At 47.3% G+C, this 70,883-nt stretch overlaps 4 protein-coding genes and 1 pseudogene across 6 annotated transcripts; 4 read left to right on the top strand and 1 right to left on the bottom strand.

Annotated features, from left to right (window-relative positions):
* Positions 1-10,980: 10,980 nt before the first annotated feature.
* Positions 10,981-14,377, top strand: LOC136479345 (receptor kinase-like protein Xa21). Its single transcript, XM_066477239.1, has 3 exons — positions 10,981-11,012; positions 11,151-13,854; positions 13,980-14,377. The coding sequence occupies exons 1-3, from the start codon at positions 10,998-11,000 to the stop codon at positions 14,375-14,377; spliced, it is 3,117 nt and encodes a 1,038-aa protein (XP_066333336.1). The 5' UTR covers positions 10,981-10,997.
* Positions 14,378-16,453: 2,076 nt separating this feature from the next.
* Positions 16,454-22,142, top strand: LOC136481458 (receptor kinase-like protein Xa21; annotated as a pseudogene).
* A 6,438-nt stretch (positions 22,143-28,580) lies between these two features.
* On the top strand, positions 28,581-39,708 carry LOC136483488 (receptor kinase-like protein Xa21). Its single transcript, XM_066480570.1, has 6 exons — positions 28,581-28,889; positions 28,978-29,145; positions 29,430-29,980; positions 35,865-38,020; positions 38,136-38,759; positions 39,516-39,708. Exons 3-5 carry the CDS (start codon positions 29,451-29,453, stop codon positions 38,495-38,497), a joined length of 3,048 nt encoding a protein of 1,015 aa, XP_066336667.1. The 5' UTR covers positions 28,581-28,889; positions 28,978-29,145; positions 29,430-29,450; the 3' UTR covers positions 38,498-38,759; positions 39,516-39,708.
* A 6,869-nt stretch (positions 39,709-46,577) lies between these two features.
* Positions 46,578-53,159, top strand: LOC136483489 (transcription factor TGAL4-like). Its single transcript, XM_066480571.1, has 13 exons — positions 46,578-46,864; positions 46,967-47,133; positions 47,532-47,656; positions 48,144-48,259; positions 48,382-48,531; positions 49,662-49,712; positions 49,809-49,868; positions 49,969-50,046; positions 50,168-50,192; positions 50,338-50,609; positions 50,896-51,132; positions 51,788-51,930; positions 52,364-53,159. The coding sequence occupies exons 2-13, from the start codon at positions 47,018-47,020 to the stop codon at positions 52,443-52,445; spliced, it is 1,455 nt and encodes a 484-aa protein (XP_066336668.1). The 5' UTR covers positions 46,578-46,864; positions 46,967-47,017; the 3' UTR covers positions 52,446-53,159.
* On the bottom strand, positions 51,159-54,926 carry LOC136483490 (uncharacterized). Of its 3 annotated transcripts, XR_010765458.1 has the most exons (5): positions 54,789-54,926; positions 53,487-54,076; positions 53,172-53,352; positions 51,459-51,598; positions 51,159-51,333 (listed from the first exon to the last, which is right to left on the bottom strand). XR_010765458.1 is itself a non-coding variant. In XM_066480572.1 (4 exons), exons 2-3 carry the CDS (start codon positions 54,022-54,024, stop codon positions 53,174-53,176), a joined length of 717 nt encoding a protein of 238 aa, XP_066336669.1. In that variant the 5' UTR covers positions 54,025-54,076; positions 54,789-54,926; the 3' UTR covers positions 51,159-51,333; positions 53,172-53,173. The 3 variants fall into 3 exon arrangements, 2 of the variants coding, with proteins under 2 accessions (XP_066336669.1, XP_066336670.1); XM_066480572.1 differs by lacking the exon at positions 51,459-51,598; XM_066480573.1 differs by having other exon boundaries at positions 51,159-51,598.
* Between the last annotated feature and the right edge of the window lie 15,957 nt (positions 54,927-70,883).

Raw genomic sequence — 70,883 nt, forward strand, 5'->3', positions numbered from 1 at the left:
GCTGTCTAATGCCAGGATGAGCAAGCATTTTTGGGCTGAAGCTGCTAATACTGCCTGTTACTTGATAAATAGGTCGCCTTCTATTCCACTAAATAAAAGAACTCCCATTGAGGTATGGTCTGGTACGCCTGCTGATTATTCACAGTTGAAAGTTTTTGGATGCACTGCTTATGCTCATGTTGATAATGGAAAATTAGAGCCTAGAGCTGTTAAGTGTCTTTTCCTTGGTTATAGTTCAGGAGTCAAAGGCTATAAATTGTAGAATCCTGAAACAGGAAAGACTTTTATGAGCAGGAGTGTTGTTTTCAATGAATCTGTGATGTTTACTGACAGTTTGCCCTCAGATCATGTTCCAGAAAAAGAGCTGCAGCGTATGCGCATGCAGGTGGAGCATGTTGATGATGATACAGGTGTGTAGGTGGAGCCTGTTGATGAGCATGGTGACCATGATAATGATGTTGCTAAGGATGATGCTCATGATGATGTTCAACAAACTCCTCCTATTTTGTAGTTAGAGGAGGATTTACCTATTGCTCAACGCAAGTCAAAAAGGACAATTGCACCTCCTAAGCGTCTTATTGAAGAGTGTAATTTGTCTTACTATGCTTTGAGTTGTGCTGAACAGGTGGAGAATGTTCATGAGCCAGCAACCTATAAAGAAGCTATTCGTTGTGGTGATACTGAGAATTGGATTTCTGCTATGCATGAGGAGATGCAGTCTCTTGAGAAGAATAGTACATGGGAGATTGTACCTTTGCCTAAGAATAAGAAGACCATCAGCTGCAAATGGATCTTCAAGAGAAAGGAGGGTTTATCTCCTAAGCGAGCCTCCAAAGTATAAGGCAAGGTTAGTTGCTAAAGGCTACAGTCAAATTCCGAGTGTTGACTACAATGATGTGTTCTCTCCAGTGGTAAAACACAGTTCAATTCGTACTTTCCTTAGTATTGTTGCTTCACATGATCTTGAGCTTGAGCAGTTAGATGTGAAGACTGCGTTTTTGCATGGAGAGCTTGAGGAGGACATATACATGGACCAACTAGAAGGGTTCATAGTGCCTGGCAAGGAAAAATATGTGTGCAAGTTGAAGAGATCCTTGTATGGTTTGAAACAGTCCCCTCGTTAGTGGAACAAGAGGTTTGATTCATTTATGTTAGCACACAGTTTTAAAAGATCTAAGTATGATAGCTGTGTTTACATCAAGCATGTTAATGGATCACCTATATATTTGCTGTTATATGTTGATGATATGTTGATTGCTGCCAAGAGTAAGATTGAAATCACTAAGTTAAAGAAGCTATTGAGTAGTGGTTTTGATATGAAAGATCTTGGTAGTGCTAAGAAAATTCTTGGTATGGAAATTAGTAGAGACAGAAAATCTGGTTTGCTATTTCTTAGTCAACAAAATTATATCAAGAAAGTTCTTCAGCATTTCAACATGCAAAATGCTAAGGCTGTTAGTACCCCTATTGCACCTCACTTTAAGTTATCAGCTGCTCAGTGTCCTAGTACAGATGCAGAGATTGAATACATGTCAAGGGTTCCTTATTCTAGTGCTGTTGGGTCTTTGATGTATGCCATGGTTTGCTCTCGTCCAGATTTGTCATATGCTATGAGTCTTGTTAGTAGATATATGTCTAATCCTGGCAAAGAACATTGGAGGGCAGTTCAGTGGATTTTCAGGTACCTCAGAGGCACAGCAGATTCCTGTTTAAAGTTTGGAAGAACTGATAAGGGTCTTATTAGCTATGTGGATTCTGATTATGCTGCTGATCTGGACATGCGAAGATCACTTACAGGTTATGTGTTTACTGTTGGCAGTTGTGCTGTGAGTTGGAGGGCTACTTTACAGTCAGTTGTTGCTTTGTCTACTACTGAAGCAGAATATATGGCTATTTGTGAAGCGTGCAAAGAATTAATTTGGCTGAAAGGTTTGTACGCTGAGCTTTGTGAAGTTGAATCTTGCATAAGTTTACACTGTGACAGTCAAAGTGCAATTTACCTCACTAAAGATCAGATGTTCCATGAGAGAACTAAGCACATAGATATCAAGTATCATTTTGTGCGTGATGTGATTGAAGAAGGTAAGTTGAAGGTATGCAAGATTAGTACTCATGATAATCCTGCTGATACGATGACAAAGCCTGTTCCTGTTGCTAAGTTTGAGCTGTGCTTAAGCTTAGTTGGTTTAATTGGATAGTCCAAGAGACTATTGTTGGCACCAGTGGTTTTCTATCTTTGTTATGTTTAGGATGAAGGGTTGATTTATGATACAAGATGAATTTGTCTCAAGGTGGAGTTTGTTGGAGTTGTTCCAAATTCACTCCAGGATATAGGCCAGGCTTCTGACGGAGTGAAGCGGAGGCCCGTCGTCGGAGGCTTGGGCCGGAGCGTAGCGGTACGGTACGGTATATACACCCTTGCTAGGGTTTCGTGGAGACTTGATTCTCTTGTAAGCCGCCATAGGCGTGTAACCCAAAACTCTTGAGATAGTGAGATTGTTGCTGGCTGGTGCCCATGGTTTTTCCCCTTCACATCGGAGGGGTTTTCCACGTTAAACCGTGTGTCTCCTCTGTGGCTTGATTCTTTACTTCATATTCCTATACGTCATTCATAACAATCTATCTATAGTATGCGGAGGAATAGGTCGTTGTCACCCCCCCCTCAGTTGAAGCATCGGTCGTCCGTATGCATAAACTGTCTCTGAATTCGTTGAACAAAGTTGTAGGTATCCCTTTTGTCATAATGTCTGCAAACTGGTGCTGAGTCGGGATGTGCAGAACTTTGAATTGGCCAAGGGCAACCTTCTCTCGCACAAAATGGATGTCAATCTCCACATGCTTTGTTCGTCGATGGTGCACTAGGTTTTCAGACAGGTAAACCGCTGAGACATTGTCACAGTAGATTACCGTGGCCTTGTCGATGCGCACATGAAGTTCACGAAGCCGTGGCCTTGTCGATGCGCACATGAAGTTCGCGAAGCAGATTCCTGAGCCAACAGCACTCTACGGCAGCGTTGGCCACAGCTCGGTACTCGGCCTCTGCGCTAGACCGGGATACCGTTGTTTGGCGCTTCGACGACCATGACACCAGAGAGTTCCCGAGGAAGACGCAGTAGCCCGAGGTCGAGCGTCGAGTGTCCGGGCATCCAGCCTAGTCAGCGTCGGAGTACACCTTGAGCTCAGTTGACAGTGTCGCGGAGATCCTGATGCTGTGGTGAATTGTGCCGCGAAGATAGCGTAGGATACGCTTGACGAGGTTCCAGTGCACATCATGTGGAGCCTGCATGTGTAAGCATGCCTGGTTCACTGCATACGCAATGTTCGGTCGCGTTAGTGTGAGATACTGTAGCACGCCGGTGATGCTGCGGTAGAAGGAGCCGTCCTCCGCAGGTTTTCCATCTGCTACTGACAGCTTCAGCTTGGCCTCCACTAGAGTGGAGGCTGGCTTGCAGTTGGCCATCCCCGCTCGCTCGAGGATGTCCTCCGTGTACTGAGCTTGGTTGAGGAGGAAGCCGTCATCATCACGACGCACCTGAACACCGAGGAAGAAGTGCAGGGCACCAAGGTCCTTGATGGCAAAGGCCTAGCGCAGTTTGTTGATGACGTCGTGCAGCAAGGATGGTGTCGATGCAGTGAGGATAATGTCATCAACGTAGACAAGAAGGTACGCCGTTTGAGCGCCATGACTGTAGACGAACAGGGAGCTGTCGGAGCCTGTGGCAGCGAAGCCCATGCCACGAAGGTGAGTGCTGAGTCGCTGAAACCACGCCCTGGGTGCCTGCTTGAGTCCATAGAGGGACTTGATCAGCAGGCATACATGATCGGGCCGGGATGAGTCGATGAAGCCGGCGAGTTGGTGATAGTAGACGCGCTCGGTGAGATCGCCGTGCAAGAAGGCGTTCTTGACATCCAGTTGATTGACAGGCCATCGGCGTGTCGTTGCAAGGTGAAGCACTGTCCGGATGGTTGCTGGTTTAACCACCGGCGAGAACGTCTGGTGGAAGTCCAGGCCAGGGCGTTGAGAGAATCCACGCACGACCCACCGTGCCTTGCATCGCTCCAGTGTGCCGTCAGGGTTGAGCTTGTTCTTGAAAAGCCACTTCCCACTAATGACATTCGCATTTGGTGGCCGGGGCACAAGTGTCTAGGTACCGTTCGCCTGAAGTGCGTCGAACTCCGCCTGCATGGCTGCGAGCCACTCCGGATCGCGAAGAGCACCCCGAACCGAAGATGGCGGCGGCGTGATGGTGTCCATCATGACCACATTCGCATACTTGGGGTTAGGCAGTCGAATGCCGTCCCGGGCACACGTGATCATCGGGTGTTGACGAGCCGGTGGTGGCGATGGAGCCGTGGGTCCCGGTGTCGATGATGATGGCGACGCTGTGATGGGCACTGGTGTTGGCGTCGTAGGTGGAGCCGATGCCTCCATTGTGGGAGACGGAGGAGGGTCGTTCGACGCAGCGGGATGTTGTCGTGAAGGTGTGGCCGCGCGTCCGGGCAGTGGAGGATCGCCCGCTTGTTCTCCACGTGGAGGCGTTGGCACACAACGTCGCGACGTTCGTGTTCCAGTGGGGATCTAGATCACGTCGTCGATGCATGGCTGGCATTGGTGAGCTGCCGTCGTCGATGGTGTGGCATCCTGCGCAAAGGGAAAACATGTCTCGTCGAAATAGACGTGACGAGAGATTATAACCCACTTGGTCATTGGATTGTAGCATTTGTAGCCACGTTGATCGAGTGGGTATCCGAGGAAACTGCATCGTGCAGAACGTGGTGTGAGCTTATGTGGCGCGGTTGCAGCGGTGTTGGGATAGCAAAGGCAGCCAAAGATGCAGAGGTGGGCGTACTCTGGCGGTGCACCGAACAGGAGCTCGTAGGGCGTGGCGTGTGCACGAGGGCGACATGGTCGGCGATTAAGCAGGTATGTGGATGCTGCGAGCGCATCAGGCCAGAATGTAAGCGGTGCCGAGGCCTGAAACAGAAGGGTACGCAGGCCATCATTCTGCGTGCGTAGAACGCGTTCAGCATGCCCGTTTTGCTATGATGTGTATGGACATGTTAGGCGTAGAGCAATGCCGTGCGTGGCAAAGAATGCACGAGACGCCGAGTTATCAAACTCTTTGCCATTGTCCATTTGGAGACACATGATGGGAACCTGAAACTGCGTGCGCACAAATGCATGAAAGGAAATCAAGGTAGGGAGAACATCAGATTTGTGGCGCAACGGGAACGTCCAGGCATAATGAGAGTAATCATCCAAAATGACAAGATAGTATTGATAACCAGAATTGCTTAAAATTGGGGATGTCCAGACATCACAATGCAAAAGTTGGAATGGAAAAGCAGAAACATTATTGGAAGCACTAAATGGCAGGCGTACATGTTTGCCTAAGCGACACGCATGGCAAGTGTGATGGCTGGATTTGGTGTAGGAAAAGCCAATGGAATGGGACAGACGCTGGAGCGTATCCTGACCGGGGTGACCAAGGCGCGCATGCCAGATCGTGCTGTCGGTGGAGGCGAGGAGAGCTGTTGCAGGGCGCGCTGGAGTTGCTGCAAATGGTGCCGAGGAACCCTGGATGGGATAGAGATCTCCTGAGGAATCACATCGGAGGAGCGCCATCTTGGTACGGAGATCCTTAATGGAAAAACCCCAGGGATCAAATTCAACAGATACTGAATTATCACGGGTTAGAGCGCGCACTGAAATCAGATTCTTGACAATTTGAGGGGCAATTAAAACATTGCGAAGTTGTAAAGGAAAAGAGGAAGGAGTAGGGATGGAGGCATGGCCAGTGCATTGTGTGAGAAGAGACTGGTCGTTGCCAACAATAATATGACGGTGAATAGGAGTGGAGGGGACAGAACTGAGGATACCGGAGTTCGACGCCATGTGAGCCGTGGCACCCGTGTCGAGGAACCAGTCACCGCCGCCGCCACTATTGGTGTTGATGGACATGCCGTTCAGGGCGGAGTAGAGCCTGGCCGGCAGTTGGCCCTGAGTGGTGGCGTGGAAGGTGGGATCCTGAGACGACGGTGATGCGGAGAGTGCGGCCATGGCTTGTGGAGGGTGGACGCCGGGCTGGGAGCCGAGAACGCTGGGCCGCCAGGCGTTCATGGGCCACGCCTGCACAACGCCCTGCCACGGGTTGTAGGCCGTACTCCACGGCGGTGGTGGTGCGCCTACGTGCGGCGTGGGCTGGGCACCGGAGGAGGCGCTCTGGCCACCGGAGGTGTTCTGGCGGTTGCGGCCATCCGACGCCTTGCGCTTCTTGTGACGATCATTGGCACCAGTGGTGGGTGCCTGTGGTTGAGACGGGGACGGCGCGACGGGCTTGTTCGCAGGTGAAGTGGTGTCGGCCGCCATGAGCGTCGTCTGCGCCTCCATGTGCTGGGAGTGCCTCATGCGATGTTCCTCCTGCAGCAAATAGGATTTGGTGTAGAGGAATGTGGGCGGGGGAGACATGGTGGAGAGGACTGCAATGGCCTGACTAAACTTGTTGTTCAGGCCACGCAGAGTGTTGATGACGAGCGCCGGGTCGGAGACGGCGGCGCCGCAGTCGTAGAGGGTGTCGGCGAGGCGCTTGAGGCGGCCGCAGTACTCGCTGATGTTCATGTCGCCCTGGAACAGGCTGTGGAACTCCTGCTAAGCATAGACGGCGCGTTGCAGGCTGTTGTCGAGGAACTGGCTCGTGATCGCCGTCCACGCGGAGTAGGCAGTGGCGCGCGGCCGGTTGACGTCGTTCCAGATTTCCTTGGAGACGGTGGAGTAGAGCCAGGAGACAATGCAGGAGTCTACCTGGAGCCACTCCGGGTCATCGAACATGGCGGCGGCGGCGACGGTGCCGTCGATGTGGTTGACGAGGCCGAATTTCTGGAACGTGAGTTCGAAGAAATTGCGCCACTGCCGGAAGTTGCCGTCGTCGGAAGAGAGGACGACGGGAACGTGGTTGCGGATGTTGAGCAGCACAATCGTTGAGGCAGCTGGAGGAGCAGGGTCTGCTGGGCCGGCGAACGGGTTGGACGAGGAGGAACCCGACGGACTCGCCATGGCAGGAGCAGCGAGAGAGTTGGAGCAACGGAAGTGGTGTTGGATCAGGGGTAGACTGATACCATGTAAGAGACAAGAATGGGAGAGAATGCTCAATCGTATTCCATGACAGTGTATGAGTACATATACAAGTGCCAGAGCACTCGTGGCCGTAGGCTACTAACTGCTAACCTGAAGACTCGGATCAGCTGAAGAATCGGTCCCAAACGTGACCATGACCCTATACAACAAACTAACCAGCTGATCCTTATCTATCTATAGTATGCGGAGGAATAGGTCGTTGACACATATGTCAGTTTATCTACTTCCAAAGACTACTGTGTATCATTTAGACAAGATTAGGAGAACATTCTTTTGGCAAGGTGGTGGGATTAGAAAGAAATACCATTTGGTAAAATGGGAAATAATTTGCAAGAGTAAGAAAAAAGGAGGGTTAGGGATTAAAGACCTAAAAAGAATGAATATTAGTCTTTTGTGTAAACGGTGGTGGCGGTTGGAAAAAGAAGATGGCTTATGGCAACAAATTGTCAGATATAAGTATATGCATAACAAGTCAATTCATGATGTAAGTCATAAAATTAATGACTCACCCATGTGGGCTGAGCTTCTGAAAGTCAAAAATATTTATCTTCAAGGAAGGGGGGTTGTTACTAAAGATGGGACCATGACCAGATTCTGGCATGACCCTTGGGTTTTTGATGAACCTTTGGCCTTACACGCTCCTGTGTTGTTTACACTGTGTGAAAACAAGGAGATATCTGTCGCTCATGCTTTACATGAGTACCTATTCTATTTAGAAGATGGTTACATTATGAGCTTAGGATACAATGGGAGAAGATTTGGGAAAATGCAATTAGTTTTCAGTTAGATGATAACCATGATATTGTTGTTTGGAACCTGGGAAAAAATAAAAAGTTTTCTGTTAAATCTGTGTACAATGGGCTCACCAAAAATGAAAATGTTTTTTTTTTCATAAAAGGATCTGGAAAGGAAAGATCCCAGCAAAAATCAAGATTTTCTTATGGCTTATGTCGTGTGGAGCATTGTTAACTAGAGATAATATGCGAAAAAGAAATTGGCAAGGTGACCCAAACTGTGTTTTCTGTGACTGTATTGAAACTATTTCACATCTGTTTTTTCAATGTCCCGTAGCCAAAGTTGTTTGGTCCGTTATCACCAAATGTTTTGGGGCAAATAACATTCCAACCAATTTACAACAGTGCTGGAGTTGGTGTGAAGAGTGGTTTCCTTTTGGAAAAAAATATCATCCCTGAGGGATTGCGGCAATTTGTTAGGCAATTTGGAAGAGCCGCAATAAAGCACGCTTTGATAAAATAATCATAAAGAGTCCATTGGAGATACTGTGCCATGCTAGCGAGCTTACGATCTTTTGGGCAGGATTGTATGCTGAAATGGATCGTGACCAACTGATTGATGGGGCCAACTTGATGCTCAAGGTTGCCAAGGAGGTCCTGGCGAAGCAGACGGCGAGGCAAGTGAATCAGATGCTGCTCCAGGATGAACAGGATGGCGATACTAATGAGGGCTCGACGTGAGATGTTAAAGGGCAAAGGATATATTTCTCGTCGAAGGAGTGGTGCTCAACTTTTGTGTCTTTCTGTTTCAGGCTTTGGTAGACATAGGACCTTGCTAGCTTTTCTGTTCTTTTGTTCTGTAAGTTTCTGGCCGTTCTAACTGTTAGAGCGCGTTGCTGCTCTCTGGACTCTGGTGGTGGTGGTTTGCGCCTGTCTGTGCGCGTGGAACTGTTTTGGTGGTCGGCCTTCGTACTGTCTACAGGTCCAGTTAGGCTTGGGTGAAAATATGAAAACAAATGTAATATCGATGATATCCGTTCGTATCCGATCCGTTTTCATCCCTATCTGTAAGTCTGCACTTTGGGCGTTCGGTCAGACCGAACCGAACCGATCGGTTCCTCGGTTTTTATGAAACTTCAGTTACCAGAAAACGTGAACTGATCGGTTAGTTAGAAATCTCAAGACCAAGGAATTCGGTCTCGGGTAGTTCGGTTTCGGTCCCGGGCCTTGTTTAGATCCTATCAAAATTCTAAGTTTTTTCACTCTCTCTCCATCACATCAATTTTTGGACGCATGCATGGAGCATTAAATGTAGGTAAAAAAAATAACTAATTGCACAGTTTGGTTGTAAATCACGAGACGAATCTTTTGAGCCTAGTTAATCCATGATCGGACAATGTTTGTCAAATACAAACAAAACGTGCTACAGTGTCCAAATTACAAAAATTTGCAATCTAAACAAGGCCCCGGTCACGACCGAACTACCCGACCTTTTTTGTTTGCAGCAAATTCACACATTCAGAACAAACACAAAGAGGATAAAACCAGCACAAATCAACAAAAAAAATAGTAAAGCATGTATGTAGTCTCTGCATGAACGAATCACATTCAAGTCTGATTCAGAAATCACAGCATAGATCATCAAAAAAGAAGCACGAATTTCATCAGGCTTGATCTTGAAGGAGATCTGGCCATCATCGTCAAATCTGCCAGGGAGCCAGCGTCTCCTCGCCATCGCCATGACTGTCCGCGCCAAATCCGCCAGGGAGCCAGGGTTGGGCGGCCGTCGGTGGCTGCATAGGGAGTGCTGGACCGCCAGCAGCCAAGCATGGCAGCACCACTGCACCAGGAGACGAGGCAGGCAGAGAAGGGTAGCGAGCGCCGAGCGGAAGGTGGCTGTACCGCGCGTCCTCGCCTAGGGTGCGGTCGTGCGGTTGCGGTGCGGCAGACAGAAGGGGAAAGGCCGAGGGTGGGAGTGGCGGCGGCGTGGAGGATTGAGAGCCTGGGAGAGGGAGAGATGTAGGGGTCCTAGGGTTGCTAAATGTTGGGCCAGTGTTGGGCTCTGGGCTGCAAGGTGTTTAACAGGCCTTTTCTGTATTTCGCGTTGTTTGGTTACCCGAGTATAATGACTACGGTTAGTTTGGTTACTTCAAACCAAAGACCGAACTTAGGTATTTCGGTTCGGTTTTCGGTCATCGGTTAATTATGCCCAGGGTTAGTCTGAATGTTGTATTTCCGTTATTTCATAATGGGAATGAGATGTCTCGTGTGGAAAAAAAAAGTAGTAGAACAGAGGAAGCAAACTCGATTTACCAAAACCAAATTGGAAACGAAAACTCTGCACAATTTCTAGCATTTGCTCAGTGACATATATATTTCTGTAATCTGACCTAACCTAGACTTTTTAGATTTTTTTTTTCTAAACTCAACTTTTCAGAGTTAGATGTGGTCCACCGTTGTCTCTTATCGCTAGCCATTGCCATTTGGCACGCAGATCTCGAGTGAGGAATTATCAGTCCTGCCTTTGCTTGTTTTCTTTCTTAGCGCGAGTGTAATGTAACAGAAAGTTTAATCCTCAGGCCGGCACGAGACTGGCTTATAATTTGGACCGAGACTCTTTCTTGATATATATAGAGAGAATAAGATACAGATGCCATTTGTCTTTGAGGGGTAAAAAAGCCTCCCATGCAGGCCACTGTACAGTAGCTGACCTGCTTCCAGCTCATAATTAATGGTAAATGCCCCTTCGTGGACCCTAAACTTTGCCCAAAGTCCACTGTTTTGGGTTTGGTTCATCCTTTTTTAAGTAAATTTGACAGGGCTGCCCCGATCGAATAGGAGTGAGAAAATGTCAATAAAGCATGGCATATGAAATGTCCTCACGTAATGCCCTTCAACACTTGTTTCACCTATTGAATTGTGCAAGTGAAACTCACAGCCAGTATAAGAGAAGGCCTGGTGCTGCTGTGTTCCTCCAAATTTCTCAGAGAAGCCCTGTGTGTGTGTGGCTGCATAGGTGTGCGCTTCTTCGTCCCTTTCTCGAGTGTCTGCATATCACTTTCTTCAAGTTATTTTGATCTCAGTTGTGACTAAGCCTTCTATTGGAGCTGGGACTCCAGTCTGGCGTCATGAGCAGGCACTTGGTACACTTCAAATCTTGGTTTTTATTTTTTTTCTTATATTTCTTTATCTTTTATAAGCTCTACTCTTAGTTTTTTCTCCATGCAAAAAGCGAGCCTAGCTAAAACATATGAAATTTGTTGATATTCTTCTTGATGTAGTTAATAACGAAGACACTAACTGTGGCTGCTAAGCAAAACATGAAATTTGCCATGCTCATGCCATGGGCCACAATAATGTTGCTATTTTCCTGTGGAGCTGGAACCATCAACTGCACGACCCTCAACGGCAATGACACGGATTTCATCTCCCTCCTTGATTTCAAGCGCGCAATCATTAACGACCCAAAAGGGGCGTTGAGCTCATGGAACACCACCATCCACTTCTGCAGCTGGGAGGGCGTGGTGTGTAGCCAGACGCGTCCGGAGCGCGTTGTGAAGCTGAACCTGTCTGGACAGGCTTTGGATGGTCACATTTCTCCTTCCCTAGGGAACATGTCATATCTCATTTCTCTTGACCTCTCCAGGAACATGTTCTCTGGCCACATACCTCCTCATCTCGGCTATCTGCGCAAGCTCAAGTTTCTTGACCTGGGTAACAACTCGTTACAGGGAAACATTCCGGAGGCAGTCACAAATTGTTCTAGCTTGCTGGGGTTATACCTTGATGGAAACATGCTGACAGGAGAGATCCCCAAGAAACTAGCCCTCCTGTCCAAACTATCAGATTTGTGGCTTCAATCTAACAACCTCTCAGGGGCCATCCCACCCAACCTAGGTAACATCACAACCTTGGAGTACATATTTCTTAATTATAACCAGTTTCATGGAAGCATTCCTGAGGAGCTTGGCAAGTTATCCAATATGTCAAGCTTGTCGCTTGGTGCAAATATGCTATCAGGTAGAATCCCAGAAGCACTCTTTAATCTCTCCTTGCTACAACAATTGGCCTTGCCAGTGAATTTGCTACATGGTGCATTACCATCTTATATCGGAGACTTCCTCCCTAACCTCCAGTACCTATTGCTTGCGAACAACATGCTAGGAGATCACGTTCCGGATTCCCTAGGCAACGCGTCAGAGCTGCAGTTAATAGATTTGGGATATAACTTTGGCTTTACAGGCAAAATCCCTCCTTCTCTTGGTAAACTTCAGAAGCTCAGAAAGCTCTATCTATCTCATAACAATCTTAAAGCAGAAGATAGCCAAGGCTGGGAATTTCTAGATGCATTGACCAACTGCACTCTTCTAGAGCAACTTAGACTCGACGGAAATCAGCTACAGGGAGTACTGCCAAATTCTGTTGGTAACCTTTCCTCTAATCTTGAGTACCTTATGTTAGGTAGCAACATGCTGTACGCATCAGTCCCATCAAGCCTAGAAAACCTTCATAAGGTAACTTTATTAGACCTATCGCTCAACAGTTTTACCGGTCCCATTGATGGATGGATTGGAAATATGGTTAATTTAGAAGGTTTATTCCTTCACCGGAACACCTTCAGTGGGCACATTCCGGATTCCATTGGTAATTTTTCAAAGCTGTCGCAACTGTTTCTGACAGCTAACCAATTCCATGGTCCCATACCGTCAAGTTTAGGAAAACTTCAACAGCTCTCAATTTTAGACCTTGGTTATAACAATCTTCAAGGCAATATACCAAAAGATCTCATTGCAGCCACTGTTCTTCAATGTTCCTTATCGCACAACAATCTCGAAGGCCAAATACCTTATGTTGGTAATCTTCTACAGCTCAGCCATCTGGATCTTTCATCCAACAAGCTTACTGGGGAAATTCCACCTTCTCTTGGCACTTGCAAGCAATTACAAACTGTCATAATGGACTCCAACTTTCTCTCCGGAAGCATCCCCGCGTTTTTCGGCCAACTTGGTAGTTTGACCATGCTCAACCTTTCTTACAACAATTTCTCAGGCTCTATCCCAATTTCTCTAAGCAAACTACAGCTTCTTGCACAATTAGATCTGTCGCACAATCACCTTGATGGTGAAGTGCCAACAGAAGGGGTGTTCAAAAACACTACAGCCGTTTCACTTGAAGGCAATTGGGGCCTTTGTGGAGGTGTACTAGATCTGCATATGCCTCCATGCCCCAACCCTACGCAGAAAAGAATTGGATGGCGACACTATTTTGTAAGAATAGTGATCTCCATATTAGGCATTGTGTCCCTCACATTGCTGATATATTTTATCATTTCAAGAAAGAAGGTTCCAAGAGCACGGTTGTCGCCGTCTTTTTCTGGTGAGCAATTTCCTAAAGTTTCCTACAAGGATCTTGCTCAAGCCACAGAGAACTTTGCAGAGTCTAACTTGGTCGGGAGAGGAAGCCATGGTTCAGTGTACAAAGGGAGGCTAATAACTCCAGAACCCTTGGATGTGGCTGTCAAGGTTTTCGACCTTGCCATGGAAGGGACTGATAGGAGTTTTATATCAGAATGCCAAGCTCTGAGAAATATGCGGCACCGCAACCTTGTTCCAATTCTAACCGCATGCTCAACAATCGATAACATGGGAAACGATTTCAAAGCTCTAGTCTACAGGTTTATGCCCAATGGCAGTTTGGATACCTGGTTGCACTCACCTGGCTATGGAAACCTGGATCTGTCACAAAGATTGAAAATAATTGTTGATATAGCTGATGCACTGCAATATATACATCATGATTGTGAGACTCCCATTATTCACTGCGACTTGAAGCCCAGCAATATTCTTCTTGATGACGATATGGCTGCTCATTTAGCGGACTTTGGCATCGCAAGATTCTACCTCGAAACCAAATCACAGGCAGTGGGAGATTCGAGATCAACTGGCACAATAAATTTGAAGGGAACAATTGGGTACATTGCTCCAGGTAACAAAAAAGACATAAAGCTGTAATTTTTTTTGTGTGATTAGTGATTACAATATAAAGACGTAGTCATTTAGATCAACTATGTCATACTAAACTGTGCCCTTTTTTCTCGTATTGATGTTCAGAGTATGCCGGAGGCAGTTACCTTTCAACCTGGTGGGACGTGTACAGCTTTGGGGTTGTCCTGATGGAGATGTTGACAGGGAAAAGGCCAACTGATCCTCTCTTCTGCAATGGACTCAGCATCATCAGCTTCTGCAAGACAAGCTTTCCTCATCAGATACTGGGCATAGTCGATGCTCATCTCCTAGAAGAATACCAGAGGTGTGCTCGAGGAGCGAATCTGGCAGATGAAAACAGAGTCCGGTGCTTGGTGGCCCTGGTGAAAGTGGCACTTTCTTGCACTTGTGAGGCCCCTGCTGACCGAATGAACATGAGAGAAGCAGCTGCAGAATTGCACAAAATCAAAATGTCCCATTGTATTGGGGGTGGAAATGGAATGGTGAATGCGGAGTACGTATGATTTATTAGTTTGTCACCCTGGATGCAATATATATATGCGCTCGTGGTATTGCATCCCTATATGTTTATATTCTATATTATACGGTAAGTCACGTAGTAGTGGAATAAAAAAAGTAGTGAGTAGAATATCTGCCTGAGAAGAAATGCACTCTTTTTTTTGCGTAATAGAAGAAATGCACTCTGGCGATATGGAATCTTTAATATCATCACTCAATAGTCAGTACACACATGCCTGCGTTTTTTTAGAAGGAAGGTTTATTAAATTTTCAAGTGCAATACATCAAGTTGATATAAAGACTTGAAAATAAGTCTTCTGGCTTTTGCCTCAGAGACACAACTAACCCAACAATACAAAGACACATGCACGTATTTGTGACAATCAATTGAAGACCCATGTACCCAGGAGAAGATATTCTTGGCCCTCCCGCACTAAGATAGTGCTTGGTTTGGGGACTAGGTGGAATGGGATCGTTCTAATTCTGATTTTGGGGGCGGAATCATCCCAAGTTAGCATTTGGTTTGGTGTACCGAAGGGAACAGAGTCATCATTGTTTTCTATTTGGTTGAGTGAATCGAAGAGGTGGGATGATATCGTGTTTCTGACATCGTTAAGTAACAGCTAAACTATGGATCCCACTCGATTTCAACCTGCCCCACTTGTCATATAGTTATTTTCTTTCGTCACCCTTATCTTCTTTCCTCGTCTCCTCAAGTACTTCATTTGCCGGAGAGTAGAACGCTGCCGCGCCCTCTCCCAGCATCGACCGCCGGAGGTGGCCCTATCCACCATCGTCCCAGCTCTATCCGTCGAGTTCACCACTGCCCCTGCTGCGTCGATTCTGCCGACGCCTCTGCTCTGTCCGCCACAGCCGTCGCCACCACCCCCTGCTCCATTAAAACTGGAGTTTGTGGGTGCTCTTATAACTCCACCATTTTTCCTCAAACAGAGTGCGTGAAGCTAAAATTATTTGGCTAATAAACGTGGAGTGGAGTGAAAAATGTGGAGCAGAGCAGTACCAAACACCCCCTAGGTCTGAAGAATATACGCTGTTTAACCGCTTAGCTACTAATAGACAGTTCCCTTAGACGTACTCCTAACTTGCAGTCTTTCAGCATGGAAATGGACGGAAATCACTTTCAATTTGCCTAAACAACCGAGCTCTGTCACGTCGGCACCTGCATGCCAAGATCAACATGAAGATCGAACCGACGGATTCATGATAAACTGGCAACATCGGACTGACTTTCAATACCAAGCGGTGTTTAAATCCAGGGAATAAAATTTAGAGATGTCCAATCGGATGTCATATCGGGGTGTCACATGTGAGTGTTCGGATAGTAATAATAAAACAAATTATAGAAGTCCTCAGTGATGCGCGAGACGAATTTATTAAGCCTAATTATTCCGTCATTAGCACATGTTTACTGTAACACCACATTGTTAAATTATGGGCTAATTAGGCTTAAAAATTCGTCTCGCAAATTAGTCGCGATCTGTGCAATTAATTATTTTTTAGTCTATATTTAATACTCCATGCATGTGTCTAAACATTCGATGTGATAGAAAATAAACTTTAGAAGAAGAAACTAAACATCCGATATACTAGAGAGTAAATTTTAGAGACGAGGCCTAAAGATATTTGGCCAAGTTTGTGCTTACCTTACCTGTCCGGCTGTGAGGCTGTCCTTCAGCAAAATCTGGGAATGGTTACGAGGATGTAGCCCATCATCACAATGTCCACTCGTATCAGCGAAAGAGACTGCAATCATTTTGTGTATGGTGCCTCGCTAGCCTAGCTGGACGAAACGTCTGCCTCAGACTCAAATCAGTGAGAAAAATGGCAACAATTTTCGATTCAAATATCTGCGAGAAAAGTGAAAAGCGATGACAAATTGGGCAATAATGTGAAACTACGACCAGTATCATCATGGTTTGATGGCCATCGGCCCACAGGTGAACACCTCCTACTGGGCCCAAAGGGTAGTATGGGCTGAACAAAGTATCGGCCCGCATGCGTAAGCAGTAGGCTAGGCTCACTCAGTTCTCCTCCTAGTCTCGTGCGAATGTCCATACCAACCTAAGCCCAACAATCGCTTCGGCGGCGAGGGCAGGCGCGGCGCGCCGCGGCGGATGGTGGTGCTACAAGCGCCGCGGCGGCGGCGGCGGTGGCGGAGATACAGAGGGACCGGCGCCCCGACCGGGTACGCGAAGGGCGGCGGATCGAAGCTGCCTCCAACGCCGGGTGGTTGGCGCCCCACGCCTGTAAGTCTATCAATTTGAGCTGATTCGTTTGCCTCTTTGCAATTACGCTTGCACATTTGTTACTTAGGGCATGTTTGGTTCATTCCCCTCCTACTAAAATTCCCGTCACATCGAATGTTTGACACATGTATAGAGTATTAAATATAGACTAATTACGAAACTAATTGCACAACTTACGACTAATTTGCGAGACGAATCTTTTAAGCCTAATTTGTCCATGATTTGACAACGTGGTGCTACAGTAAACATGTGCTAATGATAGATTAATTAGGCTTAAAAAATTCGTCTCGGAAATTAGCCTCCATCTATGTAATTAGTTTTGTAATTAATTTATATTTAATGCTCCTTATTAGCCTCTAAATATTTGATGTGATATAAATTTTAGGAGCGACTAGAGAACCAAACACCCCCTTAATTCAGTTGTCACTTTGGTTCTCTTTACTGTATCTACCCCTTACAAATGCCACCATGGCACCATTAAGATTTTAGGCTCCTACTATGACAAAACTATAGATCAAATCAAATTCTAGTGCTACTTTCTACGACTCGGAGGTACCAACTAAGAACTGCATCTGCACGAAGTTATGAGAAGCAACAGCTAGGGAATTAAAAGAACAGAGCTGATAAGTAGAACAGAGGAAGCAAACTCGATCTACCGAAACCACAGTGGAAACAAAAACTCTGCATAATTTCTAGCATTTGCTCAGTGACGTATATATTTTGTAACCTGACCACCTAACCTAGACTTTTTAGCGTTTTTTTTTCTTCTAAACTCAACTTTTCAGAGTTGGATGTGGTCCACCGTTGTTTCTTATCGCTAGCGATAGCCATTTGGCACGCACATCTCGAGTGAGGAATTATCAGTCCTGCCTCTGCTTGTTTTCTTTCTTAGTGCGAGTGTAATGTAACAGAAAATTTTAACACTCAGCCCGGCACGAGACTGGCTTATAATTTGGACCAAAACTCTTTTTTCTTAATAATATATAGATAGAATAAGATACACATGCCATTTGTCTTTGAGGGGTAAAACAAATCCTCCCATGCAGGCCGCTGGCCAACTCAATAGCTGACCTGCTTCCTCATAATTAATGGTAAATGTTCCTTCGTGGACCCAAAACTTTGACCGAAGTCCACATTTCGGGTTTGGTTCGTAATTTTTTTCCAGTAAAGTTGAAAAGGCTGCCGACCGAATAAGAGTGAGAAAATATCAATAAAGCATGACAGATTAAATGTCCTGACGCAATGCCCTTCAACACTTGTTTACACCTATTGAATTGTGCAAGTGAAACTCACATCCAGTATAAGAGAAGGCCTAGTGTTGCTGTGTTCCTCCAAGTTTCTCAGAGAAGTCCTGTGAGTGTGGCTGCATGGCTGTACACTTCGTCTCTTTCTCGAGTGCCTGCTTATCTTAGACTTTCTTCAGGTTATTTTGATCTCGGTTGTGACTAAGCCTTCTATTTGAGACGGGACTCCAGTCTGGCGTCATGAGCAGGCACTTGGTACACTTCGAATCTTGGTTTTCATTTTTTGTCTTATATTTCTTTATCTTAGTTTTTCTTCTTGCAAAAGCGAGCCTAGCTAATGCGTATGTAATTTATTGGTGTTTTTCTTTATGTAGTTAATAACGAAGACCGTAACTATGGCTGATAAGCAAAACATGAAATTTGCCATGTTCATGCCATGGGCCACAATAATGTTGCTATTTTCCTGTGGAGTAGGAACTATCAACTGCACGACCCTCAATGGGAATGACATGGATTTCATCTCCCTCCTTGACTTCAAGCGCGCAATCATTAACGATCCGCTCATGGAACACCAGCATCCACTTCTGCAGCTGGGAGGGCGTCACGTGTAGCCAGACGCGTCCGGAGCGCATACTGGCACTGAACCTGTCCGGGCAGGCTTTGGAGGGTCACATTTCTCCTTCCTTAGGGAACATGTCATATCTCATTTACCTTGACCTCTCCATGAACATGTTCTCTGGCCACATACCTCCTCATCTTGGTTATCTGCACAAGCTCAAGTTTCTTGACCTGGGTAACAACTCGTTACAGGGAAACATTCCAGAGGCAGTCACAAATTGTTCCAGCTTGCTGGGGTTATACCTTGGAGGAAACTTGCTGGTCGGACAGATTCCCAAGAAACTAGCCCTCCTGTCCAAACTATTATATTTGTGGCTTCACTCTAACAACTTGTCAGGGGCCATCCCACCTGACCTAGGTAACATCACAACCTTAGAGTACGTCTATCTTGATGCTAACCAGCTCCATGGAAGCATTCCAGAGGAGCTTGGCAAGTTATCCAATATGTCAGAATTGTCGCTTGTTGCAAATATGCTGTCAGGTAGAATCCCGGAAGCACTCTTTAATCTCTCCTTGCTACAACAACTGGCCATGCCACATTTAATATGCTACATGGTCCATTGCCATCTAAATTCAGGGATTTCCTCCCTAACCTGCAACTCCTTTACTTGGTTGGTAACCGCCCTGTTCGTTTGGGCTTATTTGGCTTATAAGCCATGGCTGAAAGTACTGTTGGCTGGTTTGGTGTGAGAGAAAAATACTGTTCGTTGGCTGATAAGCCATGACTTATAAGCCAAATACGACCAAGCGAACAGGGCGAACATGCTGGGAGGTCGCATCCCGGATTTACTAGGCAACGCATCAGAGCTGCAGTCAATAGATTTGGGATATAACTTTGGCTTTACAGGCAAAATTCCTCCTTCTCTTGGTAAACTTCGGAAGCTCAGAACGCTATTTCTCCATAAGAACAATCTTAATCAATTGATAGCCAAAGCTGGGAATTTCTGGATGCGTTGACCAACTGCACTCTTCTAGAGCAGCTTGCACTCACTGGAAATCAGCTACAGGGAGTACTGCCAAATTCAGTTGGTAACCTTTCTTCCAGTCTTGACTACCTCTCGCTTGCATCCAACATGCTATATGGATTAGTCCCGACAAGCATAGGAAACATTCATAAACTAACTACATTAAAACTATTGCTCAACAGTTTTACAGGTCCCATTAATGGATGGATTGGAAATATGGTCAATTTACAAGGTTTATACCTTCACCATAACAATTTTAGTGGGCACATTCCCAATTCCATTGGTAACTTTTCAAAGCTGTTACATCTGACTCTAGAAGCTAACAATTTCCATGGTCCCATACCAAGTTTAGGGAAACTTCAACTACTCTCAATTTTAGACCTCAGTTATAACAATCTCGAAGGCAATATACCAAAAGATCTCATTGCAATCTCAGTTGTTCAATGTACATAAAAAAACTCGACCTGCGAGGGGCAAGCCGCCCCCCGGGCATTATACGTAAGAAGAAGGCCTTCTCACACAGGCCGAGAAAACCCCCGAACCCCGGCCCCGGCCCGACACTGGGAGACATAACCCGTGAGATGGGCCGTCTCCTTTAAACCAGTGCTTTGGCACCCGGGACCGGCGAGGGGATTTTTTTAACCCCCAGCCTAAAATTCACTCCCACTGGGAGTCGAACTCAGGACCTGGAGGGTGCCGCCGGAGTGACTAGCATATCTCAGTTAACCAACTGGACTAGCCATCCTTTGGCTGTTCAATGTACATTATCCCACAACAATCTCAAAGGCCGAATACCTTATGTTGGTAATCATCTACAGCTCAGCTATCTGGATCTTTCATCCAACAAGCTTACTGGGGAAATTCCACCTTCTCTGGGCAGTTGCCAATAATTACAAACTGTCATATTGGACTCAAAACTTTCTCTCCGGAAGCATCCCCGCATTTTTCGGCCAACTCGGCAGTTTGACCATGCTCAACCTTTCTCACAACAATTTCTCAGGCTCTATCCCAATTTCTCTAAGCAAACTACAGCTTCTTACACAATTAGATCTGTCGCACAATCACCTTGACGGTGAAGCGCCAACAGAACGGGTATTCACAAACACTACAGCCATTTCACTTCATGACAATTGGCAGCTTTGTGGAGGTGTACTAGAACTGCATATGCCTCCATGCCCTAACCCTATGCAGAAACGAATTGGATGGCGACACTATTTTGTAATAATAACGATCCCCATAATAGGCATTGTGTCCCTTACGTTGGTGATATATTTTATCATCTCAAGAAAGAAGGTGCCAAGAGCACGGTTGTCACCGTCTTTTTCTGGTGAGAAATTTCCTAAAGTTTCCTACAAGGATCTTGCTCTAGCCACAGAGAATTTTGCAGAGTCTAACTTGCTCGGGAGAGGAAGCCATGGTTCAGTGTACAGTGGTAGGCTAATAACTCCGGAACCCATGGTTGTGGCTGTGAAGGTTTTCGACCTTGCCATGGAAGGGACTGATCAGAGTTTCATATCAGAATGCCAAGCTCTGAGAAATATGCGGCACCGCAACCTTGTTCCTATTCTTACCGCATGCTCAACAATCGATAACATGGGAAATGATTTCAAAGCTCTAGTCTACAGGTTCATGCCCAACGGCAGTTTGGATACTTGGTTGTACTCACATGGCTATGGAAACCTGGATCTGTCACAAAGATTGAAAATAATTATTGATATAGCTGATGCACTGCAATACATACATCATGATTGTGAGACTCCAATTATTCACTGTGACTTGAAGCCCAGCAATATTCTTCTTGACGACAATATGGTTGCTCATTTAGCGGACTTCAGCATCGCAAGGTTCTACCTCGAAACCAGATCACTGACAGTTGGAGATTCCAGATCAATTGGGACAATAAATCTAAAGGGGACAATCGGGTACATTGCTCCAGGTAACAAAAAGACATAAAGCTGTAACTTTCTTTGTGATATACACCTGCAGTCATTTAGATGAACTACGTCATGCTAAACTGTGCCTTTTTTTCTCGTAATGATATTCAGAGTATGCTGGAGGCAGTTACCTATCAACTTGTGGAGACGTGTACAGCTTCGGGGTAGTCCTAATGGAGATGTTGACGGGGAAAAGGCCAACTGATCCTCTCTTCTGCAATGGACTCAGCATCATCAACTTCTGCAAGACAAGCTTTCCTGATCAGATACTTGGCATAGTTCGATGCTCATCTCCTAGAAGAATACCAGGAGTGTGCTCGAGGAGCAAATCCGGGAAACGAAAACAGAGTCCTCAGGTGCTTGTTGGCCCTGGTGAAAGTGGCTTTTTCTTGCACATGCGAGGCCCCTGCTGATCGAATGAACATGCGAGAAGCAGCTGCGGAATTGCACGAAATCAAAATGGCCCATTGGTGATGCTTCTATGATCGAGCCGCTTAGGTTTCGCTTGCTGAGATGTACTTGCAAAATATTTGTGTCGTAAGTCAAGCCCTGTGTTTTTGAGGCACTCCGTGGGATGGTAATCGCCATCCTCATCTTGGATTTTGCTTAATGAAAATGTGCCTAGACGTCGTGAAAAAAATGTCCCATTGTATTGGATTTTGGGGTGGAATGGTGGATGCGAAGTACTAGATATGATTCATTAGTTTGGCACACTGGATGTTAGTATGTACTTTCTCTATTCCAAATTATAACTGTTTTGACTTTTCTAGATATATTGTTGTTACTATACATCTAGACATAATATATCTAGGTACATAACAAAAATTATATATCTAGAAATGCTGAATCGTCTTATAATTTGGAATGGAGGGGCCCAAAGCATTATAGGTGAGGAGATCACTAAAGAATCTTTTGAATATCAGAAGCAATAGAGATGGTTCTTTTGGGTCTGAAAATGTTCAAACTTATACTTCCAAGGTAATGAAATTCTGATGATTTTGATCCTTTAAGAAATTGCTTACTGAAACTGAAATCGACCAATCTGCTTTGTTATTAGATAATAAGGAACATATTTTGAGCCAACGCCTACAAATAATCGAAAAATTATATATCTAGAAATGCCGAAACATCTTATAATTTGGAATGGAGGGGTATATTATACGGCAATGTATATAATTGGGCCGAGAAGATCACGTGATTGGAGGCCATGTTCTAAAAGCAACCCAACAAGCTCGTAGCTGGGCCCAGTTCTAAAAGCAACCCAACATGCACATATGGGCCAGAAACGGCATTTTTGCTAGTGAAGAATCGCTCCACATACATAGGATAGGCCTAGTCAACTACCTACTCTCGTGCTAATACCCAACCAGCCCAACCCACCTAGCCCGACCAAGCCCAAGGACAACAATCACTTTGCCTTGGAGCCACAGTAGCCAAGAGTGATGCGAGGGCACCAGCCCACTTTTATTGTAGTTACTGGCTTATTCAGTTGCCACTTTGCAATTACTAGAGTATACTTGTGTGATTAACATTTTTGCCTGATTAATTCAGTTGTCACTTTGGTTCCCTCTTCGCTTCACTGTGTCTACCCCTTACAAAATCCACCATTTTGTTATCAGACTACACGTCACTACGATATAACACAACTATGGGTCAAAACTTTGTAGTACGCATCCCAACTCGATAGCCCTTTTTACCATTGCGGTCACTACGGAGGTAGGAAATGGAAACAACACTCTTGTTTGGACTGATCGTTGGCTACACAGTTGCTCAATTGAAAACCTTGCGCCAACGGTCTTTGCATGTGTCCCTCCAAGAATATGCAAGACCTGGACGGTGGCTGAGGCTCTCAACAATGGGGAATGGCCGAGGGACATCCAAGGAGGCTTGTCTTTTGTTTTGTATTAGAGAATTCCTACAGTTATGGGACTGCCTCAAAGAAATTGTTTTGACTGATCAAGAGGATCGTCATATTTGGAGGCTAGATGCTAGCGAATGTTACTCCAAATCTGCCTATAAAGCCTATTTCTTTGGTGTCGTGACCTTCGAGCCTTGGCGTCGATTATGGAAGACCTGGGCCCCAGCTAAATGCAAAATGTTTTTGTGGTTGGCAATCCGAAACATATGTTGGACAACAGAGACAACAGATAGTCTTGCTAAGAAGGGCCTCTCTCATCCGGATAAATGCCCTCTATGTGATCGAGAAGATGAGACGATACAACACCTATTAACAACGTGCGTGGTGTCAAGACAAGTGTGGTTCAGATTGCTCCATCCGTTGGAGCTAACAGATTTAGCCCCCCGACAAAATGAAAGGAGCATTGCAGATTGGTGGCGCAAGACGATGAGAAAAGTTAAAAAGGAGCACAAAAAAGGAGTGAACACTAATTATTCTCGGCGCCTGGACTATTTGGAAACATAAAAATGCTGGTGTGTTTGAGGGGGCTTCTCCTTCGGTTAACACAATTTTGTGTGAATTGAAGGATGACCACGCCTTATGGTGCATGGCTGGTGCCAAGAAACTGCAGGGGTTAGGACTTACTTTTGCAATCTAGGACAGTTGAGTCGTGTGTGTTAGCTACGTGGAAAAGTGTTGAGTCTGTGTAATTGCCTCACTCATATTTGGTCCCCATATGAGTGAGGATCATGTTAAGGACCACCCTTTCTCTTTAATACAATGAAACACAGCTCTCCTGCGTTTTCAAAAAAAAAATGCATGGCTGTACAATTTATACACCACTGTTTGCAAAGTGATTTGTTTAGTTTAATTTCGAATCAAGTTCGTATAATCCATACATGGTTCTTAAAATAATGATAATCAATTCCACATGTGTGTATTGATGTGATTGGTGCATATATGTACTACGAAAATATACTCCATAATTAATTCAATGGTTCTTATTTTGTATCATAAGTGTTAATATTTTTTTTTTTGTATAACTTTGACTTTTTGAAAAATGAGAAAAGCATATCCTTTTTAGGAAAGAGGGAGTATCAATCAGGATGTGCATGTCCAAGCATTTCATTTCCACCTCTCAATCATCATATATGTCAAATCTTAATTATCACGGTAACAATAGTAAATAAAATAACCAAACCGATATGTGTACGGTCGGTGAGCATCGCAGAATATGCAGGTTATACATGCATGAGCACTAAACAAATCCTATTGCATCAGCCTTGCACTATCTATGTCAAATTAAATGCACGCCGTTTTCTAACGAGGACGGAAAGTTTACATGCTTACGGTGCTCTTAGGCATGCCTTATTTGGAAGTTTTCAGCAGAAGGAATGACCTAATCCTCATGTCATGCGTGCATACTGCATACAGAAGCTCACACTTCATGTTTCAGTTCAGCTCCGACCATGCATGTTGCTTAAAGATGTACTCAACACTAATTCTAATCATGGAAACTACTAATTAATCTAATCGAATCCAACCAGCACCACTTAGCTTGACAATTGATATATAGATAGAGAGGCTAAACGAGCTACTACAAATCATGCAAATGAGGTTTCAACAACCTTCTGTACCAAATGTACATGTACATGCATCCAAACTTTTCCTTATTCTTTTAGGCATGGTAGAAAATGCGACAAGGCATAAATTTTTCCATCAGTGGCAGCTCGGTTCACGCATCACCTAATCCAATCATATACATTTTCCCTTTTTGGGGGGCCATTATATATAAACTCTCTTGTTCAATGTCTTGTGCACATTTTCATGCTAATCATTGGAAGGCAAATAGTGGATGAGGACTAGAGGAAAGGAAATAAAAAGGCCTGATAGGAACGGCATGGATTAATTAGTGAAGTACTTTATTTTGTTCAAATATAAAACGAAAGGGACATCTGTTCTGCTTCCAGCTAACCCTCTCCCCTAATTAAAAAGGGTTCTATGTCTGGTGGTGAATTGGTGATCACTGACAAGGGATCATGGTAGGATAACACTTACTCCCTCTATCCCAAAATAGAAGTCATTCTCGTTTCCCGAGAAATCACTACCGAAGACCGGCTCTTTGCCGAGTGCCAAGTGGTTTGCCGAGTGTTCTTTTTCGAGCACTCAGCAAAGACGCCTTTTGCCGAGTGTTTTTTTTGACACTCGGCAAAGAAGCTCTTTACCGAGTGTTTTTTTTGACACTCACTCGGTAAAGAGCTTCTTTGCCGAGTGTCAAAAAAAACACTCGGCAAAAGGCGCCCTTTGCCGAGTGTTTTTTTTACACTCGGCAAAGAAAATTTCAAAGCACATTTTGAAGTAGTAAATTAATTCAAATGAAAAAGTTTTCAACTACAAAGTTGTATAACTCATCAAGATGTACAATGTTTGTTTTGGTCTTTTCTTCATATGACAAAGTGAAAGTAAATTTGTTCAAAAATCTAACATATCTCTCTTGTAGTTTATGAAACTACAAGAGAGATATATAAGATTTGTGAACAATGTTAGAACGACCATGTCAGATGAATAGATGACTAAACAATCAAAATAAACTTTATATATCTTGAAAAGTTATGAAACTTTGTAATTGGCAACTTTTTTATTTGAAATCATCTTGTCATGCAAAACTGTGTTTGAATTTCAAAAATTTAAAATTCGAACTTTTCAAACGACCTCGGATGGAAAAACAACCAAAATAAACTCTGTAGATCTCGAAAAGTTATGAAACATTGTAGTTGGCAACTTTTTGATTTGAAATCATCTTGTCATGCAAAACTGTGTTTGAATTTCAAAAATTTTAAATTCGAACTTTTCAAACGACCTCGGATGGAAAAACAACCAAAATAAACTCTGTAGATCTCGAAAAGTTATGAAACATTGTAGTTGGCAACTTTTTGATTTGAAATCATCTTGTCATGCAAAACTGCGTTTGAATTTCAAAATTTTGAAATTCAAATTTTGTAAACGATCTTGGATGGAAAAACTTCCTAAACTAAAAGTGTAGATCTCGAAAAGTTATGAAACTTTGTAGTTTACAACTTTTTTATTTGAATTCGTTTAGGGCCTCAAACAAGCATTTTACACTCGGTTTAGTATAATATGTTGGGAACTAAAACGGAATTCAAACACAAGTGACAGTGTGGTGTAGTGGTAGAGGAGATTCGCGTGCAGGGGAAGGTCGTGGGTTCGAATCCCGTCGGCCACGTTGCTGCGAAATTTACACGAAAAATGCCGGAGATGGGCGGGAGTTGGCTGATGGGGGCCTCCACCGATTAAAAAAAATCCATTTTTTCCATTTTTTCCCATTTTTTCGGGTTTTTTTTCGGTTCCAACTTTGCCGAGTGCCCGACAAAAAACACTCGGCAAAGACACCTTTGTCGACCCATTTTTTACCGAGTGTCCTTTGCCGAGTGCAGCACTCGGCAAAGCCTTTGCCGAGTGCAAATTGGGCTTTGCCGAGTGGCCCTGGCACTTGGCAAAGCCACTGAGTCCGGTAGTGAATCAGTTTTTTTTTAACTTTGACCAATTATATATAAAAAATATTAATATTTATAATATATAATAATTAGTATCATTAGATAGATTATTGAATATACTTTCATAATAAACTTATTTGGAGATATAAATGTTGCACGTATTTTCTACAAATCTAGTCAAAGTTGAGAAAGTTTGACCTGCACACATCCCATAACGACTTCTATTATGCCAAATTTTTATCTCCTTTGTGCACATCTGATGTGGAATCGCACAGCAGTGGAGTTGTTGTATGCTTTCATTACTGTAAACTTAGTATACCTCAGTTGAGTAAATGTGACTAGTCCTTTTCCAAAAAAAGAAAGAAAGAAAGAAAGTAATTAATATGACCAATAGCTCGGGGGTGACTTTAGGAACCCACTGTGAAGTTTCTGATTGACACTTTTGAAGAATCACCCAAGGCATAAGTGTTGCTTTCAATTGCTGTTTAATTATTTGTGTGTGTGTGTGAAGATGTTGAACCATATACGGATTATTTAACCACGGTACAACACGTCAATGAATAGACTTAACAAAGGACTTAAGATTTTAATGTGCCAGCTCAAGCGATTTGGATAGGGATATTATTGGATTGGTGTGGGGTTAGGTTCTGTTTGACAAAGCCATGGATGTTGACTCATTAACAGGGGACAGTGAGCGACCAAATCAAAATCAGGAATCAAAAGGCTATATTGGTGTTGCCTGTGCCAGTTGGCCTGGTCATTACTTTAATTTCTTGCTGCATGCATAATTGGGCACTGAAATGAATATTGGAGAATATACTGAATTGTACTTTTCTAGCTAACTGATGCAAGTTTCCTCGAAGCTACACTTATTTTCAACATGTTTAATTTCACATTATGTTTTCAGTCAATACAGTTATTTTTATTTGACTTGATCTAGTTTATATAAACAACATATTGTGTTTATATTTATTAATGAAAATTCATGCTAAGAGCTAGATACAAATGTAACCATCTATTATTGGGCCAGGTTTTTTTATATAAATAAAGGTATGATGATGGAGCAAAGAAATGCTAAAATATGTTTGCAGTGTTCATACCCCCAAAACATTGCTTTGACTTCTTTTTCCATGGCCCGGCCACAGACCTCTTTGTTCTCATTTGTTGTCCCCCTCCCCCTCTGGCTTGATTTTTTTTCCGAAGAACTCCAGAGGAAACTGTCGGGCCATTTTATTAATAGAGCAAGAGGAATACGGGAAAAAAGCACAACAACAAAAGAAAATAAAAACTATTCGAAATTTTTGGACATTTAATTTCGATATTGATAAGCTAAGTGATCTTTTATTAAAATCAGATTTGCACAGACATGGTCAAAGTCTAAACGTTACAGATGGTGAAACATTGTTTTGTGGAGAATCAGTTGCTGCAAGAAACCATGTTGAGGTTTAAAAAGGAGCCGTTACTTTTCAGTAGCCCATAGAATTGTGAGTGAAACTGTAATTCTTTCTATGCCATCCCTTTTTTTTAAACAAATGCCACCTAAAATTTGAGAATAAGTGCTGTACCCATATGTATGATGTATCTAATCACATGTGTTTCAATCTTTGCAACAAAAGAGGGGCATGCAAATGCAATAAAGAAATATAAACTGAAGGGACCTTCTGGGGCCAACCAAAGAGGGCAGTCAGTTCCAATGTGATAAACCTGGGATTCCTGTGGATTCATGACAAAAGTTTTCAGGTGAAGACAAAGCCCTAGACCTCCTCTCCTTCCTTCCTCTCTCTCTCTCTCTCTCCAAGGATATGGAAAAGGGGAGAACAAAATCACAGTACAAAAGCAGGCTATAAGGACAAGATCTTCTTCTGGACCGTGGGATTCGCACACCTATAGAAGCTGAACCTACTACACTGTCATATCAAACAAGAAGAGAGAGAGCTTCAGCGTGTGAGCAAGAGCAACTCAGAATAGAAACAGTCAAGACTGCCTGCCTGCCCTCCATCTCTCCAAGGCTCCAAGCTACTTCGGTGTTCCGATCCTGGGCTAGGCCTTTGTTGCCTCAGAACTCTCAATAGTTTCGGTATGTGCTCTTCACCTTGGCATGTCGATTTTTTAGATAGCCGTTCATGACCAGCAGATTTGACGATGTTCTTCTGTTTTGGATGCAGAAGCCAAATAGGTTGCTAGTTAATACGCAAGAAGTAGAAGGAGCTGAGTGTGTGTATTCCTCACAGGATGGGAGAAACTAGTAGTCCTAGGCATTCAAGGCAGGATCCTTCTCTTCTTGGCTATGGCTTCCATGGTTCCGTCGCCAACTCCACTCCTGCAAACTTCTTGTAAGAACACATCTCTCTCTCTCTCTCTCTCTCTCTCTCTCTCTCTCTCTCTCTCTCTCTCTCTCTCTCATTCTATTTGCCATCTCTTTTTTTTTGTCTTTTGGCGACCAAGATTTATGCAAATTGCAAAAAAAATAAAGATTAATGAGCTGCACCTTGCACCTCTTTTTTGTCTTGTATTTCTTTATCTTAGTTTTCTTCATACAAAAGCAAGCTTAGTTTTTTCATACAAAAGCAAGCCTAGCTAACACGTATGTAATTTGTTGATGTTCTTCTTTATGTAGTTAATAACGAAGGCCGTAACTATGGCTGCTAAGCAAGACATGAAATTTGTCATGCTCATGCCATGGGCCGCAATAATGTTGCTATTTTCTTGTGGAGCTGGAACCATCAACTGCATGACCCCCAATGGCAACGACACTGATTTCATCTCCCTCCTTGACTTCAAGCGCGCAATCATTAATGATCGAAAAGGGGCGTTGAGCTCATGGAACACCAGCACCCACTTCTGCAGCTGGGAGGGAGTGGTGTGTAGCCAGACGCGTCCGGAGCGCGTTGAGAAGCTGAACCTGTCCGGCCAGGCTTTGGATGGTCACATTTGTCCTTCCCTTGGGAACATGTCATATCTCATTTATCTTGACCTCTCCAGGAACATGTTCTCTGGCTACATACCTCCTCATCTCGGCTATCTGCACAAGCTCAAGCTTCTTGACCTAGGTAAAAACTCGTTACAGGGAAACATTCCAGATGCAGTCACAAATTGTTCCAGCTTGCTAGGGTTATACCTTGATCGAAACATGCTGACAGGAGAGATCCCCAAGAAACTAGCCCTCCTGTCCAAACTATGACATGCCCCGTTGCCGCCGGCAATCGCCGCCGACGTGAGGAGTCCAGGAAGCACCGAGAGATGAGGAAACGGGAAGAGGAATCTTCCTCTTTCACCGATCTTAGATTTCAGAAATTCGATGAGTCTTACAGCGACACAACGCACGCTTAAAACATACCCCTTGGCCTATGGCCCACATGTCATACTCTATCTATTACATAACTGCTAGAATCCGTCTTCTGGCTTCCTTCGCGACTTCCTTGGTTTACGCCTTCTTCAACTCACGGTGTACCAGGTCTGACATCTCCTCCCGCCGAAGATGATGCTTGACCCCAAGCAGGTGCATGCGGAAACCGTTGACGAAGAACGTTGTAGTCTTCCCAGGTTGTTGAGGTCGGTGGCAGACCTGTCCACTGAATGAGCACCTGTGGAATAGCGGCATTCCCGCGCTTGACCAATCGGCGCTCAAGTACCTTCCCAGGCAGGGCCGCCGTGGCCTCAATATCAGTAGTAAATGGAAGCTCAGAGAAAACTGGTGTATACGCTGCAACAAAAGGTTTAAGCTGTGAAACATGAAATACATCATGAATCTTACTGTCGTCTAGGAAGTTTCAGGCGATAGGCCACCCGCCCAATGCGTTCAGTAACCAGATAGGGCCCGAAATACTTGTAGGACAGTTTAGGGAATGGTCGATTTGCCACGGAACTCTGTGTGTACGGTTGCAGCTTCAAGAGTACTTGGTCACCCACTTGGAACTCAAGGTCAGTACGATGTTTGTCAGCCATCACCTTGATCCTGTTCTGTGCCCGTGCCAAATTCTCCTTGAGGGCCTTCAAATGGAGTTCCCTGTTCTCTACCAGTTCAGCTACTGTGACTGGTGTTGTCTGTTGTATAATAGGAGCAGCTCCAACCTTTGGATCATAGCCATATAGAGCCTTGAATGGAGAACATCCAAGAGAAGTATGGTAAGTACAATTATACCACAGCTGTGCTAAAGATAGCCAAGAGTGCCAGGTTTTGGGTGAGTCTTGGACAGCACACCGCAGGTACAGTTCAAGACACTGATTGACTCTCTCAGTCTGTCCATCACTCTGGGGATGGTAAGCAGTGCTAAGCTGGAGGTTGACTCGGTAAAGCTTGAAGAGTTCCTTCCAAAAGGCACTAACAAATATGGTGTCTCGATCAGATACAATGGAGTTTGGAAGACCATGAAGCTTGACAATGTTGTCCATGAAAAGCTAAGCTATGGCAGAAGCTGTGTATGGATGTTTAACTGCCACAAAATGAGCAAATTTGGTAAGTCTGTCGACTACTACCATGATCACACTGTACCCATTGGATTTAGGTAGGCCTTCTATGAAATCCATAGATATGTCCATCCACACCCCTTCAGGAATTGGGAGAGGCTGCAGTAGTCCAGGTGGGGGGTGATTAGAATGCTTGGCTTGCTGGCAGACAGAGCACTGCTTAACAAAATCTTCCACAGCCATCTTCATTCCCTTCCAGGCAAAGTGAGTCTTGAGTCGCTGGTATGTTGCTTTAGTACCTGAGTGACCTCCAATAGCGCTGGAATGGAAAGCTGCTATAATCTTTGTCTGTAAGGCTGAGTTTTGAGCAATCCAGAGCTTGTTCTTGTACCTGATGACACCATTGTCCAAGCTGTACCCTGCCATATCAGGGCTGTGAATAGCCAGTTGGGTCAGCAGCTTCTGGGCCCTTGGATTAGTTGCATAAGAATGAAGTACTTCCTGCAACCAATCAGGTTTGACCATAGAAACAGCCTGTAAGGTGTGGAGGTGAGCCACCCTGGATAGGGCATCGGCTGCCAAGTTGTCCTTCCCTTTCTTATAAACAATTCTAAACTGCAGCCCCATCAGTCTGGTCATGGCCTTCCTTTGCATATCAGAATGCAGGTTCTGTTCCTGGAGATAAGCTAAGGACTTGTGGTCTGTCAAAATAACAAATTCTTGTCTTTGTAGATAGTGTCTCCATCTTTCAACTGCCATAATCAATGCCAAGAACTCTTTCTCATAAATGGAGAGATGTTTGTGCTTTTCCCCCAAGGCTTTGCTAAGAAAAGCAATTGGTTGTCCCTTTTGCATCAAAACTGCCCCAATACCATCTGCACAAGCATCTGTTTCCACAGTGAATGGTTCTTGGAAATTGGGTAGGGTGAGAACTGGAGTATGGGACATAGCAATCTTTAACTCATCAAATGCTGTCTGTGCATTTGGATTCCACTGGAACTGCTTGTGCCTTAATAGATTGGTCAGTGGTTTTGCAATGATGCCATAACCCTTCACAAACTTTCTATAATATCCTGTTAACCCCAGAAAGGCTCTCAGTTCTGTAAAAGTTGTTGGTGTGGGCCAGTGAACCATAGCTGCTGTCTTCTGAGGATCAGTGGCTACCCCATCAGCTGATATAATGTGGCCCAAGTATTCCAACTGGCTTTGAGCAAAGGAGCATTTGGACTGCTTCAAATAAAGCTGATTGGCCAACAGTGTCTGGAGAACCAGCTGTAAATGTGTCTGGTGTTCTTGTAAGGATTTGCTATATATGAGAATATCATCTAAGAACACTAGGACAAATTGCCTCAGAAAAGGTTGAAGAACTTGGTTCATGATGCACTGGAAAGTGGCTGGTGCATTAGTGAGCCCAAATGGCATTACCTTGAACTGATAATGGCCCTGATGTGTTTTGAAAGCAGTCTTGTACTCATCTTCAGGTAACATTCTCACCTGGTGATACCCTGACCTCATGTCCAACTTAGTGAATATTTCTGCTCCAGACAACTCATCAAGAATCTCTTCAATAACTGGCATTGGAAATCTGTTCTTAACAGTCATGTCATTCAACTTTCTGTAGTCCACACAAAAGCGCCAAGACCCATCTTTTTTTGACTAGGAGGACAGGGGAAGCAAAAGGGCTATGGCTGTGGGTGATTAACCCAGCCAGTAACAGTTTCTGGACCTGCTCTTCTATTTCAGTTTTGTGTTGAGGAGAATAGTGGTAAGGTCTGGCATTGACAGGTATAGCTCCAGGGATGAGTGGGATGGAATGATCATAGCTCCGGGATGGTGGTAGTGTCTGGGGATCACTGAAAACTTGGCTATGTTGATCAAGAATGTGTTGTATAGATGGAGGTGGTTCGGCTGGTGGAAGGTTGGGTGGAGATAAGGTGGCATGGGTGGTTTTTACAATAACAAAAGCCCAACTGTTATTGCCTTTGGTGTCTTTGTATAACTTACTGGCCGATATGGGTTTGGCTTGCAAAGGAGGGGAGATAATGCCCTGGAGCTTAACTGGTTTGTTGTGGATGTGGAACTTGAGAGTTTTGTTGGACCAATCCACCTCCATAGGGCCTTGTTGCTTAAGCCAGTCATAGCCCAAGATGGCATCATAAGTAGTCATGTCCAAGACTATCATATCACTGCCTAGAGTATGCCCCTGAATATACCACTGTAAGTTCTTTACTTTGGCTGTAGTAGTCAACATGTCTCCATTAGCCAATCTGACTGTCCTTGTGGGAATTGATTACAGTATCTAACTTGGCCAATTTTACAAAGTTGGAACTGATGAAACTATGTGAACTGCCAGAATCTAACAAGGTAAGCATCACTTTATCTTGCACAAGGGCTTTGAGCTTCATAGAGTTGTCAGTATCCATACTAGAGAGTGCATTCAGAGATAAGTGATAGAAATCTTGTGCAAGAGTCTCTTCAATAGCTAGCTGATTCAGCATATCTTCTGTAATTTCCTCTTTGTTTGTGTCTAGATCATTGATAACCAAGGCATGAACTTGAGCCTTGTGACGTTTGGGACAAGTGTCTTGGTGGCCAGGCTCATATTTATCACCACAAGCAAAACACAGATTGTTAGCACGCCTGTAATCTCTCAACTGCCTAAGTCTTTGCAGATTGGCATTGTTGGTCTGAGGACTAGGAGTGTCCTGCTTCTGAAACTGTGGCTTGGGAGCAGTAGTGTTCCTGTTATATTTGGCCCTGGTTCTCTCTTGGGTTCTCTGCTGGATCTTGGCAATTAGAGCTGCCCTGTCAACTGTGAGTGGGACATGGGGCTCTACCGCTGCTCTGATGTCATCCTTGAGACCGGCTACATAAGCTGAAGCAAAGAAAACCTCATCATAGTGGCTGTTGTGCATGGTAATGTTATACTGCAGTGCCTGAAACGCCAAAGTGTACTCTTCCACGGTACCACTTTGCTTGAGAGCTAGCAGATCAGTGATGGCTGTACGAAAATCATCTATCCCAAACTTGGACAGAACGACTGAACAGAATGCAGTCCAGGAGGGCCAAGTGCGACCCTGTTTGTAGGCTTGCCACCATTTGGCAGCATTGTCCTGTAAATGCATTGTCGCATATGTGACCTTCATCTCCTCTTCGGTCTTGTAGATTCTGAAGTAGTTATCACAGTTGTCCAGCCATATCTTGGGATGGTTGCCATCAAAAGTTGGAAATTGCATCTTGGGAAGTGCATGGTGATGTGTGGAATCCTTCTGGTGATGCTGCTGTCTGTTGGATGGCTTCAGTCTTCACTACATAGTCTTTGTGAGCAAAGATGTTGTCAAAATGTGGCCTCTTCCGCAGAGCCCAGCGAAATATTCTCTGATTGATGTAGTGCAGCCTCATTCTCCATCTGACGTAGTGTTAGCGAAGCCACTGCTTGTCCATTTGCCTGTACTTGCTTGGATATGAGTTTCTGCTCTGCCTTTGTTTCATCCACACTTTGCTTCAACTGCTGTTGGATCAGACTGATATCATTCATTTGTTTGAACACGAGGTCGAAATTGTCCATGACTTGCTCCCAGCGACTCTTTTCATCATCCGTGTTGGTCGACATGGCTTCGAGGATGAACTTGGTCTGAACCGAAGGCTTAGGAGGAGCCGTCGTGAAGAAGTTGAGATACCGTGGACTGACTGGTGTAGTAACCGGTTTGGCCTCTGCCTCCCCAACAATCTACCACACCAGAACTGCAGACTACGCCTGGACGCACGGCACCACCAAGGAATTTTACGCGAGAACTTGTCCCGCAACCCGAGTGTGTGAGCGCGCCCCCGCCAACGCCACCGCAACCCAATCGAGTAAGAATGCTATGGAATTTTACACGGGAACTTGTCCCGCAACCCTCGCAATCCTCGAATGAGTGCCAAAGTAACTCGTATCCGCCGCCGCCTCCAAATCGATGCCGAACTCTAGCCGAGGAAAGATGACGTAGGATTTGGTGGGTGGGAATTGGTGTGTTGTGGATGGGTGGAGATGGAAAATGCAGAGCTCAGGTGAAGTGTTGCCACTGCCGGAGCCGACCCAGTTCAACCCAAAGGAGGGACCTATGGTTCCTTCCGTCGAACACCTCGAGGGCGTTAACGGATATCCCCTGCCCACCGGAATTACGAACTGCAGATCAAGGCGCCCGGTCGTGTTTCGCACTAAGATGGACTGAGCAACTACGGTGAGGTGGATTGAAGGTAGTATGTTACCGGATGGAAGAAGTGGCGGCGCCGCTGCGAGGCAGCCGTCGCCGGATAACTAGCGCGAAGAAGAACTGCGGTCGCCCGTCGCCCCCCATGCTGAGGATACACCGTCTCTGATACCAACTGACATGCCCCGTTGCCGCCGGCAATCGCCGCCGACGTGAGGAGTCCAGAAAGCACCGAGAGATGAGGAAACGGGAAGAGGAATCTTCCTCTTTCACCGATCTTAGATTTCAGAAATTCGATGAGTCTTACAGCGACACAACGCACGCTTAAAACATACCCCTTGGCCTATGGCCCACATGTCATACTCTATCTATTACATAACTGCTAGAATCCGTCTTCTGGCTTCCTTCGCGACTTCCTTGGTTTACGCCTTCTTCAACTCACGGTGTACCAGGTCTGACAAACTATTAGATTTGTGGCTTCAATCTAACAACCTCTCAGGGGCCATCCCACCCAACCTAGGTAACATCACAACCTTGGAGTACATATTTCTTAATTCTAACCAGTTTCATGGAAGCATTCCTGAGGAGCTTGGCAAGTTATCCAATATGTCAAACTTGTCGCTTGGTGCAAATATGCTATCAGGTAGAATCCCAGAAGCACTCTTTAATCTCTCCTTGCTACAACAATTGGCCTTGCCAGTGAATTTGCTACATGGTGCATTACCATCTTATATCGGAGACTTCCTCCCTAACCTCCAGTACCTATTGCTTGCGAACAACATGCTAGGAGATCACGTTCCGGATTCCCTAGGCAACGCGTCAAAGCTGCAGTTAATAGATTTGGGATATAACTTTGGCTTTACAGGCAAAATCCCTCCTTCTCTTGGTAAACTTCAGAAGCTCAGAAAGCTCTATCTATCTCATAACAATCTTAAAGCAGAAGATAGCCAAGGCTGGGAATTTCTAGATGCATTGACCAACTGCACTCTTCTAGAGCAACTTAGACTCGATGGAAATCAGCTACAGGGAGTACTGCCAAATTCTGTTGGTAACCTTTCCTCTAATCTTGAGTACCTTATGTTAGGTAGCAACATGCTGTACGCATCAGTCCCATCAAGCCTAGAAAACCTTCATAAGGTAACTTTATTAGACCTATCGCTCAACAGTTTTACCGGTCCCATTGATGGATGGATTGGAAATATGGTTAATTTAGAAGGTTTATTCCTTCACCGGAACACCTTCAGTGGGCACATTCCGGATTCCATTGGTAATTTTTCAAAGCTGTCGCAACTGTTTCTGACAGCTAACCAATTCCATGGTCCCATACCGTCAAGTTTAGGAAAACTTCAACAGCTCTCAATTTTAGACCTTGGTTATAACAATCTTCAAGGCAATATACCAAAAGATCTCATTGCAGCCACTGTTCTTCAATGTTCCTTATCGCACAACAATCTCGAAGGCCAAATACCTTATGTTGGTAATCTTCTACAGCTCAGCCATCTGGATCTTTCATCCAACAAGCTTACTGGGGAAATTCCACCTTCTCTTGGCACTTGCAAGCAATTACAAACTGTCATAATGGACTCCAACTTTCTCTCCGGAAGCATCCCCGCGTTTTTCGGCCAACTTGGTAGTTTGACCATGCTCAACCTTTCTTACAACAATTTCTCAGGCTCTATCCCAATTTCTCTAAGCAAACTACAGCTTCTTGCACAATTAGATCTGTCGCACAATCACCTTGATGGTGAAGTGCCAACAGAAGGGGTGTTCAAAAACACTACAGCCGTTTCACTTGAAGGCAATTGGGGCCTTTGTGGAGGTGTACTAGATCTGCATATGCCTCCATGCCCCAACCCTACGCAGAAAAGAATTGGATGGCGACACTATTTTTTAAGAATAGTGATCCCCATAATTGGCATAGTGTCCATCACATTGCTAATATATTTTATCATCTCAAGAAAGAAGGTGCCAAGATCACGGTTGCCGCCGTCTTTTTCTGGTGAGCAATTTCCTAATGTTTCTTACAAGGATCTTGCTCAAGCCACAGAGAACTTTGCAGAGTCTAACTTGCTCGGGAGAGGAAGCCATGGTTCAGTATACAAAGGGAGGCTAATAACTCCAGAACCCATGGTTGTGGCTGTGAAGGTTTTCGACCTTGCCATGGAAGGGACTGATATGAGTTTCATATCAGAATGCCAAGCTCTAAGACATATCCGGCACCGCAATCTCGTTCCAATTCTAACTGCATGCTCAACAATCGATAACATGGGAAACGATTTCAAAGGTCTAGTCTACAGGTTCATGCCCAACGGCAGTTTGGATACTTGGTTGCACTCACCTGGCCATGGAAACCTGGATTTGTCGCAAAGATTGAAAATAATTGTTGATGTAGCTGATGCACTGCAGTATATACATCATGATTGTGAGACTCCCATTATTCACTGCGACTTGAAGCCCAGCAATATTCTTCTTGACGGTGATATGGTCGCTCATTTAGCGGACTTTGGCATCGCAAGGTTCTACCTTGAAACCAGATCACAGACAGTTGGAGATTCCAGATCAACTGGTACAATAAATATGAAGGGAACAATTGGGTACATTGCTCCAGGTAACAAAAAGACATAAAGCTGAACTTCTTTTTTTTATAATAACAATATACAGATGCAGTCATAGATCAACTATGTCATACTAAAATGTGCCTCTTTTGTCGTAATGATGTTCAGAGTATGCCAGGGGCACTTACCTATCAACTTGTGGAGACGTGTATAGCTTCGGGGTAGTCCTGATGGAGATGTTGACGGGGAAAAGGCCAACTGATCCTCTCTTCTGCAATGGACTCAGCATCATCAGCTTCTGCAAGACAAGCTTTCCTGATCAGATACTTGACATAGTCGATACTCATCTCCTAGAAGAACACCAGGAGTGTGCTCGAGGAGCGAATCCGGAAGACGAAAACAGAGTCCTCCGGTGCTTGGTGGCCCTGGTGAAAGTGGCACTTTCTTGCACTTGCGAGGCCCCTGCTGACCGAATGAACATGAGAGAAGCAGCTGCGGAATTGCACAGAATCAAAATGGCCCATTGGTGATGCTTATATGATCGAGCCTCTTAGGTTTCGCTTGCTGAGATGTAGTCGCAAAATATTTGTGTTGGAAGTACACAGCCCCGTGTTTTTATGGCAATTTGTGGGTTGGTAATCTCAATCCTCACCTTTGGATTTTGCTTAATGGAAAACGTGTCTAGACACGGTCGTCAAAAGAAAAATGTCCCATTGTATTGGATTTGGGGGTGGAATAGTGGATGCGAAGTACTACGATATGAGTATGATTCATTAGTTTGGCACACTACATGTTAGTATTTAAGTAACTACTCTCTATATTCCAAATTATAAGACGTTTCAACTTTTCTAGATATATTGTTTTTATTATGCATCTAAATATGCCTCTAGATATAATGTATCTCGGTACATAGTACAAACATCTTATACTCCCTCCGGTTCATTTTATCTGGCACAAGTTAGAATGATACGGTCCCCTAGATTACACTTTGACTGCTTTTATTTATATTATATTATTTATGCTTATAAATTTATAATCATTGGATAGAATAAATCAACCGGAAACTGGAAATCAAAAGCAGGCCGCACCATTTATACAGCATTGTTTGCACAGTGATTTGCTTAGTTCAATTTTGAATCAAGTTCATATAATCCATACATGGTGCTTAAAATAATGATAATCAATTCCACGTGTGTGTACTGATGTGATTGTTTTGTATATATATGTACTACTATGGAAATATATTCCATAATTAATTTATTCGTTCTTATTTTGTATCATAAGTGTTAATATTGTTTAAACAACTTTAGTCAAACTTCAAGTCATTTGACTTCTCGTAAAATGAGAAAAGCATATTTTTGAGAAAGAGGGAGTAAACAAGGATGTGCATGTCCAAGCTTGATTTCAATTTCGCTTCTCAATCATCATAGATGTCAAATCTTAGATCAGTTGGTTGGGTTCCTTGTGAAACCAATTAACTAAATCACCACCTATCAAATTATGCCCAAATTTACCTGCTTGGTTAAGTTTCCTCTGTCTGTTTGCCAGTTCTTTACGTATTGAGAAGACCAATGCTGTGAAGCGGCTTCCATTTGTTACGTTGTTGCCTCTGATTGCTTGTCGACGTTGGTGCTGTAGCACCTGGTGAGTGGTGACCAACGCTCTCCGGGATGGCTTGCTAGCAAAAGGCAGCTGGGGACGAAGGCAAAAAGCAGGAGCGACCATATGGCTGAAGGCAGGAAGCATGACTGGTGATTGGTGGCCAGGTCTGGAAACTGAGAGGAGAGTTGCGCTGCCGCGGCCAAGGTTCGCTTCGTTATTGCCGAGCATTCACTTCCTTTCAGCCTTGAGGCTTTTAACTGTGTTTCATTAAAAAAGTTTGTAATTACGCATAAGTCATTAAAAAAGTTGAGCTCCCACGAGTGTCATCGTTCTGAACTTCTTTGCTCTCCAAGCCATTCCATCCGCATTCCGTTTGTTTTTCACCGTTTGGAAGTCCTGACAAGTGGGACCGGTCAATTAAATTGTCCATGTTGCATCAGCCACTATCTATGTCAAATCAAATGAGGACGGAAAGTTACATGCTTACGGTGCTCTTAGGCATTCCTTATCAGCAGAAGGAATGACCTAATCCTCACGTCATGCGTGCATACTGCATACAGAAGCTTTGCTAATAAGCTAGCACACACTTCATGTTTCAGCTCCGACCATGCATGTTGCTTAAGGATGTACGCAACACTAATTCTAATCATGGAAACTACTAATCAATCTAATCGAATCCAACCAGCACCACTTAGCTTGACAATTGATATATACTAGAAGGCTAAACGAGCTACTACTACAAATCATGCAAATGAGGTTTCAACAACCTTCTGTGTGTATCAAATGTACATGTAGATGCATCCAAACTTTTCCTTATTCTTTTGTGCATGATAGAAAATGCGACAACGCATAATTTTGTTTCCATATGTGGCAGCTCGGTTCACGCATCACCTAATCCAATCATATACATTCTCCCTTTTTTGGAGAGCCAATTATATAAACTCTCTTGTTCAATGCCTTGTGCGCATTTTCATGCTAATCATTGGAAGGAAAATAGTGGATGAGGACAGAGGAAAGGAAATAAAAAGGCCTGATAGGAACGGCATAGATTAATTAGTGAAGTACTTTATTTCGTTCAAATATAAAACGAAAGGGACATCTGTTCTGCTTCCAGCTAACCCTCTCCCCTAATTGAAAAGGGTTCTATGTCTGGTGGTGAATTGGTGATCACTGACAAGGGAGCATGGTAGGATAACACTTACATGCCAATTTTTTATCTCCTCCTTTGTGCACATCTGATGTGGAATCGCACAGCAGTGGAGTTGTTGTATGTTTTCATCACTGTAAACTAAGTATACATCATTTAAGTAAATGTGACTAGTCCTTTTCAAAAAATAAAGAAAGAAAGTAATATGACCAATAGTTCAGGGGTGACTGTGACTTTCATTTTTTCTGGATCACAGGTTCAGCGGTGACTTTAGGAACCCACTGTGAAGTTTCTGATTTGCACTTTTGAACAATCACCCAAGGCATAAGTGTTGCTTTCAATTGCTGTTTAATTATTTGTGTGTGTGTAGATGTTGAACCATATACGGATTATTTAACCAGGGTAGAGCACATCAATGAATAGACTTAACAAAGGACTTAAGATTTTAATATGTGCTCAAGCGATTTGGATAGGGATATTATTGGATCGGTGTGGGATTAGGTTCTGTTTGACAAGCCATGGATGTTGACTCATTAACAGGGGACATTGAGCGACCAAATTAGAATCAGGAATCAAAAGGCTATATTGGTGTTGCCTGTCCAGTTGGTCTGGTCATTACTTTAATTTATCGCCGCATGAATGATTGGGCATTGAAATGAATATTGGAGAATACACTGAATTTGTACTTTTCTAGCTAACTGATGCAAGGTTTCTCAAAGCTCCACTGATTTTCAACATGTTTAGATTCACATTATTTTTTCAGTCAATATAGTTATTTTTATATGATTTGATCTAGTTTATATAAACAACACATTATGTTTATTTATTAATTAAAATTCATGTTGAGAGCTAGATAATACCGTAAACGTCTATTATTGGGCCAGGTTTTCTGTATAAATAAAAGTATGTTGATGGAGCAAAGAAATGCCAAAATATGGTTTGCAGTGTTCATACCCCAAGGCAACATAGCTAGATAATACTGTAAACATCAATTATTGATTTTTTTCAAAGAATTCCAGTAGGAAATTGTCAGGTCATTTTTTTTGAACAAACGCCAGGTCATTTTATTAAGGGAATTTTTGCCACGGGACATCACGAAAATACATATTTTGCTGCAACACACCGCCAACGCCATCGTTTGCTGAGTACCATTATGAATTCGATTATGTTTGCCACAGCACACCGCGACCATTATTTTAATGATTTCTAGAGTTTGGGAGAGAGAAACCGCAGTGAGGAGACAATTTTGCCCCTGCGCGTTGCTAGTCTGGTTGGACCAGGTAAAGTCGGCCCGGTCGTCTCCCTCCTACCGCCGCCTCCCTTTTTCTTCCTCTGCTGGCGCCGTCCCGTTCCCCTATGCAAGAACCCTAGATCCCCATGGCTTCGAGCTCGCAGTCCACGCCGTTCGGAGCGTCGCACTCGGCCTACAGAGATGAACTTCGCATTCCAGAGCTCGAGCCCTACAGAGATGAAGCAGGATTCTTGCCATTGGTACCTTGCTCCAAGTGCGGAACCCTTCTCATCGGTCGCGTTTCACATAAGGAGGGCAGCAAGGGGAAGCGGTTCTACAAGTGTCCACTGTTGGAGCATGTAAGTTGTGGTGGAATTGCATCTCTTTTTTGGATGCGTTTTTTTGTTGATTTTTTCATCTCTGGTTTGCAGACCGATTATGCCTGTCGCACATACTACTTTGAAGAACACTATGTCCCTTTGTTGGTCTCCAAAGGTGTTCTTCCTCGCCATTTCAGTCAGCTTAGAGGTCGTGATGGCATGGGGCTGGAGGTGATGAAGGATGGCAAGGACATGTTGAAGGCCTGCCAAGGTGTTGATGCCTGCCAAGAACTGATGGAGAGTGTAGTCATTCATCTCAAAGATTCAGAGGCACTGCTTAAGGCATTAGTTGATAGCAATAGCAAATTGATGACAAAGATGGATAAGATTGGAGAGAGACTGCTTGTAGTTGGTGCTGTAAAGGTGTTTATTTTAGTTTTAGTTTTGTTAGTGTTGTTGGTTAAGTGATGCATAACAACAGCTTATCATGTATCAAGCTATCAGCAGCTTATTTCAAGGACTCAATTTGTGAACCTTATCATGTATCAGTATGTAATCATGTATCCAGCATCTTATCTTGCATCTTCTTGCAACAGAATTGTGTCACACTCATTTTTGAACTGGCATAACACATAATTGTATCACACTCAGGAATTAAGATAAATTGGTATAACACATAATAAAGTCAGCATGCCAATAAAGTCTGGCCTTCATAACAAGCTTACATATCAGTGTTCATAACACAGCAGCCATAAGCTGTGACTTTAAGCGCAAAAGGGAAACATAGTCTGCCAACCCTAGGTTCAGTACACACTAGGTTCATTACACAACAGTTTCATTACATAACAACTAATAAATTTTGTCATCACATGTCTATGATCAACTTCTTCTTGTTGATCCTCTTGTTGGTCATCTCTTCTGAAACAGCCACTGTCTTGCTTGTTTCCATACTCTCAGACTTCTTTTTCTTGGTGGTCTTGCTCACTTTGCTTGCCTTGGTTGTCTTCTTGCTCAGGTCCTTCTTCATTCTTTTCCCTTTCTTTTTCTGCCTCATGTCAGCTGTTGGGGGGGAAGTTTCAGCAGCATACTCCAATGCCCTCTTGCGACTGTTAGACACATAAAACAATAGGAATGACAGGAAAAGGTGAGGAAACAAGTGACAATGCTGGGCTATTTCAAGACAGAGATTAAATACCTCCTAGTGTTTGCTGCTGGGCTATTAGTCAGAGCTGGTGGTGCAACACTGATTTCTTGAGATAGAGCTAGGCTGTTAGTTAGAGCTGGGCTGTTAGTCAGAGCTGGTGGTGCACCTTCAATTTGTGATTGTTGGGTGGATATAGTTGTTGCTGCAGCAGTGGTCTTCTTTGTCCTTGGTCTCTTTGCTAGTGGTGGTGCATCAGAGTCATACATAGTCTCATTGCATGTCTTCATCATGTGACCAAACTGACCACACCTCTTGCACTGTCTCTAGGAAGTTGACTTTCCGCCTTCTTCAACACCTTTGATCCTCCTAGTTCTTGGACGGCCTGTAGCTCTCTTCAACAATGGGGGCCAAAGTTTGAAACCCATATCTACTTCAGGCCATTGATTCCTATCGGTCATGGGCTTGATCACATGTTCATATGCCTTCTTCAACTTATCAACTGAAAAGTAGTCATCCGCATAGTCCTCAACACTTCTATTGCGCATTGAATGGATGAGACAGAGGGCATGAGTACATGGCAATCCAGAAATCTGCCACCTTTGACAGCTGCATGTTCTGCTCTCAAGATCCACAGTATGCCTCCAAGTTTTCAATTCTTTAGTAGTACCTTGAATCTCTGCAGTGTTGTTGGGCCCCCTATGTATGACATACTGCAAGTTTCTACTCATAGCATGAAGTTCTTTGGTGACTTGAGGCAAGATCTTGTCTGTCAACCTCAGTGACAATGCCCTTCTGATATCTTGCTTCTCCATGATCATTTGCCTAATCCTATCCAACAGAGGAACTAAGGCAAGGGACTTTTCATTCCTAATCCAACTGTTGAAAGTCTCTGCTATGTTGTTAGTAACATAGTCACATTTGCATGCATGGGAGAACCTCCATCTACACCACAAGTGCTTGTGGTTGTCCTCTATCCATTGCATTGCTCTTGGTGATGCAGCCTTCATGATGTTGTAATGGCGATCAAAGTGTCTTTGGTTGTAAGCCCTGCTGGTTGGCCACAAGTGCTTCTTGAACACTGCACCTCTATACCTCTTGTTGAAATTCTTCACTAGATGTCTCATGCACTCCCTATGTTCTACTCCATCTGAGAAGACAGAGGCAACTCCCTTATCTATACCTTTCTCTAAGTTAGTAACATGCTCAGAAGTCTCACAACCAGCTTCATCATCAACTAACAAATCATCATGAACAAAAGAGTCAGAGTCAGCAGCTCCTTCTTCTTGGTCATCTTGTTGGTCTGCCATATATTGGTTCTCATCATTGATCCCAACATACTCCTCATCATCTTCTTCCCATGCCACATCATCATCAGCAGGCTTCTTACCTCTTCCCTTTCTTCCTTGAGCAGGTATGGATTTCTCAGCTGATTCACCAGAGTTAGTTGAGTCAGCAGTGTCTGAATCACTCACTTCCTCGCTGAGAGACTCAACTTCCTGGGAACCTAAACTAGACATGGCTGCATCAACAGACTGGTTGTTCTGCCTACCATCATTACCAAGCAAAGGGAGCAGCAATGGGGGATCAACAGTAGCACATGCCTCATTATCCAAAGACACACTCTGACTAAATGAAACAGGAACTGTATCATAGAAACTCACAAACAAAGGTAGCCTCCTTAGCTCCCAATAGTTCTCAGTAGCATTCATCAAAGTTGAATGAGAGGTTAGACTGGTATAACTTTGCTTGTGCTTGTTAAAAAAACACAAATTGAACCCCTGATTCTTCCCAGGACACACTCTTTTAGATACATCCGCAGTTAAATCCTTGAGATTAAGAGTGTCCCTATCCCGAATTAGCTGAAAATCTGTTGCACTGTGACCAACGTGCCTACCGTCATCGCAAACCTCATAGTAAGCTGGGACACGCACCGCTATCCGTATTGCAGAACTAATGTCCATCCTAAAACAAGAATTCGTGAAAACCCTAACTAAATCGTCCTCGATTTCATTGCAAGACAAGAACAACAAACAATTGGTGGAAGAGGGGAAAGTGCATACCCGTCAGGAACCCATGACAGATTCACCCCCTTCGACGGTGAATCGATGCTCGGGCGGAGCCGCTTCTGTTGCACCGGCGAAGCCATCTTCACGCATCCATGTAATGGCACGGCGGCTACGACGGCGAGGGTGGAGTCGGGGGTGGTGGCGAGGGGCGCGGCGAGGGTAGCAGCTGCGGGTGGCGACGGAGAGTGGTGGTGAGGCCGTGAGGGAGGTGACGACGGCGAGGGAGAGTGTCTGCGAGGGAGAGTGGTGATGACGGAAGGGAGAGTGGAGAAGACGAGCTGCGATGGCGTTGACCTGGTTTGGCTAGGGTTTGGCTCGACCTAGTCGGGTCCGGCTCAAACCTGGTCTGGCTCCACCAAGTCGGGTCTGGTCGACCAATGCCGGTCCACAGGGGCATCTGATGTTATTTTAGAAGGTTTCTCTCTCCCAAACTCTGGAAATCATTAAAATAATGGTCGCGGTGTGCTGTGGCAAACATAATCGAATTCATAATGGTACTCAACAAACGATGGCGTTGGCGGTGTGTTGCAGCAAAATATGCGTTTTCGTGATGTCCTGTGGCAAAAATTCCCTTTTATTAATGAGTAGGAGGAAATACAGAAACAACACAATAACAACAGCAGCAGCAGCAGCAGAAAAATATCCGATTTTTTGGACATTTAATTTCGGTAATGATAAGCTAAGTCATCTAGAATTAAATCAGATTTGCACAGACATGGTCAAAGTCCAAACGTGACAAATGGTGAAACATTGTTGAGTGGAGAATCGGTTGCTGCAAGAAACCATGTTGAGGGTTAAAAAGGAGCCGTTACTTGTCAGCAGCCCATAGGATTGTGAGTGAAACTGTAATTCTTTCTATGCCACTTTTTTTGGAAACAAATGCCACCTAAAATTTGAGAATAAGTTCTATAGGCATCCATCACATGTGTTCAATCTTTGCAACAAAAGAGGGGCGTGCAAATGCAATAAAGAAAGATAAACTGAAGGGACCTGTGCTGGGGCCAACCAAAGAGTGCAGCCTGGGATTCATGTGGCTTCATGACAAAAGTTTTTCAGGTGAAGACAAAGCCCTAGACCTCCTCTCCTTCCTTCCTCCTCTTTCTCTCTCTCCAAGGATAGGGAAAAGGGGAGAACAAAATCACAGTACAAAAGCAGGCTATAAGGACAAGATCTTCCTCTGGACTGTGGGATTCTCACACCTATAGAAGCTGAACCTACTACACTGTCATATCAAACAAGAAGAGAGAGAGGTTCAGCGTGTGAGCAAGAGCAACTCAGAATAGAAACAGTCAAGACTTCCTGCCTGCCCTCCAACTCTCCAAGGCTCCAAGCTACTTTGGTGTTCCTGGGCTTGGCCTTTGTTGCCGTGGAACTCTCAATAATTCCGGTATGTGTTCTTTGGCTCCACCTCTCTTCCTTTGCATGTGGATTTTTCAGATAGCCGTTCATGACCAGAAGATTTGATTATGTTCTTCTGTTTTGGATGCAGAAGCCTGCAGGTTGCTAGTTGATACGCAAGAAGTAGGAGGTGAGTGTGTGTATGCCTTACAGGATGGGAGAAACTAGTAGTTCTAGTCATTCAAGGCAGGATCCTTCTCTTCTTGGCTATGGCTTCCATGGCGCCATCGCCAACTCCACTCCTCCTGCAAACTTCTTGTAAGAACACATCTCTCTTTCTCTCTCTCTCTCTCTCTCTCTCTCTCTCTCTCTCTCTCTCTCTCTCTCTCTCTCTCTCTCTCTCTCTCTCTCTCTCTCCTTCATATTCTGTTTGCCATCTCTTTTTTTGTCTTTTGCCAACCAAGATTTATGCAAATGCAAAATTAAAGATGAATGACGTGCACCTTGCACTTCTTGTTTAAGTTTGTACTAGTTTGTGCATGCTGTTTGGTTTTAAACTCCCAAAGTTCTCTGTCTTCCATCTTCTGTCATACTTTTTGTTATTATTGGTCGTTTTTTCTCCCCACAACGTTCGGCATGCTTCCTGCCTCTAATGTTTTTTCTCTACCACAAATGGTTACCCCAAAATTAAAGTTGCCCTTTCACATGCATGGCAGTGACCAAGAAGGGGCTACCTATTTTGGAGAGCTGGAAGAAGCGTTCATGCATCAAGTTGCCTCACTCAGAAGAACTCAACAACAGGCTGCAACCGTCTCTGCACCTCATCATGGAGACACCAAGCGTACGCCAACCCCACCCCTCTCTCTCTCTCTCTCACTCTCTCTCTGACCAAGACCAAGAAAGCACACAACCTTTTCTCTCTCTGGCTGGCCAAGGCCAAGAATACACAACATTGAGAGGCACTTTTACAATAGGTTAGGGCATTGTAGTCAAAAGTAACCATGCAAGAGCAGCAGGAGTGGCAGTTGTGCTGCATGCTGCAGCTGTACATAGCTTGTGTGTGGCGTTGTGACTGCCACTGCCTTGTGATTCCTCTCTCTCCCTCTCTAGAGCGCAACAAGTCTCCATGGCAGTACAACAGGACCGTAGCACCAACTCTCTGGCTTTCTGCAGGCACAACAAGCTCAAAGCTCCACTCGCTTTCACTGCCACTGTGGCTCCCACTTCCCTTCCTCTCCTTGTGATCCCAATGCATCCTTTCAGTTTCACCTCTGGAACTTGGATCGTACATGTCTTGATCTCCTCTCCCCTATGATATCTTCTTGCAGCCTTTCCCACTGCTGCTACTACTACAGCTACAGCTACAACGGCTACAGCTGCTAGGCCACCTCCTACACTGGACATCTTCCCAGCTTGGCCTATGAGGTCTCTTCACGCACCCAAGGTATGGACCTTGGCCGGCTACAACTTTTTATAGAGTTTATTTATCTGTTCACATCACATATACAGCCAAGCAAGAACACAAGTTTGCAACTGCTCTAGCTCCCTTTTCTTTTTGCACGTCAGGAGTGCTCGAATGTGACAGCAGACAGCACAGACGACTCGGAGAGCAGCAGCAAGAACAACAGCAACCACTACTCAGATCAACTCGGAGCAGCAGCAAACAGGGCGAGCCAGTTCGAGCAAGCTTCACCGCAGCAGCAACTTCAGCACAAGGTATGTAGGCATTTCATCCCCTGTGATGTCCATCGCCGCATCTCTTTTTTTTGTTGTTGTTGTATGCATTTGTTCTTGTTTGGTCTTTTTCTTTGCTTCTTCATCCGCCTCTGTTGGGTCTTGCTCATCCTTATCAAGTTGAGATATCATGGACTTGTTGGCTTCATGTCGCTGGCTAGCCCACAAAGGCCACAACTTCTGAGATGCTCATGCAGCTAAGTTAGCTACATGCTCCTATTGGTAGAAGAACACATTATTCAAGGGCATTTATGATCTTGCTGCTCCCAAGATCGCCAATACCAACATGTTAGGTGAATCTTTTGGCCCCTATAGAAATGGGGACAGTTTCTACTTGCTTCTTCCATCATGCTTCTTGCACTGGACTAGTATTACATATTAGATTAGATGGAGAATATGGCCTTTCTGAAAAAAAAAATTAGTGGAGCTTTTATTTAATTTTAGGATGATGGACAACATCTTCTACAACAAAATAGTAGTTCATCTAAAACAAGAACTAGTCAATCTATATCGGCGGTATTTTTGCTATAGGGTGTGGATAAGTCTACAAGACTATGTAGGGGATATGTTAGGTTAGTGCAGGATAGATCATGTACTGGCGTACTGCCATTAGTGCTGCAATATAAGACAAGTTAGCATTCTTACAATATTATTGTCACTAGCTTACAAAATTGTGCCCTGATAGAAATGCACCAACTGAACCTTCTTATATTACATAATGGCAACTTTGGGTCAGTGGTGCTTTAGGTACTTTCTGGTCAATTCATCAACTGCCAAGATATATTGGGTGAAAACATTGTATATGAACTGAATGATTCACACTTTAACTGAAATAAACATTGCAAGTTAGAGTGTGACAGCAGCAGAAGCAAAAGGCAAAACTATGTTTTGTCTGTTGTAAGAGTGGGTGGATTTCACCCAATGCACACCAGTTTTTATTTTTATTTTTATTTCTGCTTGATGTAACGTGAATGTCGAGATCCTACTATATAGTATTTTTACGCCATGGACACGCAATGATGAACAGCAATGTTGTTAATTGATTTCTCTCCTATTGTGTAATTGTGCTCAGGTTTACTAATCTACATGTTCATGTCTACTTTGGTATGCAGGATATGGCTACAAGTTCCACTCCACGAACTGGGAAGGCTCTTGATCCAAAGGTCTCTCTATTGGTTATTTCAGTTACCTTTTTACAGTAATTCATATTCTCAGGGTGCTGCAGTTTACAATGTGTCTGAAGTATTTGTTGTCAACAGGTGATCAGAAGGCTGGCTCAGAATCGCGAAGCTGCACGCAAAAGCCGGCTGCGAAAGAAGGTAATGGTCTGAGCATCAGCTAGATGCAAACTGAAGTTCTTCTCAGCAGTGACTTTAAACAAGTTCCTGATAGTTGATTTTGTCAATATATATGTCATAGGCTTACATTCAGCAGCTTGAGAGCTGTAAGCTGAAGCTTTCTCAGATGGAACAGGACATGCAGCGAGCCCGTTCCCAGGTTCACTTTCTACCCCTTTTGTTTTATTTGTTTGCTTTATTTTTTTGCCTGCTGACCTCTAACTGAACATCTGAAATTCTGAATCAATGAAAATCTGAACTTTTGTGTCCTGTCCTTTTAGGGCCTCTTTCTCGGAGGAGCTCCAGGTGCAAACACCAGTTCATGTGCCTCGTCTGATTTTCATTTCTCAACGTTCTCTTCAGCTGTACATACTATGTAGTTTGTCTCAGCATGTACCATCGGTCACAGTATATACCATTTCTCTGACTGACGAGTGGCGTCCATATTCAGGCGCCACCATGTTCGACGTGGAGTACGCCAGATGGCTGGACGACCATAGCCGGCGCCTGGCCGAGCTGAACGGAGCTCTGCACGCACACCTGGCAGATGGTGACCTCAGAGCCATCGTCGACGACGCCCTGACTCACCATGACGAGCTGTTCCAGCTCAAGGCCATGGCGGCCAAGTCCGACGTGTTCCATCTCATCACCGGGGTGTGGACGACCCCTGCTGAGCGGTGCTTCCTCTGGATGGGTGGATTCAGGCCCTCTGATCTGCTCAAGGTATGATGAATTCGTTTCAGTAAATCTGAAACAGAACATCTGGTATCAAACTGCCTGCATGTCTGCATTCACCTAGCTAGACTGTTAATCTGAATCAAGGTCCATTCTGTCAGAAAGTGCACAAGATAGGCTGACACTAGAGTAGAATGTTACTTTCTCAATACTAAGATCACAATAAATTTTCCAACCAACAGTGGGGAACAGTGAACTCAGGCTAAATCAGATCTATTCTTAGTACAGCAAGGTTTTCTAATTCCGATAAATAAAAGTTTTCATGTTGTTGCAGACACTGCTGCCCCAGCTAGATCCACTGACAGAGCAGCAAGTAGTCAGCATATGCAACCTTCAACAGTCATCACAGCAGGCAGAGGAAGCTCTCTCGCAGGGCTTGGAACAGCTGCATCAGTCACTAGCTGACACCATGTCTGGTGGATCTCTGATTGACGAAGCCAACATGAGCTTCATGAGTCAAATGGCTCTTGCCCTCGGCAAGCTGGCCAACCTTGAAGGTTTTGTGATACAGGTTATGGTTTCTCATCAAATCTAGAATCTCAATCAATATGTTACTATGCCAGTTTCATAGGTACCCTATAGATCCTACATACGTGCTGCTATGATGTTCCTCATTTCACTCAACTATACAGATGAGCTATAGAATGCTTGATAAAAAAAATGTTGCGGCAATAATACCATATTCAGGGTAACTTTTTGCATCTGGTCAAACCTGCATCATAGTAAATCTCGTTAGTACAATTATTGCCCCAAATAAGCAACTGTTTCAAAATTTTAATCTACAGAATTTGCAACACATTATCTAATGCCATGCTATCAATATTGATGTTTGCGTACCTGCATTCTGGAAAGAAAGGGCTCATCAACTAACCATGTAACAATTGCCCTGTTCGCTTGTTGGTTTCAACCAGCCCAAACCAGCCAGCCAACAGTGTTTTTCTCTCACAACGAACCAGCACAAGCCAATCCAAACCAGCCTAGAACCCAACCAGCGAACAGGCTCAATATGGTTTTGGAAGGCATCTTTATATTATAAGTATATAATCATAACACAGGGTAGCTAAAGGCCTATTGATCAGTGGCGATTACTTAAATAGTTAGGTTAGTAGAGATGCCAAGAATAATTTTCCTGCAACATGTGCTAAAACTACGTGATTAATTTTCAGGCTGATAACTTGAGGCAACAGACTCTTCATCAGATGCACCGTATTCTGACAGTTCGGCAGGCAGCTCGATGTTTCTTGGCAATTGGCGAGTACCACAACCGCCTTCGTGCCTTAAGCTCCCTCTGGGCTTGTCGACCTCGAGAGTAAGCACGATGCAGTTCCTACGTCATCCCCTATCTTTAATTGTTTTATTTAAGAAAAAAGTTCCCAACTTCTAGTTGTTGAAGGTAGTATTCACTAATGATTGGACAAATTCAAGTACACGCAAGTTAAACTAATACCAAGATGTGCCCTACTAAATCAGCAGGGAATGGACCGTCTTCCTACCAGCAATCAGAACTCAAAAGTCAGCAAGCAACCATAACAAAAATAAAGTCCTTATCCCCTTATAAAAAAGGGGGCCATGCCATGGCATAAGAAACAAGGAATAAACATAATTTCTAATACTTTCTCTGGATGTTTGTCCAACTAACTGAATTCTATAAAACTCAAAGAATTAGCTGAATAGCTATAGCAGATACTTTCAATATGCTTCCCTGATCTATTTATTATTGCTGGTGCCTGTGTTGCTGGCAGGATACTGGTGAACGATGAAGGGAATTGTGAGGAGATAAGCATTGCAGCACAACCATCCCAAAGCCAATTTTCATCCTTCTGATTGACAAATGTTGTGGAACTAACCTTCAGCATAGGAGCAAGAGAAAAATGACTGGGAAGAGAGTTTTTTTTAGGCTGCAACTAGCAGACATCTGAGAGCGACCGAAAAGAGCTGGGAAATGGAGGAAGCTTTAGAACAAGGAATGTTTCTGAAACTTTTTTGTTTCGGAAAACACTTTCTGAAAATGTGTGGTGTACAAGAAAATTCCAGGGAGGTGAAATTGTTTTGTTCACTGCAGCGGGAAGGGGAAAGAGAAACACATGTCAAGTACTATGTGTTCTTTTGGTTCTGTCTGGTCTAAATTCTTGTAATAGCTCTTCCTTTGATGGAATAATCCATTCAGCAATTCCACCGATGATTACTGGTTAGATCATTGACTGTTGAATAGGATGGTTGAGTTATCTAGTACTTTGTATGACTATATGTTTATCCACTATCTAGGACTATATTTGGTTAGTATGCTGTAATCTTTATCTATATATATCGACCTATTTGGTTACATAAAGAAAAACATTTAAGCTAATGCCCACTCACATTCAATTAGCCAGGTGAACAAAAAAAGTCCCAAACATGGACATAAATTCAAATATGTTTAAAGGTAGAAACACCAATATTATTGCTTCAAAAATAAATAAGAATGACACAAAAATTACACTTGGTCTAAGCAGATATGCCATTTTATGCACCAAAGAACAAGGTCATCACTAAGGAAAATGTTCCACTTACAACTACTTATCTTTTTTCTGAGAAACTCGTTGTTTTGACCACTCTTCCAAGGTTTTCCGATGAAGGGCGTTCATTTTTATCTTTCTTTTTTCACGGATGATGTTCTCAGCATCTTTCCAGTTCTCGGCAATGCCCAGTGCTACTAGAATTGCACACACGACACAAGCACTTCTTCCATGACCTAATGTGTCCATCATGAAGAACAAACATAAAAGTCAATATACTGCATAAATACTAGGAAATACAATTATGTACATAATATGAACATCGAGATGCAATCCTGAAATTAGTTATAACAAAAGGTGGATTACTAACCAAATGCGCAATGGACATAAACCGGCTTCCCCTCAGATCTCTTTTGACAAGCCCAACGTGCAGCTTTTTCAATTTGGTGCGGTGTTGGAGCTCTCGTATCCCAAGTTGCAAGACAAAGATACTCGTCTGCTGGAACGAAGGAACTTCTTGGAAGCTCACAAGTGCAATCTATGACAGACGGGCTTCCAGGAGGCAAATGTTTCAAGAGAAACGGCCATCCTCCCAGATATAGGCCTTCCGCGATCTTGTCATACACAGACTCCTTCCTCATGTGTCTCTTAACCATTGCATATGTCCGAGCAAGCGTCAAGAAAGGACCAAACAGTATAAATGACCAAAATGGAAATCTTCCCACTGAGTTCTTCCCCAGGATCCATGGTAGGTTGATGGCATCATGGGATGCGACCGTGATAACAAAAGCAACAATACTGGTGGCTAGGAAAGGAAGCATAATAATTTTCATGCCCAGCTGGCAGAGACTAACAGATGTGACAAGAAAAGCTGTCGCAGCAATGCCAGTCACCTTGGATATCCCCATTGCTATCTTTTATAGTTATAAGATCACTTCCTCTGCATTATTAAGGCAAAATCTGCACCAAAGTTTCCATCAGCTGCCAGGTCATTTCTAGCAGAGCAGTGAAATTTGACTTCATTAAGCAACAAACACGTGTGCCTTGGAGGATTAGGTCTAGTCATTCCAGAAATAGCAACAAAACATCATATATAAAGCATGCCAGCAGCTTGTTGGCATGCAAAAAGGAAAGAAAAATAAGCCCACATTTTTCGAATCTGAATATTTTGGACGCAACGAGTAATAATTCCATAGTCCGGCATAAAAAAAATCGATGGCCAGCTTGATACTAGCATCCTAACTCAGGGAAGAACTTTAGAAAATAACAAAAAGCCCACAAACACGATTAACCCAAACATTAGAATTAAGCAGACTCATTCATTGACTAATGCTGCGAAGTAATGATGCTGATGAGGGGGGAAATCGAATTAAAAATCATGTGCGTTAGGTTATATGAGATTCCATCAGTCTAAGTTTCAGAGCATGTTGCTTAGTGTGATTCCACCATTGCACCCTATGCGGGTAACTAGATGCCTACATCCAGGCAGTGGTCAAGATCCATTTAATCCAAAGATTACAAATATAACGAATCAAGAATACTATAGCAACAATATATTCATGAAACATGCCTATACTGATCTGAAACAAGTACCACGGGACAGAGGAAAAGCACATCATCACGTTCGCGAGCGGGGGAATCGAAAGAGAGAGGGATGAGCTTCCGGGATTACCTCGGCAGCCAGGCGAGGCGTGAGGAGCGGTGAGGTCTGGGGCAGGGAAGCAGAGTCCGGAATCGAGGGTGGGAAGCAGAGGGGATGAGGATGGCCGGCCGGCCGTGTCCGTACAGGCTCCGCCCTCCATTGGCATTGCTCCCCGGCATCGTCGGGGACGGGGACGGGGACGTGCTGACCGACCTGGTGGGCTGTAGACAGCACGTGCTAGTACCTTGAGGCCCAGCCCAATGCAGCTTTACGGAACGGGCTGACGGGATTATTATGGAACCGATTTGGTTCGGCCCACCTTTTATCCCACTCAACTAGTAATTCGTTTTTATTTACATTTTAGCAAAAATATATGTCGGTTTTCAAAAATTACAAAATAAGTTACTTCCATGGTTCCACCTGCTTAGGTTCGTTTCATCCTGAATCACGAGAACTGAGGCAATGGTAAGGAACTAAGGAGGATTTTGATTTATAGGGGATTTAATCTCCCTCAATCCTTCTCAATCCCCATGGCTATCAGGGCCAAAGGACTTGTTTGAATGCACATATATCCACATCAATCCAAATATGTTGAAGTGAATGTGGAAATTAGTTTAGGTTCCACTTCAATCCACTTCCACACATGCATGTAGATTGATGTGGATACGTATAGAGAAAATTATTTTCTTGGTCCTAAAATAAGTTATGTTTCCTTTCATGGCCCTTTCTGTTTTGAACATCCCTATTTAGCTCCAAAACGAAATTTGTTTTATTTATTGGCTTTTTCATTAGTTTGAGGCTCTAACGGTGTTAACTTATATGCAAAATTACTAATTTACCTCTAGCACCGAAGGCAACGTACAACAGCTGCAACCTCATGGGCAACAGTAGAGCCATATATTCTTCCAAAATATATATTTTGGATATAATATATTTTCAAGCATGGAATCATTATTTTTTTTATATATTTGCACATGACATACATCACACTGACCATTTGAAATGCATATAAAATCTACAATTGCAAGGCTGCTATACTGTTGCCTTCAGCATCAGGGGTAAAAGGGTAATTTTGTGTTGTTAGAGCCTCAAATTAACGGAACGGGCTAAGAAAGGAAATGAATTTCGTTTTGGGGCTAAATTGGGAAGTTCAAAACAAAAAGGGCAAAGAAACACTACTTCATCTAAGGCCAAGGAACTAATTTTCTGACAAATATATGCATCCAAACAAGTTCTAGAGGATGAGCAATATAAATTGTCCTTTCATTTAAGTGGGTGAGTTAACAGGCGATTTTTGTATCTCTTGCCATCAAGTCGGACTTTCATTTCAGTGGGCCAGTTAACAGGTGATTTTTTTTTTGTCTCTCTTGCCGTGAAGTTAGAGTGTCAGGGGTTGAAGAGCTAGCGCTCGGATGTCCAGCGCCTATGTCCGGACACAACTCCCACCTGCCAACTTTTAAAATGATCCCACTAATTATGGGCTGGTGTCGTGACCCACCTACAAGAGTGTGATCTTAGGCTGCTCGCAGTAACATATCAACGAAGCGGTATCATCCCTGCCCTGCCCGCGTAACAGAGAAGGCGAGAGCGGGCGCTCGCGTTCGTGCCGCCATCCCCCAGCGCACCACCTCCACCGGCCCCGCCGCGCCGCCTATTGAGAAGGATGCAAGGCAGCAAAAGACGAGGAGCGAGGAAGATGCAACACCCAATCTATTTTTGAAACATCCAAATACAACACTTGCAACATACATGCGAAGACAGACAAAACACTTAAAAACACATGAAACAGTTATAAACATATGCTACAGATAAAACACTTGCAACATATGTGTGAAACATATGCAACATCTAGATAAACATTCTTGCAATATACGCCTGAAAAAATAGATGAAACATTGGGAACAAATGTTTGCAACATATATGTACAACCATTGCAAATATATGCAACATCCCGATCTACTTTTGCAACATCCATATGAAAGACTTGCAATATACCTCTGAAACATCTACAACACTTGAAACAAAAACTTGCAACATGCACTTTCAAGCGTAACATCTACTTCCTGCTTACGAAATGGAGGCTCGCCGACATGTGAAATTCACTGGAGGCAGCCGAGTCGTCGCCACCATAGACGATCAGCGTCACCATCAACCAGATCGACTTTGCTTACCATGAGGCCCCACGGGGACCTCTTCGTGGCCGCCGGCATCCTGCACTCCATGTAGCACAGGCAACCTCCTATAGCCCCTGCAGCCGACGCCACAGTCCCCACCACCACCAGATCTATCACAGGGTAGTTGATCTGGTGAAACAATGAGAGAGAGGGATGTCGCTTGCTCGTCGCTCCCAATCGGAGATGGAGCAAAACGACCAGGGTAGAGAGGGAGCAAGGCAAGCGCTAGTGCAGGCCGCGTGGAGAGGAAGGCTGTCGGCTGGCACCAGGCGGACGATGAGGAACTCGAGCTCGAGCGGCGTTCGGCAGACAACGAGAAAGAAACGGGAGGATGACTAATGTGGAGATTAGGTGTTCTTTTTAGAAGGTGTGGAGATTGGGAGTGGGTGGAGACATGGGAGGTTATTGGGCTGTTCGAGCCTAGCCGTATTGCGTCCAGAAAATTAATGCCATCCGGACGCCCTACTCGTATCAATTCCGGGGGTTGAAAGCTTGGAAGCCTATGCATACGGGAGCCAACTACATTACTGTCGGATACCGTGAGAAGGGGTACCCTAAGCAAGATCCAAAAAACGATTGCTTAGACTTCGTAAAGATCGAAACCAGCTAAACGCTGCTGGCCTCGGCCGATTCTCCGACTCGCCCGAGGCCCATCACCGCGGGCCTCGGCCGATTCTCCGACTCGCCCGAGGCCCCCTCACCGCGGGTCTCGGCCGATCCCCCGCCAAAAGCCTCGGCCGGGCCACCGACCCCCCGTCTCGCGCAAGGCGGGCTCGGCAGCACTCCGCTACCTCTTCCTTCTCCCGTTCCTCTGGCAAAACGTCGTGTCGCATCAACTCAGCCAACTGCTGCCCCTGACAACAGCCGCGTGCCCGGCATAGTACAGCAGAATGGCCGATGGGACAGGAGGCAGGACTGGGCAGGGGTTACCCACCACTGTACTAACCACCGTGCACATGGGTTGACGCCCATGCCTCACTGTGCTGCCAACTCCTACACTGAGGACAACGCGGCATGGGGAGCCACGTCTGGGCTACTGTGGCCTCGGAATCAGTACCCAGGGCCAATAACTCCCCCCAAGGCCTCAGCAGTTTACTTTAGGGGCTCGACAGCCTGGGGACCCATGTCCGCCAAAGTCCCCCGCGATGGCTTGGCCTCGGCACCTACAGAGCCACAACCCCCTACGACGTCATCACGTGATGGCCTGCACGTCCCCCGGACTGGGCAGGGGTTACCCGTCACTATGCTATCCACCATGCACATGGTTGACACCCATGCCTCACTGTGCTGCCAACTCCTGCTCCGAGGACAACGCAGCATGGGGAGCCACGTCTGGGCTACTGTGGCCTCGGAATCAGTACCCAGGGCCAATAACTCCCCCAAGGCCTCGACAGTTTGCCTCACGGGCTCGGCAGCCTGAGGGTTCATGACCACCGAGCCCCCCACGATGGCTTGGCCTCGGCATCTGCAGAGCCGCTGTTCCCTACGACATCATTACACGGTGACCAGCACGTCGCCCGCCATGTCCTGCATCAAGCCGTACTAGAGCCCCACGACGCACAAGATCGAGTATGACCAGCATGTCACTTCCGCACGACAAGGACGGGGCCACTCCATCGACCATACCACAACAGTGGCCGGCTACAGGGCTCGGACACGCCACCCCATTTATAGAGGCGCTATGTAGCAACCTATGTACGGTCCCGGTCCTCCCTTAGAGTATAAAAGGGAGGGACTGGGGCCATTTCTAAGGGGGAGAAGAAGAAGACGAACGCCCCGATAGAACCACATGCTTCCACGCTGCTTGGGAACAACGTCTCAAGCAGTCCGCACCACCCTCGCCGAGACCTGGGGCTAGCTCCCTCTCTCACCTAGCTTGTAACCCCTACTACGAGCACTCAGGTGCAAGGAATACAAGATCGATCTCTCAGACTGGACGTAGGGCCTCGATTGCCCGAACCAGTATAAACCTTGTGTCTCTTTGCATCACCATCCGGGATTAGGGGCACGCAGCACAAATTCACTCGTTGGTTGAGGGACCCTCGGTTCCAAAACACCGACAGTTGGCGCGCCAGGTAGGGGCGTCTGCGTGTCAGCTTCGTCATCCTAGCAAGTTCCGAATGGCAGACCACATACGACCATTGCGTCTCGGCACCATAGTTTGGTTCGGGAGCCTAGAGTTCATGTCTCTAGGGCATGAGTACGACATGGTGCTCCTCACTCCTCGAACCCCACCGTCCGACGACGAAGTCGCGCCCCGGCAGCCCAGGCGCAGGCGGCGCCCGGGCGGCCGCTCTCGCCACGCTCGCCAGGCACGGCGCGAGCAAGGCCACCCCGACGCTACGCGAGCCCGGGGCGGCACGCCACTCCCCGCCGATATCCTACGACCAGCTGTTGGTACGGGGTCCCTGGCTGGGGACCTGTCTGACCTGAGCCTGGACAAAGGAAAATCGCCAGTGGCTTACGGCGATGCCCAGTCGTCCAACCCCGCTCCGCCACTCCCTGAAGAGTCGACCCCGGCGGGGCAGAATCTGGAGACGGCCCCGTCCCCATACCCCTTTGGGTTGAGAAATGCCGCCACCTCTTATGCCTACGCTTACGCTGCCGCTCACGAGCACCCCTCGGAACGCCGCCAGCGCTTCGCTCTCGACCTGAGCACCCACTCCGACCCCTCGGACGAGGACGAGGCATGGCCCGGGGTGGATTTCTCCGAATTCCACAACCCTGGGGCTTTGCGCCAATTCTTGGCCGCAAGCGACTACTGCCTCGGCTATTCCGACTCTGACGATGAGGGGACTCACGATCCATCCCGTGAGTGCTTCCACGTCGGGCTCGGGATGCCAAGGGCGGGCGAAGAGGAGGAGAGGACAGGCAACCATTCCCTGCCCCGAGCAGGGGCGGGCAATGCCACACCTCCGCGTCCCGAAGCCCCGACAGCACGGAACGAGAATCCCGTCCGCATGGAGCATCGACGCCCAGACTTGGAGCAGCTCCGCGAGCTCCAAGCCAAGGTTGAACAAGACCGACTCCTTCTGCAACAGCTACGGGACACTCTCGAGCAGGAGCAGCAAGAGCGCGGAGAGGGCGGAGGAGCCCGACGGAGGGCCCGCAACGTCTATCACCGTATCGACGACAACGAGGGGGATGAGCCGCCCCCAATCTTTAACCGCGCTAGCCAGAATGTCGCAGCGGCTGCGATGCTGGTCCGAGCAATGCCCGAGTCCTCCACCACCGAGGGGCGACGGGTCCGCGGAGAGCTCCGCGACCTCCTCGAGACCGCAGCAGTGCAGCAGGCCGAAAGTTCCGCCTCCCGCCGGCACGGAGGCACTTCGGAGCAACCCACGGCACGACCTCGCCAAGGCCAGGATACCTCGGTCCGTCCCGAGCCCGCTCGCGCGCCGACGGTCAACAGGGCCCCCTCGGTGCGCGACCGACCTAGACACCAATGCGAGGTACAAGGCGACCACGAGGTAGTTGGCAGGCGACGGTGCCACGACGACGGAGCCGCCCGGGGATACCACCCACACCGAGGCGGTCGCTACGACAGTGAAGAGGACCGCAGTCCTTCTCCCGAGCCACCTGGCCCTCGGGTCTTTAGTAGAGCCATCCGCAACGCGCACTTCCCAGCCCGATTCAGGCAACCTGCCAACCTCACTAAGTATAGCGGCGAGACGAACCCCGAGCTATGGCTAGCCGATTATCGCCTGGCTTGTCAGCTAGGTGGTGCGGACGATGACCTGCTCATCATCCGCAACCTCCCTTTGTTCTTGTCAGACTCAGCGCGAGCCTGGCTCGAACACCTTCCCCCCGCACAAATCCACGACTGGCACGACTTGGTGAGGGTCTTCGTCGGGAATTTCCAGGGCACCTATGTGCGCCCCGGGAACTCCTGGGACCTCAAAAGTTGTCGCCAGAAGCCGGACGAGTCTCTTCGAGATTTCATCCGGCGCTTCTCCAAGAAATGCACCGAGTTGCCCCGCGTCGGTGACTCGGAGATCGTCCAAGCATTCCTCTCTGGCACCTCCTGCCGAGACCTGGTCCGAGAATTGGGCCGGAACGTACCAACCACAGCGGCCGCACTCCTCGGCATCGCCACCAACTTCGCCTCGGGCGAAGAGGCGGTTGGGGCCTTCTTCCCCAACAACGACGCCAAGGGGAAGCAGAAGGACGAGGCCCCCCAGGCCTCGCCCACCCGCGTCCCCAAGAGAAAGAAGAAGGGTCGCCCAGGGAAGCAGGAGGTCCTCGAGGCCGTCCATGCCGCCACAACAGATCGCAGGAATCCCCGAGGCCCCCGCGGCCCCGGGTTATTTGACGACATGCTGAAGAAGCCCTGTCCTTACCATCAAGGTCCGGTGAAGCATGCTCTCGAGGAATGCACCATGCTCCGGCGTTACTACGCCAGGCTTGGGCTCCCCGACGACGAGGACGCCAGGAAAAGGGGCGCCGGCGAGAGGGACGGCGATAAAGATGATGGGTTCCCCGAGGTACGCAACGCCTTCATGATCTTTGGCGGACCCTCGGCATGCCTCACGGCGCGCCAGCGAAAGAGGGAACACCGGGAGGTCTTCTCGGTCAAGGTGGCCACCCCCCGGTACCTCGATTGGTCTTGGGAAGCGGTCACCTTTGATCGGGATGACCACCCCGATTATGTTCCGAACCCCGGGCAGTACCCGCTTGTCATCGCCGATCTCGACCAGCTTGCTAACGAGGTTCCCGACGCCAAGCAGCGCGTCGGGACCTTCGAGCCCGCGGAGGACGTCAAGCTCGTCCCCGTCGATCCCACCGTCCCCGACGGCCGAGGACTGAAGGTCAGCGCCACCCTCGACAGCAAATAGGAGGCCGTGCTCGTCGACTTTCTCCGTGCGAACGTCGATATGTTCGCATGGAGCCCCTCGGACATGCCGGGCATACCAAGGGAGGTCGCCGAGCACGCCTTAGATATCCGGGCGGGCTCCAGACCGGCAAGACAGCGCCTGCGCCGGTTCGACGAGGAGAAGCGCAGGGCTATCGGCGAAGAAGTGCAGAAGCTCGTAGCAGCCGGGTTCATCAAGGAAGTATTCCATCCAGAGTGGTTGGCTAACCCCGTATTAGTCAGGAAAAAAAGTGGCAAGTGGAGGATGTGCGTGGACTACACTGGTCTAAATAAAGCGTGCCCGAAGGTCCCGTTCCCACTACCACGAATTGACCAAATCGTCGACTCCACTGCAGGATGCGAAACCCTCTCCTTCCTTGATGCGTATTCTGGTTACCACCAAATCAAGATGAAAGAGTCCGACCAGCTCGCGACTTCTTTCATCACTCCATTCGGCATGTACTGCTACGTAACCATGCCGTTTGGCCTCAGAAACGCAGGGGCTACTTACCAGCGGTGCATGATCCAAGTCTTTGGCGAACACATCGGGCGAACCATCGAGGCCTACGTGGATGACATCGTAGTCAAGTCTAGGAAGGCCGGTGATCTCGTCGACGACTTGGAGACTGCCTTCACATGTCTCAGAGAGAAGGGCATCAAGCTCAACCCCGAGAAGTGCGTCTTCGGGGTTCCCCGAGGCATGCTCTTGGGATTCATAGTCTCGGAACGTGGAATCGAGGCCAACCCGGAGAAGGTCTCGGCCGTGACCAACATGGGCCCGATCCGAGACCTCAAAGGGGTGCAGAGGGTCATGGGATGCCTCGCGGCCCTAAGCCGCTTCATCTCGCGCCTCGGCGAAAAAGGCCTGCCCCTGTACCGCCTCTTGAGAAAGTCCGAGCGCTTTTCTTGGACCACCGAGGCCGAGGAAGCCCTCGCCAGGCTCAAAGCACTGCTCACCAACCCCCCCGTCCTGGTTCCGCCCACCGAGGGCGAGCACCTCTTAGTCTACGTCACCGCGACAACCCAAGTGGTCAGCGCGGCCGTAGTAGTCGAGAGGCAGGAGAAGGGACATGCTCTACCCGTCCAGCGACCTGTCTACTTCATCAGCGAGGTGCTCTCCGAGACCAAGACGCGTTACCCCCACATCCAGAAGCTGGTTTACACCGTAGTCTTGGCTCGACGCAAGCTGCGTCACTACTTTGAGTCCCACCCGGTGACTGTGGTGTCGTCTTTTCCTCTGGGAGAGATAATCCAAAACCGGGAGGCCTCGGGTAGAATAGCCAAGTGGGCTGTTGAACTCATGGGGGAAACATTGTCTTTCGCGCCTCGGAAAGCGATCAAATCACAGGTCCTGGCCGACTTTGTAGCCGAGTGGACCGACACACAGTTGCCACCCATTCAAATCCAATCAGAATGCTAGACCATGTACTTCGACGGGTCTCTGATGAAGACTGGGGCTGGCGCGGGCCTGCTCCTGGTCTCGCCCCTTGGAGTACACATGCGCTACATGATCCGGCTTCACTTCGCTGCCTCCAACAATGTGGCCGAATACGAGGCCCTCGTCAACGGCCTACAAATCGCCATCGAACTTGGAGTGCGGCGTCTCGAAGTACGGGGTGATTCGCAGCTCGTCGTCGATCAGGTGATGAAAGAGTCAAGCTGCCATGACCCCAAAATGAAGGCGTACTGCACGATAGTACGTCGCCTCGAGGACAAGTTCGACGGCCTCGAACTCAACCACGTCGCGCGAAAGTTCAACGAGGCCGCAGATGAACTAGCAAAGATGGCGTCGGCACGGACCCCGGTTCCCCCGAACGTCTTCGCCAGAGACCTCCACAAGCCATCCGTCGACTACGCCTCGGCGATAGAAGAAGGCCCATCGACCGAGCCCACCGTAGGGCTCGAGGCCCCCTCTACCACCAAGACCTCGCCAGCCAAGCCCGAGGCCATGGCGATTGACGCAGAGCCTCCCAAGGCCGACCAAGGAACGGACTGGCGAGTCCCTTTCCTTGATCGCCTCGTTCAGGGAGAGCTTCCTGCGGACAGATCCGAGGCCCGACGGCTTGCGCGGCGCGCCAAGACTTACGTCCTCTGCGATGGCGAGTTGTATAGGCGTAGCCCATCTGGTATTCTCCAACGATGCATCACCACCGAGGCTGGCCAATCCTTACTTTGGGACTTGCACGCGGGAGTCTGCGGGCACCACGCGGCGCCTCGGATGCTCGTGGGTAACGCCTTCCGCCAAGGTTTCTATTGGCCAACCGCGGTGGCCGACGCCACGAAGCTAGTACGCTCCTGCGAGGGATGCCAGTACTATGCTCGACAGACGCACCTCCCGGCCCAAGCCCTCCAAACCATCCCCATCACATGGCCATTCGCTGTGTGGGGGCTGGACATGGTTGGGCCTCTGCAGAAGGCACCCGGGGGCTATACCCATCTGCTGATAGCCGTCGACAAATTCTCCAAATGGATCAAGGCTCGTCCGATCACTCAGATCAAATCCGAGCAAGCGGTGCTGTTCTTCACGGATATCATCCACAGGTTCGGGGTTCCTAACACCATCATCACTGACAATGGGACACAATTCACCGGTCGCAAGTTCCTAACGTTCTGCGACGACCACCACATCCGGGTGGCCTGGTCGGCCGTAGGACACCCAAGGACGAATGGCCAAGTAGAGCGTGCCAACGGCATGATCCTACAAGGCCTTAAGCCAAGGATATTCAACCAGTTGAAGAAGTTTGGCAAGAAATGGCTTGCCGAACTCCCGTCAGTCATCTGGAGCCTAAGAAATACCCCGAGCCGAGCCACGGGATTCACACCGTTCTTCCTGGTCTATGGAGCCGAGGCCATCCTCCCCACTGACTTAGAATACGGTTCCCCGAGGCTACAGGCGTACAACGAGCAAAGCAACCGCATTGCCCGCGAAGACGCCCTCGACCAACTGGAGGAAGCCCGAGACGTCGCGCTGCTACACTCAGCCAGGTACCAGCAAGCCCGGCGCGTTCGAAGCCGAGACCTGAAGGTGGGCGACCTAGTGCTGAGACTGAGGCAGAGCAACAAGGGCCGCCACAAGCTGACCCCACCCTAGGAAGGGCCGTACATCGTCGCTCAAGTGCTGAAGCCCGGGACCTACAAGTTAGCCAACGAGAAGGGCGAAATCTTCACCAACGCTTGGAACATAGAACAGCTACGTCGTTTCTACCCTTAAAATTCCAAACGTTGTTTACATTGTTTCTCGAAATGCAATAAAGAAGCGTTCTTAGTTGTTATAATTTTTCGAGAAACCCCCCTTATAGGCAAGCCGATTGTATAGAACCCAAGGACCGTACGATCGTCTCAAAGGTGAAAAGGCCGGCTGAGCCGTGAGAACGGCCTACGCCTCCGGGCTACGGCAACTCCCTCACCACCTTTGCACCCAAAGGACAGCGTAGGCTCCGAGGAAGTTCTGTACAGAGAGCTTGTCTATCAATAGGGGCTCGACGTCACAATAGCGCTATAAGGGAGACTCGGCTCTGCCTCTGCAAAGCCGGGCCTCCCTCGGGGGCTAGAAAGGGGGAACCCCCTAAGTCCCGAACACCATTTGCTAATGGTCTTTCAAAAAATTTCTACGCCAAACTCTCTCGCACTCCGACGGGACCTTCACAAGAAACCCAAAGACCAAAAGCTTGTCTCGAGGCCAAAGGGCCGGTCGAGTCGTGAGAACGGCCTACGCCTCTGGGCTACGGCAGCTCCCTCACCACCCTTCGCCAAAGGACGGCATAAGGTTCCGAGGAATTTCTTTACGGGTTCCCAAGATCGAGACAGAGGGCACAGGCTCGAAGTAGAACAGAAACGGTTAAAAGACCCACATACGCAAATACTTTAAGGGCCTCGACGGCCACAAAAACGTCACGATACGGCAACTAACTCGATCCGGTTACATGACCCCTTTTGGGCCAGGTCAAAGCTCAAGGATCGGCGGCTGGCGCGGGAGGGACCACCTCTTCTTCAAACAGACCAGCCAACGCTGTGCCAGGTGCCTCGGCCGCCTCCAACAGCCTCACGACCTCTGCATCAGCCTCCTCGTCATCTTCTGGCAACACATAGCCGTCGCTGATAGCCTCGAGGTTGATGGCGTAGTGCGAGGAGACGACGGCCAGGGCGCGCTTGACACCCATGTGCAACGCCCCTCGGAGTCTCTCGCGGACGTGGCCGCTCAACGCAATCAGGCGGCTCCCAAGGGAGCTAGCTGATTGGACCTCCTCGACGTCTAGAGCCTCGCAGGCGGTCCGGACAGCGCTGCGCAGCGCCTCGTGCTCCCGGACCTCGACATCCAGCGCTGCTTGCGCTGCGACGGAGGCCTCAGCCGCCTGGGAGGCCTCTTTCTCCAGATCTACGTCGCGACGAGGGGTCAGGAGTCAAACGCGAACTAGAGCAAATGGAGCGAGGAACATGGTCCAGCGGAACTTACCCTCGGCCTTGCTCTTCCAGGCTGAGACCTCGACCCGAGAGGCCTCGGCCGCCTTGGTAGCCTCTGCCAAGGCGACTTTCGTCGCCTGATGCTCGCTCTGCTCCGCACCCAGCTGCCCGGCTGTTTCCTTAGCAGAGGCCGTCGCTTCTTGGGCCCGAAGCCTGAAGGAGTCTCGCTCCTCCTCCAGTTCCTTGATCTTGGCCACCAGAGGGGCGGACTGCTCCTTAGCCGCGGCCAACTCGGCCTGAATGTCAGCACAACGAAGGCGGAGGTCCTCCACTTCCGCACTCCACGCCGATAATAGCCCCTGGGCATCGGCAAGCAGGCCCTTTTGGCGCCGGAGCTGGTCCCAGATATCCCTCTCATTTCGCAGGAACACCGATTTCCCAAGGGATCGGGTCTCGAGCTCCTAAGAAGGCAAAACAAAAAACGCACGTCAAACACTGCGAGGGGGCTCGGAGAGAAAACAACGCGGCACGAGAGAGGAAAGTACTTACCCGCGTGACACCGGGCAAGTCCTGACCCATAATAGTCATCGCTGTCTGCAGCGACCGCACTGCCAGTTGGCGGTACTGCTCGAGGGTGCCCCAATGCCCCCTCTGCGCCTTCCGAGCCCCCCTCGTTCCCCCCGGCTTGGTGGTGAACGTCGCTCGGAACAAATGGAGCCACAACTCCCAGTGGGGAGCGATCCCCAGGTACCCCTCACAGACGGCGACGAAGATGGCCGCCTACGTGATGGAGTTGGGGCTGAAATTGTGCAGCTCCACGCCATAGTAGTGCGGGAGTGCCCGCATGAAGCTATCCACCGGCGACCCGAAGCCTCGCTCGTGGAAGACGACGAAGCTCACCACGTAACCATCGCGCGGCCCCGGCTCCGACTCGTTCCCCGGAGCAATCCACTCCGGCTCGTCGGGGTCGGTGATCGGGCGAAGAAGACCGGCCTCCACGAGCGACTGCAGCTTCTCCTCGGTGATGTCGGACCGCTCCCAGGGATCCGCCGGGAGGATGACGGGACCACCAGCCATTGCGCGGCGGAGGACGCTGCTACAGCGGTAATCTCTCTCCCTCTCTCTTTCGGTCTCTCGCCCTCGCCCTTCTCTTCCCCGGCGCTCTATGCTCTCAGCAACGGCACGGAGGCAGCAAAAGCGAACGCGGAAAAGGTAAGGAGGGGGAGGGCGAGGCTGTTTGCGTATTTATGCAGGGACGAGTCGAAACCACCAGGCGACGAAATCGGGGAAGTTTCCCCCAGAAAATCCGCTGTGGTTACCCAGATCCGATCTTACCGCACGCGCCCACTCCCTCATTAATTGCGGGTGCAGTTACGTCCCGTCGGCTGAAGCCATGTCGCGTCCAACCGCAGCAACAACAGGCGCCGTTTCACCTCCCCGAAAAAGCCGCCTCAAAAGGCGCGCCTGCCGCTGTTGGCCGTAAGGAGAGGGATAGCCCCCACCCGATTCCTTTCAGGTAAAGGAACTGGGCACCGAGCCCGCTATGGTCCAGGGGTTCGAAGGCTGGGCCCCTAGGGGTTTCGACAGCCGCCCCAGGGCAACAGAGTTAGGGGCGACTACGGGCGAGCCTACGCGAGGCCGAGCCCCAAGCAAGCGAAACGCTTGGGACGCCCTATGTTGCGTCCGAGACCGGCAGGGAGGTCTCCGAATGGGATCCCACTGTAGGGAGGCACCGAGCCACCGAGGCCCAGCGAACGGCCTCGGCACCCACTAGAGAAACCCTCCGGTATTCTTGGAGCGCGTCTCTGGACCGCTAGCCGACCCCCAGCGAACGGGGTATGGGCCTCCACTCGGACTTACCCGATAACAGCTCACCGGAAATGCCGTTGCTCGCGCCCACCGAGGGTAGCATGGCATCTTCCACCCCTCCTTCCGAGCGAAAAGGAAGCGCGAGGGTCGAATAAAAAGTCAGGAGAACCCCTGACGGCCCTCCTGCTCCGCGCAGAGGCTAAGGGACTCTTTCTGCAGAACATTGCCGAGGCCCAGCGACTTGGGCTCGCACACGAGGGGGCTCGGCAAAACAAACCCTCCTTCCGAGCGAAAAGGAAGCGCGAGGGTCGTTCAAAAAGCCGGAAGAACTCCTGACGGCCCTCATGCTCCGTGTAGAGGCTAGGGAGCTCCTTCTGCAAAGGACGCCGAGACCCCGCGACCTAGGCTCGCACCCGAGGGGGGCTCGGCGGACAGACCCTCACGTGCGAGGGGCGAACCGAAAGCCAGGGGACCTCTGACCGCTCTCTCGCTCCATGCGAGAGACTCGGGGGCTCCTCCTGCAACTTTGCCGAGACCCAGCGGCTCAGGCTCGCACACGAGTGGGCTCGGCAAACAGCCCCCCCGTCCGAGCGAAAAGGACATGCGGGAGACGGACAAAAAAGTCGGGAGGGCCCCTGACCACCCTCTCGCTCCGTGCGGAGGCTCGGGGGCTCTTCCTGCACCCAAGATAAAAACAAGCGACCGAGCCCGTTACGGTCCAGGGGTTCGAAGGCTGGGCCCCCAGGGGTTTTCGACAGCTGCCCCAGGGCAAAAGAGTCAGGGACGACTACGGGCAAGCCTGTACGAGCGTGCCCCGTGTCGTGTCCGAGACCGGCAGGGAGGTCTCCGAATGGGATCCCACCGTAGGGAGGCACCGAGCCACCGAGGCCCAGCGAACGGCCTCGGCACCCACTAGAGAAACCCTCCGGTATTCTTGGAGCGCGTCTCCGGACCGCTAGCCGACCCCCAGCGAACGGGGTACGGGCCTCCACTCGGACTTACCCGATAACAGCTCACCGGAAATACCGTCGCACGCACCCACCGAGGGTAGCACGGCATCTTCCACCCCTCCTTCCGAGCGAAAAGGAAACACGAGGGTCGTGCAAAAAGCCGGGGGAACCCCCGACGGACCTCTTGCCCCAGGCGGAGGCTAAGGGGCTCTTTCCGCAACATCGTCGAGGCCCCGCGATCCGAACTCGCACCCATGGGCCCGGCAAACACGATGAAAACGCCTCACTCGAAAGAGAAAAAAGCCCCTGAAGAAGTGAAATCACTCCTCCAGGGCCTCGGGGGCTACACCCGGCGGGTGCGCTCGCGCGCACCCACCGAAGCCTCGAAAACAAAACACCATCCCGACAGGAACTATCAAGAGTCAATTCTCGTCAGAACCTCAGGGGGAGTGCCTCCACTCCCCCCAAGGCTCGGGGGCTACTGTCGGATACCGTGAGAAGGGGTACCCTAAGCAAGATCCAAAAAACGATTGCTTAGACTTCGTAAAGATCGAAACCAGCTAAACGCTGCTGGCCTCGGCCGATTCTCTGACTCGCCCGAGGCCCATCACCGCGGGCCTCGGCCGATTCTCCGACTCGCCCGAGGCCCCCTCACCGCGGGTCTCGGCCGATCCCCCGCCAAAAGCCTCGGCCGGGCCACCGACCCCCCGTCTCGCGTAAGGCGGGCTCGGCAGCACTCCGCTACCTCTTCCTTCTCCCGTTCCTCTGGCAAAACGTCGTGTCGCATCAACTCAGCCAACTGCTGCCCCTGACAACAGCCGCGTGCCCGGCACAGTACAGCAGAATGGCCGATGGGACAGGAGGCAGGACTGGGCAGGGGTTACCCGCCACTGTACTAACCACCGTGCACATGGGTTGACGCCCATGCCTCACTGTGCTGCCAACTCCTACACCGAGGACAACGCGGCATGGGGAGCCACGTCTGGGCTACTGTGGCCTCGGAATCAGTACCCAGGGCCAATAACTCCCCCCAAGGCCTCAGCAGTTTACTTCAGGGGCTCGACAGCCTGGGGACCCATGTCCGCCAAAGTCCCCCGCGATGGCTTGGCCTCGGCACCTATAGAGCCACAACCCCCTACGATGTCATCACGTGATGGCCTGCACGTCCCCCGGACTGGGCAGGGGTTACCCGTCACTATGCTATCCACCATGCACATGGTTGACACCCATGCCTCACTGTGCTGCCAACTCCTGCTCCGAGGACAACGCAGCATGGGGAGCCACGTCTGGGCTACTGTGGCCTCGGAATTAGTACCCAGGGCCAATAACTCCCCCAAGGCCTCGACAGTTTGCCTCACAGGCTCGGCAGCCTGAGGGTTCATGACCACCGAGCCCCCCACGATGGCTCGGCCTCGGCATCTGCAGAGCCGCTGTTCCCTACGACGTCATTACACGGTGACCAGCACGTCGCCCGCCATGTCCTGCATCAAGCCGTACTGGAGCCCCACGACGCACAAGATCGAGTATGACCAGCATGTCACTTCCGCACGACAAGGACGGGGCCACTCCATCGACCATACCACAACAGTGGCCGGCTACAGGGCTCAGACACGCCACCCCATTTACAGAGGCGCTATGTAGCAACCTATGTACGGTCCCGGTCCTCCCTTAGAGTATAAAAGGGAGGGACTGGGGCCATTTCTAAGGGGGAGAAGAAGAAGACGAACGCCCCGATAGAACCACACGCTTCCACGCTGCTTGGGAACAACGTCTCAAGCAGTCCGCACCACCCTCGCCGAGACCTGGGGCTAGCTCCCTCTCTCACCTAGCTTGTAACCCCTACTACGAGCACTCAGGTGCAAGGAATACAAGATCGATCTCTCAGACTGGACGTAGGGCCTCGATTGCCCGAACCAGTATAAACCTTGTGTCTCTTTGC

This window comes from Miscanthus floridulus, chromosome 9, assembly GCF_019320115.1.
Source record: "Miscanthus floridulus cultivar M001 chromosome 9, ASM1932011v1, whole genome shotgun sequence".
In the NCBI taxonomy this organism is placed as follows: Eukaryota; Viridiplantae; Streptophyta; class Magnoliopsida; order Poales; family Poaceae; genus Miscanthus; species Miscanthus floridulus.

Coding starts and splice junctions, on each gene's coding strand:
- LOC136483488 (XM_066480570.1), top strand. CDS start 29,451: ATGGCTGCTAAGCAAGACATGAAATTTGTCATGCTCATGCCATGGGCC. Junction 29,981..35,864: donor CCCAAGAAACTAGCCCTCCT/GTCCAAACTATG, acceptor ACGGTGTACCAG/GTCTGACAAACTATTAGATT. Junction 38,021..38,135: donor AATTGGGTACATTGCTCCAG/GTAACAAAAAGA, acceptor AATGATGTTCAG/AGTATGCCAGGGGCACTTAC.
- LOC136483489 (XM_066480571.1), top strand. CDS start 47,018: ATGCCTTACAGGATGGGAGAAACTAGTAGTTCTAGTCATTCAAGGCAG. Junction 48,260..48,381: donor GGTCTCTTCACGCACCCAAG/GTATGGACCTTG, acceptor TTTGCACGTCAG/GAGTGCTCGAATGTGACAGC. Junction 49,713..49,808: donor GGAAGGCTCTTGATCCAAAG/GTCTCTCTATTG, acceptor TGTTGTCAACAG/GTGATCAGAAGGCTGGCTCA.
- LOC136483490 (XM_066480572.1), bottom strand. CDS start 54,024: ATGGGGATATCCAAGGTGACTGGCATTGCTGCGACAGCTTTTCTTGTC. Junction 53,353..53,486: donor TTATGTCCATTGCGCATTTG/GTTAGTAATCCA, acceptor TGGACACATTAG/GTCATGGAAGAAGTGCTTGT.
- LOC136479345 (XM_066477239.1), top strand. Junction 13,855..13,979: donor AATTGGGTACATTGCTCCAG/GTAACAAAAAAG, acceptor ATTGATGTTCAG/AGTATGCCGGAGGCAGTTAC.